The sequence below is a fragment of the Pseudophryne corroboree genome (assembly GCF_028390025.1).
Source record: "Pseudophryne corroboree isolate aPseCor3 chromosome 7 unlocalized genomic scaffold, aPseCor3.hap2 SUPER_7_unloc_6, whole genome shotgun sequence".
NCBI lineage: Eukaryota > Metazoa > Chordata > Amphibia > Anura > Myobatrachidae > Pseudophryne > Pseudophryne corroboree.
In genome coordinates, this window is record NW_026967615.1 from 46,449 (window position 1) to 116,847 (window position 70,399).

General features: G+C 43.4%; 13 non-coding genes and 2 pseudogenes across 13 annotated transcripts; 8 read left to right on the forward strand and 7 right to left on the reverse strand.

The window, feature by feature from the left end:
• Positions 1 to 35,970: 35,970 nt before the first annotated feature.
• LOC134986975 (U1 spliceosomal RNA) lies at positions 35,971 to 36,133 on the reverse strand. Its single transcript, XR_010192736.1, has one exon. It is a non-coding gene; the product is annotated as a U1 spliceosomal RNA (small nuclear RNA).
• A 152-nt stretch (positions 36,134 to 36,285) lies between these two features.
• LOC134986890 (U1 spliceosomal RNA) lies at positions 36,286 to 36,449 on the reverse strand. The gene has a single exon (XR_010192660.1). It is a non-coding gene; the product is annotated as a U1 spliceosomal RNA (small nuclear RNA).
• A 670-nt stretch (positions 36,450 to 37,119) lies between these two features.
• LOC134986929 (U1 spliceosomal RNA) lies at positions 37,120 to 37,282 on the reverse strand. Its single transcript, XR_010192696.1, has one exon. It is a non-coding gene; the product is annotated as a U1 spliceosomal RNA (small nuclear RNA).
• Positions 37,283 to 37,430: 148 nt separating this feature from the next.
• Positions 37,431 to 37,594, reverse strand: LOC134986884 (U1 spliceosomal RNA). Its single transcript, XR_010192654.1, has one exon. It is a non-coding gene; the product is annotated as a U1 spliceosomal RNA (small nuclear RNA).
• A 700-nt stretch (positions 37,595 to 38,294) lies between these two features.
• LOC134986951 (U1 spliceosomal RNA) lies at positions 38,295 to 38,430 on the reverse strand (annotated as a pseudogene).
• Positions 38,431 to 38,582: 152 nt separating this feature from the next.
• LOC134987057 (U1 spliceosomal RNA) lies at positions 38,583 to 38,746 on the reverse strand. The gene has a single exon (XR_010192809.1). It is a non-coding gene; the product is annotated as a U1 spliceosomal RNA (small nuclear RNA).
• Positions 38,747 to 39,417: 671 nt separating this feature from the next.
• On the reverse strand, positions 39,418 to 39,581 carry LOC134987028 (U1 spliceosomal RNA). Its single transcript, XR_010192783.1, has one exon. It is a non-coding gene; the product is annotated as a U1 spliceosomal RNA (small nuclear RNA).
• On the forward strand, positions 39,522 to 39,685 carry LOC134987035 (U1 spliceosomal RNA). Its single transcript, XR_010192788.1, has one exon. It is a non-coding gene; the product is annotated as a U1 spliceosomal RNA (small nuclear RNA).
• A 2,626-nt stretch (positions 39,686 to 42,311) lies between these two features.
• Positions 42,312 to 42,475, forward strand: LOC134986892 (U1 spliceosomal RNA). The gene has a single exon (XR_010192662.1). It is a non-coding gene; the product is annotated as a U1 spliceosomal RNA (small nuclear RNA).
• A 152-nt stretch (positions 42,476 to 42,627) lies between these two features.
• LOC134987005 (U1 spliceosomal RNA) lies at positions 42,628 to 42,769 on the forward strand (annotated as a pseudogene).
• A 692-nt stretch (positions 42,770 to 43,461) lies between these two features.
• On the forward strand, positions 43,462 to 43,625 carry LOC134986872 (U1 spliceosomal RNA). The gene has a single exon (XR_010192643.1). It is a non-coding gene; the product is annotated as a U1 spliceosomal RNA (small nuclear RNA).
• A 152-nt stretch (positions 43,626 to 43,777) lies between these two features.
• On the forward strand, positions 43,778 to 43,940 carry LOC134986990 (U1 spliceosomal RNA). The gene has a single exon (XR_010192749.1). It is a non-coding gene; the product is annotated as a U1 spliceosomal RNA (small nuclear RNA).
• A 671-nt stretch (positions 43,941 to 44,611) lies between these two features.
• Positions 44,612 to 44,775, forward strand: LOC134986867 (U1 spliceosomal RNA). The gene has a single exon (XR_010192638.1). It is a non-coding gene; the product is annotated as a U1 spliceosomal RNA (small nuclear RNA).
• A 152-nt stretch (positions 44,776 to 44,927) lies between these two features.
• On the forward strand, positions 44,928 to 45,090 carry LOC134986946 (U1 spliceosomal RNA). The gene has a single exon (XR_010192713.1). It is a non-coding gene; the product is annotated as a U1 spliceosomal RNA (small nuclear RNA).
• A 671-nt stretch (positions 45,091 to 45,761) lies between these two features.
• On the forward strand, positions 45,762 to 45,925 carry LOC134986883 (U1 spliceosomal RNA). Its single transcript, XR_010192653.1, has one exon. It is a non-coding gene; the product is annotated as a U1 spliceosomal RNA (small nuclear RNA).
• Positions 45,926 to 70,399: the final 24,474 nt, after the last annotated feature.

Here is a 70,399-nt window from a genome sequence, read left to right on the forward strand (position 1 = left end):
TGCGCAGCTCTTAGCAAAAGAGAGATATTGGCAAGGAAATGCTGTCTTGTACCTTTGCATTTTTCTCCCAAACGAAGGACACTAGAAAGAAAATTTTAAAGCCTCCTGTTAGGCCATCATCTACACGGCATAGCCCTGAATTTTCCAATGCGCAGCTCTTTGCAAAAGAGAGATATTGGCAAGGAAAAGCTGTCTTGTAACTTTGCATTTTTCTCCCAAACGAAGGACACTAGAAAGAAAATTTTAAAGCCTCCTGTTAGGCCATCATCTACACGGCATAGCCCTGAATTTTCCAATGCGCAGCTCTTTGCAAAAGAGAGATATTGGCAAGGAAAAGCTGTCTTGTACCTTTGCATTTTTCTCCCAAACGAAGGACACTAGAAAGAAAATTTTAAAGCCTCCAGTTAGGCCATCATCTACACGGCATAGCCCTGAATTTTCCAATGCGCAGCTCTTTGCAAAAGAGAGATATTGGCAAGGAAAAGCTGTCTTGTACCTTTGCATTTTTCTCCCAAACGAAGGACACTAGAAAGAAAATTTTAAAGCCTCCTGTTAGGCCATCATCTACACGGCATAGCCCTGAATTTTCCAATGCGCAGCTCTTTGCAAAAGAGAGATATTGGCAAGGAAAAGCTGTCTTGTACCTTTGCATTTTTCTCCAAACGAAGGACACTAGAAAGAAAATTTTAAAGCCTCCTGTTAGGCCATCATCTACACGGCATAGCCCTGAATTTTCCAATGCGCAGCTCTTTGCAAAAGAGAGATATTGGCAAGGAAAAGCTGTCTTGTACCTTTGCATTTTTCTCCCAAACGAAGGACACTAGAAAGAAAATTTTAAAGCCTCCTGTTAGGCCATCATCTACACGGCATAGCCCTGAATTTTCCAATGCGCAGCTCTTTGCAAAAGAGAGATATTGGCAAGGAAAAGCTGTCTTGTACTTTGCATTTTTCTCCCAAACGAAGGTGACTACAAAGAAAATTTTAAAGGCTCCTGTTAGGCCATCATCTACACGGCATAGCCCTGAATTTTCCAATGCGCAGCTCTTTGCAAAAGAGAGATATTGGCAAGGAAAAGCTGTCTTGTACCTTTGCATTTTTCTCCCAAACGAAGGACACTAGAAAGAAAATTTTAAAGCCTCCTGTTAGGCCATCACCTACACGGCATAGCCCTGAATTTTCCAATGCGCAGCTTTGTGCAAAAGAGAGATATTGGCAAGGAAAAGCTGTCTTGTACCATTGGATTTTTCTCCCAAACGAAGGACACTACAATGAAAATTTTAAAGCCTCCTGTTAGTGCTTCATCTACACGGTATAGCCCTGAATTTTCCAATGCGTAGCTCTTTGCAAAAGAGAGATATTGGCAAGGAAAAGCTGTCTTGTACCTTTGCATTTTTCTCCCAAACGAAGGACACTAGAAAGAAAATTTTAAAGCCTCCTGTTAAGCCATCATCTACACGGCATAGCCCTGAATTTTCCAATGCGCAGCTCTTTGCAAAAGAGAGATATTGGCAAGGAAAAGCTGTCTTGTACCTTTGCATTTTTCTCCCAAACGAAGGACACTAGAAAGAAAATTTTAAAGCCTCCTGTTAGGCCATCATCTACACGGCATAGCCCTGAATTTTCCAATGCGCAGCTCTTTGCAAAAGAGAGATATTGGCAAGGAAAAGCTGTCTTGTACCTTTGCATTTTTCTCCCAAACGAAGGACACTAGAAAGAAAATTTTAAAGCCTCCTGTTAGGCCATCATCTACACGGCATAGCCCTGAATTTTGCAATGCGTAGCTCTTTGCAAAAGAGAGATATTGGCAAGGAAAAGCTGTCTTGTACCTTTGCATTTTTCTCCCAAACGAAGGACACTAGAAAGAAAATTTTAAAGCCTCCTGTTAGGCCATCATCTACACGGCATAGCCCTGAATTTTCCAATGCGCAGCTCTTTGCAAAAGAAAGATATTGGCAAGGAAAAGCTGTCTTGTACCTTTGCATTTTTCTCCCAAACGAAGGACACTAGAAATAAAATGTTAAATCCTCCTGTTAGGCCATCATCTACACGGCAGAGCCCTGAATTTTCCAATGCGCAGCTCTTTGCAAAAGAGAGATATTGGCAAGGAAAAGCTGTCTTGTACCTTTGCATTTTTCTCCCAAACGAAGGACACTAGAAAGAAAATTTTAAAGCCTCCTGTTAGGCCATCATCTACACGGCATAGCCCTGAATTTTCCAATGCGCAGCTCTTAGCAAAAGAGAGATATTGGCAAGGAAATGCTGTCTTGTACCTTTGCATTTATCTCCCAAACGAAGGACACTAGAAAGAACATTTTAAAGCCTCCTGTTAGGCCATCATCTACACGGCATAGCCCTGAATTTTCCAATGCGCAGCTCTTTGCAAAAGAGAGATATTGGCAAAGAAAAGCTGTCTTGTACCTTTGCATTTTTCTCCCAAACGAAGGACACTAGAAAAAAAATTTTAAAGCCTCCTGTTAGGCCATCATCTACACGGCATAGCCCTGAATTTTCCAATGCGCAGCTCTTAGCAAAAGAGAGATATTGGCAAGGAAAAGCTGTCTTGTAACTTTGCATTTTTCTCCCAAACGAAGGACACTAGAAAGAAAATTTTAAAGCCTCCTGTTAGGCCATCATCTACACGGCATAGCCCTGAATTTTCCAATGCGCAGCTCTTTGCAAAAGAGAGATATTGGCAAGGAAAAGCTGTCTTGTACCTTTGCATTTTTCTCCCAAACGAAGGACACTAGAAAGAAAATTTTAAAGCCTCCTGTTAGGCCATCATCTACACGGCATAGCCCTGAATTTTCCAATGCGCAGCTCTTTGCAAAAGAGAGATATTGGCAAGGAAAAGCTGTCTTGTACCTTTGCATTTTTCTCCCAAACGAAGGACACTAGAAAGAAAATTTTAAAGCCTCCTGTTAGGCCATCATCTACACGGCATAGCCCTGAATTTTCCAATGCGCAGCTCTTTGCAAAAGAGAGATATTGGCAAGGAAAAGCTGTCTTGTACTTTGCATTTTTCTCCCAAACGAAGGTGACTACAAAGAAAATTTTAAAGGCTCCTGTTAGGCCATCATCTACACGGCATAGCCCTGAATTTTCCAATGCGCAGCTCTTTGCAAAAGAGAGATATTGGCAAGGAAAAGCTGTCTTGTACCTTTGCATTTTTCTCCCAAACGAAGGACACTAGAAAGAAAATTTTAAAGCCTCCTGTTAGGCCATCACCTACACGGCATAGCCCTGAATTTTCCAATGCGCAGCTCTTTGCAAAAGAGAGATATTGGCAAGGAAAAGCTGTCTTGTACCTTTGCATTTTTCTCCCAAACGAAGGACACTACAAAGAAAATTTTAAAGGCTCCTGTTAGGCCATCATCTACACGGCATAGCCCTGAATTTTCCAATGCGCAGCTCTTTGCAAAAGAGAGATATTGGCAAGGAAAAGCTGTCTTGTACCTTTGCATTTTTCTCCCAAACGAAGGACACTAGAAAGAAAATTTTAAAGCCTCCTGTTAGGCTATCACCTACACGGCATAGCCCTGAATTTTCCAATGCGCAGCTCTTTGCAAAAGAGAGATATTGGCAAGGAAAAGCTGTCTTGTACCTTTGCATTTTTCTCCCAAACGAAGGACACTAGAAAGAAAATTTTAAAGCCTCCTGTTAGGCCATCACCTACACGGCATAGCCCTGAATTTTCCAATGCGCAGCTTTGTGCAAAAGAGAGATATTGGCAAGGAAAATCTGTCTTGTACCTTTGGATTTTTCTCCCAAACGAAGGACACTACAATGAAAATTTTAAAGCCTCCTGTTAGTGCTTCATCTACACGGTATAGCCCTGAATTTTCCAATGCGTAGCTCTTTGCAAAAGAGAGATATTGGCAAGGAAAAGCTGTCTTGTACCTTTGCATTTTTCTCCCAAACGAAGGACACTAGAAAGAAAATTTTAAAGCCTCCTGTTAGGCCATCATCTACACGGCATAGCCCTGAATTTTCCAATGCGCAGCTCTTTGCAAAAGAGAGATATTGGCAAGGAAAAGCTGTCTTGTACCTTTGCATTTTCTCCCAAACGAAGGACACTAGAAAGAAAATTTTAAAGCCTCCTGTTAGGCCATCATCTACACGGCATAGCCCTGAATTTTCCAATGCGCAGCTCTTTGCAAAAGAGAGATATTGGCAAGGAAAAGCTGTCTTGTACCTTTGCATTTTTCTCCCAAACGAAGGACACTAGAAAGAAAATTTTAAAGCCTCCTGTTAGGCCATCATCTACACGGCATAGCCCTGAATTTTCCAATGCGCAGCTCTTTGCAAAAGAGAGATATTGGCAAGGAAAAGCTGTCTTGTACCTTTGCATTTTTCTCCCAAACGAAGGACACTAGAAAGAAAATTTTAAAGCCTCCTGTTAGGCCATCATCTACACGGCATAGCCCTGAATTTTCCAATGCGTAGCTCTTTGCAAAAGAGAGATATTGGCAAGGAAAAGCTGTCTTGTACCTTTGCATTTTTCTCCCAAACGAAGGACACTAGAAAGAAAATGTTAAAGCCTCCTGTTAGGCCATCATCTACACGGCATAGCCCTGAATTTTCCAATGCGCAGCTCTTTGCAAAAGAAATATATTGGCAAGGAAAAGCTGTCTTGTACCTTTGCATATTTCTCCTAAACGAAGGACACTAGAAAGAAAATGTTAAAGCCTCCTGTTAGGCCATCATCTACACGGCATAGCCCTGAATTTTCCAAGCGCAGCTTTATGCAAAAGAGAGATATTGGCAAGGAAAAGCTGTCTTGTACCTTTGCATTTTTCTCCCAAACGAAGGACACTAGAAAGAAAATTTTAAAGCCTCCTGTTAGGCCATCATCTACACGGCATGGCCCTGAATTTTCCAATGCGCAGCTCTTTGCAAAAGAGAGATATTGGCAAGGAAAAGCTGTCTTGTACCTTTGCATTTTTCTCCCAAACGAAGGACACTAGAAATAAAACGTTAAAGCCTCCTGTTAGGCCATCATCTACACGGCAGAGCCCTGAATTTTCCAATGCGCAGCTCTTTGCAAAAGAGAGATATTGGCAAGGAAAAGCTGTCTTGTACCTTTGCATTTTTCTCCCAAACGAAGGACACTAGAAAGAAAATTTTAAAGCCGCCTGTTAGGCCATCATCTACACGGCATAGCCCTGAATTTTCCAATGCGCAGCTCTTTGCAAAAGAGAGATATTGGCAAGGAAAAGCTGTCTTGTACCTTTGCATTTTTCTCCCAAACGAAGGACACTAGAAAGAAAATTTTAAAGCCTCCTGTTAGGCCATCATCTACACGGCATAGCCCTGAATTTTCCAATGCGCAGCTCTTTGCAAAAGAGAGATATTGGCAAGGAAAAGCTGTCTTGTACCTTTGCATTTTTCTCCCAAACGAAGGACACTAGAAAGAAAATTTTAAAGCCTCCTGTTAGGCCACCATCTACACGGCATAGCCCTGAATTTTCCAATGCGCAGCTTTGTGCAAAAGAGAGATATTGGCAAGGAAAAGCTGTTTTGTACCATTGGATTTTTCTCCCAAACGAAGGACACTAGAATGAATATTTTAAAGCCTCCTGTTAGTGCTTCATCTACACGGTATAGCCCAGAATTTTCCAATGCGTAGCTCTTTGCAAAAGAGAGATATTGGCAAGGAAAAGCTGTCTTGTACCTTTGCATTTTTCTCCCAAACGAAGGACACTAGAAAGAAAATTTTAAAGCCTCCTGTTAGGCCATCATCTACACGGCATAGCCCTGAATTTTCCAATGCGCAGCTCTTTGCAAAAGAGAGATATTGGCAAGGAAATGCTGTCTTGTACCTTTGCATTTTTCTCCCAAACGAAGGACACTAGAAAGAACATTTTAAAGCCTCCTGTTAGGCCATCATCTACACGGCATAGCCCTGAATTTTCCAATGCGCAGCTCTTTGCAAAAGAGAGATATTGGCAAAGAAAAGCTGTCTTGTACCTTTGCATTTTTGTCCCAAACGAAGGACACTAGAAAGAAAATTTTAAAGCCTCCTGTTAGGCCATCATCTACACGGCATATCCCTGAATTTTCCAATGCGCAGCTCTTTGCAAAAGAGAGATATTGGCAAGGAAAAGCTGTCTTGTACCTTTGCATTTTTCTCCCAAACGAAGGACACTAGAAAGAAAATTTTAAAGCCTCCTGTTAGGCCATCATCTACACGGCATGGCCCTGAATTTTCCAATGCGCAGCTCTTTGCAAAAGAGAGATATTGGCAAGGAAAAGCTGTCTTGTACCTTTGCATTTTTCTCCCAAACGAAGGACACTAGAAAGAAAATTTTAAAGCCTCCTGTTAGGCCATCATCTACACGGCATAGCCCTGAATTTTCCAATGCGCAGCTCTTTGCAAAAGAGAGATATTGGCCAGGAAAAGCTGTCTTGTACCTTTGCATTTTTCTCCCAAACGAAGGACACTAGAAAGAAAATTTTAAAGCCTCCTGTTAGGCCATCATCTACACGGCATAGCCCTGAATTTTCCAATACGCAGCTCTTTGCAAAAGAGAGATATTGGCAAGGAAAAGCTGTCTTGTACCTTTGCATTTTTCTCCCAAACGAAGGACACTAGAAAGAAAATTTTAAAGCCTCCTGTTAGGCCATCATCTACACGGCATAGCCCTGAATTTTCCAATGCGCAGCTCTTTGCAAAAGAGAGATATTGGCAAGGAAAAGCTGTCTTGTACCTTTGCATTTTTCTCCCAAACGAAGGACACTAGAAAGAAAATTTTAAAGCCTCCTGTTAGGCCATCATCTACACGGCATAGCCCTGAATTTTCCAATGCGCAGCTCTTTGCAAAAGAGAGATATTGGCAAGGAAAAGCTGTCTTGTACCTTTGCATTTTTCTCCCAAACGAAGGACACTAGAAAGAAAATTTTAAAGCCTCCTGTTAGGCCATCATCTACACGGCATAGCCCTGAATTTTCCAATGCGCAGCTTTGTGCAAAAGAGAGATATTGGCAAGGAAAAGCTGTCTTGTACCATTGGATTTTTCTCCCAAACGAAGGACACTACAATGAAAATTTTAAAGCCTTCTGTTAGTGCTTCATCTACACGGTATAGCCCTGAATTTTCCAATGCGTAGCTCTTTGCAAAAGAGAGATATTGGCAAGGAAAAGATGTCTTGTACCTTTGCATTTTTCTCCCAAACGAAGGACACTAGAAAGAAAATTTTAACGCTTCCTGTTAGGCCATCATCTACACGGCATAGCCCTGAATTTTCCAATGCGCAGCTCTTTGCAAAAGAGAGATATTGGCAAGGAAAAGCTGTCTTGTACCTTTGCATTTTTCTCCCAAACGAAGGACACTAGAAAGAAAATTTTAAAGCCTCCTTTTAGGCCATCATCTACACGGCATAGCCCTGAATTTTCCAATGCGCAGCTCTTTGCAAAAGAGAGATATTGGCAAGGAAAAGCTGTCTTGTACCTTTGCATTTTTCTCCCAAACGAAGGACAGTAGAAAGAACATTTTAAAGCCTCCTGTTAGGCCATCATCTACACGGCATAGCCCTGAATTTTCCAATGCGCAGCTCTTTGCAAAAGAGAGATATTAGCAAGGAAAAGCTGTCTTGTACCTTTGCATTTTTCTCCCAAACGAAGGACACTAGAAAGAAAATGTTAAAGCCTCCTGTTAGGCCATCATCTACACGGCATAGCCCTGAATTTTCCAATGCGCAGCTCTTTGCAAAAGAGAGATATTGCTAAGGAAAAGCTGTCTTGTACCTTTGCATTTTTCTCCCAAACGAAGGACACTAGAATGAAAATTTTAAAGCCTCCTGTTAGTGCTTCATCTACACGGTATAGCCCTGAATTTTCCAATGCGTAGCTCTTTGCAAAAGAGAGATATTGGCAAGGAAAAGCTGTCTTGTACCTTTGCATTTTTCTCCCAAACGAAGGACACTAGAAAGAAAATTTTAAAGCCTCCTGTTAGGCCATCATCTACACGGCATAGCCCTGAATTTTCCAATGCGCAGCTCTTTGCAAAAGAGAGATATTGCTAAGAAAAAGCTGTCTTGTACCTTTGCATTTTTCTCCCAAACGAAGGACACTAGAATGAAAATTTTAAAGCCTCCTGTTAGGGCATCATCTACACGGTATAGCCCTGAATTTTCCAATGCGCAGCTCTTTGCAAAAGAGAGATATTGGCAAGGAAAAGCTGTCTTGTACCTTTGCATTTTTCTCCCAAACGAAGGACACTAGAAAGAAAATTTTAAAGCCTCCTGTTAGGCCATCATCTACACGGCATAGCCCTGAATTTTCCAATGCGCAGCTCTTTGCAAAAGAGAGATATTGGCAGGGAAAAGCTGTCTTGTACCATTGGATTTTTCTCCCAAACGAAGGACACTAGAATGAAAATGTTAAAGCCTCCTGTTAGTGCTTCATCTACACGGTATAGCCCTGAATTTTCCAATGCGTAGCTCTTTGCAAAAGAGAGATACTGGCAAGGAAAAGCTGTCTTGTACCTTTGCATTTTTCTCCCAAACGAAGGACACTAGAATGAAAATTTTAAAGCCTCCTGTTAGTGCTTCATCTACACGGTATAGCCCTGAATTTTCCAATGCGTAGCTCTTTGCAAAAGAGAGATATTGGCAAGGAAAAGCTGTCTTGTACCTTTGCATATTTCTCCCAAACGAAGGACACTAGAAAGAAAATTTTAAAGCCTCCTGTTAGGCCATCATCTACACGGCATAGCCCTGAATTTTCCAATGCGCAGCTCTTTGCAAAAGAGAGATATTGGCAAGGAAAAGCTGTCTTGTACCTTTGCATTTTTCTCCCAAACGAAGGACACTAGAATGAAAATTTTAAAGCCTCCTGTTAGTGCTTCATCTACACGGTATAGCCCTGAATTTTCCAATGCGCAGCTCTTTGCAAAAGAGAGATATTGGCAAGGAAAAGCTGTCTTGTACCTTTGCATTTTTCTCCCAAACGAAGGACACTAGAAAGAAAATTTTAAAGCCTCCTTTTAGGCCATCATCTACACGGCATAGCCCTGAATTTTCCAATGCGCAGCTCTTTGCAAAAGAGAGATATTGGCAAGGAAAAGCTGTCTTGTACCTTTGCATTTTTCTCCCAAACGAAGGACAGTAGAAAGAACATTTTAAAGCCTCCTGTTAGGCCATCATCTACACGGCATAGCCCTGAATTTTCCAATGCGCAGCTCTTTGCAAAAGAGAGATATTAGCAAGGAAAAGCTGTCTTGTACCTTTGCATTTTTCTCCCAAACGAAGGACACTAGAAAGAAAATGTTAAAGCCTCCTGTTAGGCCATCATCTACACGGCATAGCCCTGAATTTTCCAATGCGCAGCTCTTTGCAAAAGAGAGATATTGCTAAGGAAAAGCTGTCTTGTACCTTTGCATTTTTCTCCCAAACGAAGGACACTAGAATGAAAATTTTAAAGCCTCCTGTTAGTGCTTCATCTACACGGTATAGCCCTGAATTTTCCAATGCATAGCTCTTTGCAAAAGAGAGATATTGGCAAGGAAAAGCTGTCTTGTACCTTTGCATTTTTCTCCCAAACGAAGGACACTAGAAAGAAAATTTTAAAGCCTCCTGTTAGGCCATCATCTACACGGCATAGCCCTGAATTTTCCAATGCGCAGCTCTTTGCAAAAGAGAGATATTGCTAAGAAAAAGCTGTCTTGTACCTTTGCATTTTTCTCCCAAACGAAGGACACTAGAATGAAAATTTTAAAGCCTCCTGTTAGGGCATCATCTACACGGTATAGCCCTGAATTTTCCAATGCGCAGCTCTTTGCAAAAGAGAGATATTGGCAAGGAAAAGCTGTCTTGTACCTTTGCATTTTTCTCCCAAACGAAGGACACTAGAAAGAAAATTTTAAAGCCTCCTGTTAGGCCATCATCTACACGGCATAGCCCTGAATTTTCCAATGCGCAGCTCTTTGCAAAAGAGAGATATTGGCAGGGAAAAGCTGTCTTGTACCATTGGATTTTTCTCCCAAACGAAGGACACTAGAATGAAAATGTTAAAGCCTCCTGTTAGTGCTTCATCTACACGGTATAGCCCTGAATTTTCCAATGCGTAGCTCTTTGCAAAAGAGAGATATTGGCAAGGAAAAGCTGTCTTGTACCTTTGCATTTTTCTCCCAAACGAAGGACACTAGAAAGAAAATTTTAAAGCCTCCTGTTAGGCCATCATCTACACGGCATAGCCCTGAATTTTCCAATGCGCAGCTTTGTGCAAAAGAGAGATATTGGCAAGGAAAAGCTGTCTTGTACCATTGGATTTTTCTCCCAAACGAAGGACACTACAATGAAAATTTTAAAGCCTTCTGTTAGTGCTTCATCTACACGGTATAGCCCTGAATTTTCCAATGCGTAGCTCTTTGCAAAAGAGAGATATTGGCAAGGAAAAGATGTCTTGTACCTTTGCATTTTTCTCCCAAACGAAGGACACTAGAAAGAAAATTTTAAAGCTTCCTGTTAGGCCATCATCTACACGGCATAGCCCTGAATTTTCCAATGCGCAGCTCTTTGCAAAAGAAAGATATTGGCAAGGAAAAGCTGTCTTGTACCTTTGCATATTTCTCCCAAACGAAGGACACTAGAAAGAAAATTTTAAAGCCTCCTGTTAGGCCATCATCTACACGGCATAGCCCTGAATTTTCCAATGCGCAGCTTTATGCAAAAGAGAGATATTGGCAAGGAAAAGCTGTCTTGTACCTTTGCATTTTTCTCCCAAACGAAGGACACTAGAAAGAAAATTTTAAAGCCTCCTGTTAGGCCATCATCTACACGGCATAGCCCTGAATTTTCCAATGCGCAGCTCTTTGCAAAAGAGAGATATTGGCAAGGAAAAACTGTCTTGTACCTTTGCATTTTTCTCCCAAACGAAGGACACTAGAAAGAAAATTTTAAAGCCTCCTATTAGGACATCATCTACACGGCATAGCCCTGAATTTTCCAATGCGCAGCTCTTTGCAAAAGAGAGATATTGCTAAGGAAAAACTGTCTTGTACCTTTGCATTTTTCTCCCAAACGAAGAACACTAGAATGAAAATTTTAAAGCCTCCTGTTAGTGCTTCATCTACTCGGTATAGCCCTGAATTTTCCAATGCGTAGCTCTTTGCAAAAGAGAGATATTGGCAAGGAAAAGCTGTCTTGTACCTTTGCATTTTTCTCCCAAACGAAGGACACTAGAAAGAAAATTTTAAAGCCTCCTGTTAGGCCATCATCTACACGGCATAGCCCTGAATTTTCCAATGCGCAGCTCTTTGCAAAAGAGAGATATTGCTAAGAAAAAGCTGTCTTGTACCTTTGCATTTTTCTCCCAAACGAAGGACACTAGAATGAAAATTTTAAAGCCTCCTGTTAGGGCTTCATCTACACGGTATAGCCCTGAATTTTCCAATGCGCAGCTCTTTGCAAAAGAGAGATATTGGCAAGGAAAAGCTGTCTTGTACCTTTGCATTTTTCTCCCAAACGAAGGACACTAGAAAGAAAATTTTAAAGCCTCCTGTTAGGCCATCATCTACACGGCATAGCCCTGAATTTTCCAATGCGCAGCTCTTTGCAAAAGAGAGATATTGGCAAGGAAAAGCTGTCTTGTACCTTTGCATTTTTCTCCCAAACGAAGGACACTAGAAAGAAAATTTTAAAGCCTCCTGTTAGTGCTTCATCTACACGGTATAGCCCTGAATTTTCCAATGCGTAGCTCTTTGCAAAAGAGAGATATTGGCAAGGAAAAGCTGTCTTGTACCTTTGCATTTTTCTCCCAAACGAAGGACACTAGAATGAAAATTTTAAAGCCTCCTGTTAGTGCTTCATCTACACGGTATAGCCCTGAATTTTCCAATGCGCAGCTCTTTGCAAAAGAGAGATATTGGCAAGGAAAAGCTGTCTTGTACCTTTGCATTTTTCTCCCAAACGAAGGACACTAGAAAGAAAATTTTAAAGCCTCCTTTTAGGCCATCATCTACACGGCATAGCCCTGAATTTTCCAATGCGCAGCTCTTTGCAAAAGAGAGATATTGGCAAGGAAAAGCTGTCTTGTACCTTTGCATTTTTCTCCCAAACGAAGGACAGTAGAAAGAACATTTTAAAGCCTCCTGTTAGGCCATCATCTACACGGCATAGCCCTGAATTTTCCAATGCGCAGCTCTTTGCAAAAGAGAGATATTAGCAAGGAAAAGCTGTCTTGTACCTTTGCATTTTTCTCCCAAACGAAGGACACTAGAAAGAAAATGTTAAAGCCTCCTGTTAGGCCATCATCTACACGGCATAGCCCTGAATTTTCCAATGCGCAGCTCTTTGCAAAAGAGAGATATTGCTAAGGAAAAGCTGTCTTGTACCTTTGCATTTTTCTCCCAAACGAAGGACACTAGAATGAAAATTTTAAAGCCTCCTGTTAGTGCTTTATCTACACGGTATAGCCCTGAATTTTCCAATGCGTAGCTCTTTGCAAAAGAGAGATATTGGCAAGGAAAAGCTGTCTTGTACCTTTGCATTTTTCTCCCAAACGAAGGACACTAGAAAGAAAATTTTAAAGCCTCCTGTTAGGCCATCATCTACACGGCATAGCCCTGAATTTTCCAATGCGCAGCTCTTTGCAAAAGAGAGATATTGCTAAGAAAAAGCTGTCTTGTACCTTTGCATTTTTCTACCAAACGAAGGACACTAGAATGAAAATTTTAAAGCCTCCTGTTAGGGCATCATCTACACGGTATAGCCCTGAATTTTCCAATGCGCAGCTTTTTGCAAAAGAGAGATATTGGCAAGGAAAAGCTGTCTTGTACCTTTGCATTTTTCTCCCAAACGAAGGACACTAGAAAGAAAATTTTAAAGCCTCCTGTTAGGCCATCATCTACACGGCATAGCCCTGAATTTTCCAATGCGCAGCTCTTTGCAAAAGAGAGATATTGGCAGGGAAAAGCTGTCTTGTACCATTGGATTTTTCTCCCAAACGAAGGACACTAGAATGAAAATGTTAAAGCCTCCTGTTAGTGCTTCATCTACACGGTATAGCCCTGAATTTTCCAATGCGTAGCTCTTTGCAAAAGAGAGATACTGGCAAGGAAAAGCTGTCTTGTACCTTTGCATTTTTCTCCCAAACGAAGGACACTAGAAAGAACATTTTAAAGCCTCCTGTTAGTGCTTCATCTACACGGTATAGCCCTGAATTTTCCAATGCGTAGCTCTTTGCAAAAGAGAGATATTGGCAAGGAAAAGCTGTCTTGTACCTTTGCATATTTCTCCCAAACGAAGGACACTAGAAAGAAAATTTTAAAGCCTCCTGTTAGGCCATCATCTACACGGCATAGCCCTGAATTTTCCAATGCGCAGCTCTTTGCAAAAGAGAGATATTGGCAAGGAAAAGCTGTCTTGTACCTTTGCATTTTTCTCCCAAACGAAGGACACTAGAATGAAAATTTTAAAGCCTCCTGTTAGTGCTTCATCTACACGGTATAGCCCTGAATTTTCCAATGCGCAGCTCTTTGCAAAAGAGAGATATTGGCAAGGAAAAGCTGTCTTGTACCTTTGCATTTTTCTCCCAAACGAAGGACACTAGAAAGAAAATTTTAAAGCCTCCTTTTAGGCCATCATCTACACGGCATAGCCCTGAATTTTCCAATGCGCAGCTCTTTGCAAAAGAGAGATATTGGCAAGGAAAAGCTGTCTTGTACCTTTGCATTTTTCTCCCAAACGAAGGACAGTAGAAAGAACATTTTAAAGCCTCCTGTTAGGCCATCATCTACACGGCATAGCCCTGAATTTTCCAATGCGCAGCTCTTTGCAAAAGAGAGATATTAGCAAGGAAAAGCTGTCTTGTACCTTTGCATTTTTCTCCCAAACGAAGGACACTAGAAAGAAAATGTTAAAGCCTCCTGTTAGGCCATCATCTACACGGCATAGCCCTGAATTTTCCAATGCGCAGCTCTTTGCAAAAGAGAGATATTGCTAAGGAAAAGCTGTCTTGTACCTTTGCATTTTTCTCCCAAACGAAGGACACTAGAAAGAAAATTTTAAAGCCTCCTGTTAGGCCATCATCTACACGGCATAGCCCTGAATTTTCCAATGCGCAGCTCTTTGCAAAAGAGAGATATTGCTAAGAAAAAGCTGTCTTGTACCTTTGCATTTTTCTCCCAAACGAAGGACACTAGAATGAAAATTTTAAAGCCTCCTGTTAGGGCTTCATCTACACGGTATAGCCCTGAATTTTCCAATGCGCAGCTCTTTGCAAAAGAGAGATATTGGCAAGGAAAAGCTGTCTTGTACCTTTGCATTTTTCTCCCAAACGAAGGACACTAGAAAGAAAATTTTAAAGCCTCCTGTTAGGCCATCATCTACACGGCATAGCCCTGAATTTTCCAATGCGCAGCTCTTTGCAAAAGAGAGATATTGGCAAGGAAAAGCTGTCTTGTACCTTTGCATTTTTCTCCCAAACGAAGGACACTAGAAAGAAAATTTTAAAGCCTCCTGTTAGTGCTTCATCTACACGGTATAGCCCTGAATTTTCCAATGCGTAGCTCTTTGCAAAAGAGAGATATTGGCAAGGAAAAGCTGTCTTGTACCTTTGCATTTTTCTCCCAAACGAAGGACACTAGAATGAAAATTTTAAAGCCTCCTGTTAGTGCTTCATCTACACGGTATAGCCCTGAATTTTCCAATGCGCAGCTCTTTGCAAAAGAGAGATATTGGCAAGGAAAAGCTGTCTTGTACCTTTGCATTTTTCTCCCAAACGAAGGACACTAGAAAGAAAATTTTAAAGCCTCCTTTTAGGCCATCATCTACACGGCATAGCCCTGAATTTTCCAATGCGCAGCTCTTTGCAAAAGAGAGATATTGGCAAGGAAAAGCTGTCTTGTACCTTTGCATTTTTCTCCCAAACGAAGGACAGTAGAAAGAACATTTTAAAGCCTCCTGTTAGGCCATCATCTACACGGCATAGCCCTGAATTTTCCAATGCGCAGCTCTTTGCAAAAGAGAGATATTAGCAAGGAAAAGCTGTCTTGTACCTTTGCATTTTTCTCCCAAACGAAGGACACTAGAAAGAAAATGTTAAAGCCTCCTGTTAGGCCATCATCTACACGGCATAGCCCTGAATTTTCCAATGCGCAGCTCTTTGCAAAAGAGAGATATTGCTAAGGAAAAGCTGTCTTGTACCTTTGCATTTTTCTCCCAAACGAAGGACACTAGAATGAAAATTTTAAAGCCTCCTGTTAGTGCTTTATCTACACGGTATAGCCCTGAATTTTCCAATGCGTAGCTCTTTGCAAAAGAGAGATATTGGCAAGGAAAAGCTGTCTTGTACCTTTGCATTTTTCTCCCAAACGAAGGACACTAGAAAGAAAATTTTAAAGCCTCCTGTTAGGCCATCATCTACACGGCATAGCCCTGAATTTTCCAATGCGCAGCTCTTTGCAAAAGAGAGATATTGCTAAGAAAAAGCTGTCTTGTACCTTTGCATTTTTCTACCAAACGAAGGACACTAGAATGAAAATTTTAAAGCCTCCTGTTAGGGCATCATCTACACGGTATAGCCCTGAATTTTCCAATGCGCAGCTTTTTGCAAAAGAGAGATATTGGCAAGGAAAAGCTGTCTTGTACCTTTGCATTTTTCTCCCAAACGAAGGACACTAGAAAGAAAATTTTAAAGCCTCCTGTTAGGCCATCATCTACACGGCATAGCCCTGAATTTTCCAATGCGCAGCTCTTTGCAAAAGAGAGATATTGGCAGGGAAAAGCTGTCTTGTACCATTGGATTTTTCTCCCAAACGAAGGACACTAGAATGAAAATGTTAAAGCCTCCTGTTAGTGCTTCATCTACACGGTATAGCCCTGAATTTTCCAATGCGTAGCTCTTTGCAAAAGAGAGATACTGGCAAGGAAAAGCTGTCTTGTACCTTTGCATTTTTCTCCCAAACGAAGGACACTAGAAAGAACATTTTAAAGCCTCCTGTTAGTGCTTCATCTACACGGTATAGCCCTGAATTTTCCAATGCGTAGCTCTTTGCAAAAGAGAGATATTGGCAAGGAAAAGCTGTCTTGTACCTTTGCATATTTCTCCCAAACGAAGGACACTAGAAAGAAAATTTTAAAGCCTCCTGTTAGGCCATCATCTACACGGCATAGCCCTGAATTTTCCAATGCGCAGCTCTTTGCAAAAGAGAGATATTGGCAAGGAAAAGCTGTCTTGTACCTTTGCATTTTTCTCCCAAACGAAGGACACTAGAATGAAAATTTTAAAGCCTCCTGTTAGTGCTTCATCTACACGGTATAGCCCTGAATTTTCCAATGCGCAGCTCTTTGCAAAAGAGAGATATTGGCAAGGAAAAGCTGTCTTGTACCTTTGCATTTTTCTCCCAAACGAAGGACACTAGAAAGAAAATTTTAAAGCCTCCTTTTAGGCCATCATCTACACGGCATAGCCCTGAATTTTCCAATGCGCAGCTCTTTGCAAAAGAGAGATATTGGCAAGGAAAAGCTGTCTTGTACCTTTGCATTTTTCTCCCAAACGAAGGACAGTAGAAAGAACATTTTAAAGCCTCCTGTTAGGCCATCATCTACACGGCATAGCCCTGAATTTTCCAATGCGCAGCTCTTTGCAAAAGAGAGATATTAGCAAGGAAAAGCTGTCTTGTACCTTTGCATTTTTCTCCCAAACGAAGGACACTAGAAAGAAAATGTTAAAGCCTCCTGTTAGGCCATCATCTACACGGCATAGCCCTGAATTTTCCAATGCGCAGCTCTTTGCAAAAGAGAGATATTGCTAAGGAAAAGCTGTCTTGTACCTTTGCATTTTTCTCCCAAACGAAGGACACTAGAATGAAAATTTTAAAGCCTCCTGTTAGGGCATCATCTACACGGTATAGCCCTGAATTTTCCAATGCGCAGCTTTTTGCAAAAGAGAGATATTGGCAAGGAAAAGCTGTCTTGTACCTTTGCATTTTTCTCCCAAACGAAGGACACTAGAAAGAAAATTTTAAAGCCTCCTGTTAGGCCATCATCTACACGGCATAGCCCTGAATTTTCCAATGCGCAGCTCTTTGCAAAAGAGAGATATTGGCAGGGAAAAGCTGTCTTGTACCATTGGATTTTTCTCCCAAACGAAGGACACTAGAATGAAAATGTTAAAGCCTCCTGTTAGTGCTTCATCTACACGGTATAGCCCTGAATTTTCCAATGCGTAGCTCTTTGCAAAAGAGAGATACTGGCAAGGAAAAGCTGTCTTGTACCTTTGCATTTTTCTCCCAAACGAAGGACACTAGAAAGAACATTTTAAAGCCTCCTGTTAGTGCTTCATCTACACGGTATAGCCCTGAATTTTCCAATGCGTAGCTCTTTGCAAAAGAGAGATATTGGCAAGGAAAAGCTGTCTTGTACCTTTGCATATTTCTCCCAAACGAAGGACACTAGAAAGAAAATTTTAAAGCCTCCTGTTAGGCCATCATCTACACGGCATAGCCCTGAATTTTCCAATGCGCAGCTCTTTGCAAAAGAGAGATATTGGCAAGGAAAAGCTGTCTTGTACCTTTGCATTTTTCTCCCAAACGAAGGACACTAGAATGAAAATTTTAAAGCCTCCTGTTAGTGCTTCATCTACACGGTATAGCCCTGAATTTTCCAATGCGCAGCTCTTTGCAAAAGAGAGATATTGGCAAGGAAAAGCTGTCTTGTACCTTTGCATTTTTCTCCCAAACGAAGGACACTAGAAAGAAAATTTTAAAGCCTCCTTTTAGGCCATCATCTACACGGCATAGCCCTGAATTTTCCAATGCGCAGCTCTTTGCAAAAGAGAGATATTGGCAAGGAAAAGCTGTCTTGTACCTTTGCATTTTTCTCCCAAACGAAGGACAGTAGAAAGAACATTTTAAAGCCTCCTGTTAGGCCATCATCTACACGGCATAGCCCTGAATTTTCCAATGCGCAGCTCTTTGCAAAAGAGAGATATTAGCAAGGAAAAGCTGTCTTGTACCTTTGCATTTTTCTCCCAAACGAAGGACACTAGAAAGAAAATGTTAAAGCCTCCTGTTAGGCCATCATCTACACGGCATAGCCCTGAATTTTCCAATGCGCAGCTCTTTGCAAAAGAGAGATATTGCTAAGGAAAAGCTGTCTTGTACCTTTGCATTTTTCTCCCAAACGAAGGACACTAGAATGAAAATTTTAAAGCCTCCTGTTAGTGCTTCATCTACACGGTATAGCCCTGAATTTTCCAATGCGTAGCTCTTTGCAAAAGAGAGATATTGGCAAGGAAAAGCTGTCTTGTACCTTTGCATTTTTCTCCCAAACGAAGGACACTAGAAAGAAAATTTTAAAGCCTCCTGTTAGGCCATCATCTACACGGCATAGCCCTGAATTTTCCAATGCGCAGCTCTTTGCAAAAGAGAGATATTGCTAAGAAAAAGCTGTCTTGTACCTTTGCATTTTTCTCCCAAACGAAGGACACTAGAATGAAAATTTTAAAGCCTCCTGTTAGGGCATCATCTACACGGTATAGCCCTGAATTTTCCAATGCGCAGCTCTTTGCAAAAGAGAGATATTGGCAAGGAAAAGCTGTCTTGTACCTTTGCATTTTTCTCCCAAACGAAGGACACTAGAAAGAAAATTTTAAAGCCTCCTGTTAGGCCATCATCTACACGGCATAGCCCTGAATTTTCCAATGCGCAGCTCTTTGCAAAAGAGAGATATTGGCAGGGAAAAGCTGTCTTGTACCATTGGATTTTTCTCCCAAACGAAGGACACTAGAATGAAAATGTTAAAGCCTCCTGTTAGTGCTTCATCTACACGGTATAGCCCTGAATTTTCCAATGCGTTGCTCTTTGCAAAAGAGAGATATTGGCAAGGAAAAGCTGTCTTGTACCTTTGCATTTTTCTCCCAAACGAAGGACACTAGAAAGAAAATTTTAAAGCCTCCTGTTAGGCCATCATCTACACGGCATAGCCCTGAATTTTCCAATGCGCAGCTCTTTGCAAAAGAGAGATATTGGCAAGGAAAAGCTGTCTTGTACCTTTGCATTTTTCTCCCAAACGAAGGACACTAGAATGAAAATTTTAAAGCCTCCTGTTAGTGCTTCATCTACACGGTATAGCCCTGAATTTTCCAATGCGTAGCTCTTTGCAAAAGAGAGATATTGGCAAGGAAAAGCTGTCTTGTACCTTTGCATATTTCTCCCAAACGAAGGACACTAGAAAGAAAATTTTAAAGCCTCCTGTTAGGCCATCATCTACACGGCATAGCCCTGAATTTTCCAATGCGCAGCTCTTTGCAAAAGAGAGATATTGGCAAGGAAAAGCTGTCTTGTACCTTTGCATTTTTCTCCCAAACGAAGGACACTAGAATGAAAATTTTAAAGCCTCCTGTTAGTGCTTCATCTACACGGTATAGCCCTGAATTTTCCAATGCGCAGCTCTTTGCAAAAGAGAGATATTGGCAAGGAAAAGCTGTCTTGTACCTTTGCATTTTTCTCCCAAACGAAGGACACTAGAAAGAAAATTTTAAAGCCTCCTTTTAGGCCATCATCTACACGGCATAGCCCTGAATTTTCCAATGCGCAGCTCTTTGCAAAAGAGAGATATTGGCAAGGAAAAGCTGTCTTGTACCTTTGCATTTTTCTCCCAAACGAAGGACAGTAGAAAGAACATTTTAAAGCCTCCTGTTAGGCCATCATCTACACGGCATAGCCCTGAATTTTCCAATGCGCAGCTCTTTGCAAAAGAGAGATATTAGCAAGGAAAAGCTGTCTTGTACCTTTGCATTTTTCTCCCAAACGAAGGACACTAGAAAGAAAATGTTAAAGCCTCCTGTTAGGCCATCATCTACACGGCATAGCCCTGAATTTTCCAATGCGCAGCTCTTTGCAAAAGAGAGATATTGCTAAGGAAAAGCTGTCTTGTACCATTTTTGCATTTTTCTCCCAAACGAAGGACACTAGAATGAAAATTTTAAAGCCTCCTGTTAGTGCTTCATCTACACGGTATAGCCCTGAATTTTCCAATGCGTAGCTCTTTGCAAAAGAGAGATATTGGCAAGGAAAAGCTGTCTTGTACCTTTGCATTTTTCTCCCAAACGAAGGACACTAGAAAGAAAATTTTAAAGCCTCCTGTTAGGCCATCATCTACACGGCATAGCCCTGAATTTTCCAATGCGCAGCTCTTTGCAAAAGAGAGATATTGCTAAGAAAAAGCTGTCTTGTACCTTTGCATTTTTCTCCCAAACGAAGGACACTAGAATGAAAATTTTAAAGCCTCCTGTTAGGGCATCATCTACACGGTATAGCCCTGAATTTTCCAATGCGCAGCTCTTTGCAAAAGAGAGATATTGGCAAGGAAAAGCTGTCTTGTACCTTTGCATTTTTCTCCCAAACGAAGGACACTAGAAAGAAAATTTTAAAGCCTCCTGTTAGGCCATCATCTACACGGCATAGCCCTGAATTTTCCAATGCGCAGCTCTTTGCAAAAGAGAGATATTGGCAGGGAAAAGCTGTCTTGTACCATTGGATTTTTCTCCCAAACGAAGGACACTAGAATGAAAATGTTAAAGCCTCCTGTTAGTGCTTCATCTACACGGTATAGCCCTGAATTTTCCAATGCGTTGCTCTTTGCAAAAGAGAGATATTGGCAAGGAAAAGCTGTCTTGTACCTTTGCATTTTTCTCCCAAACGAAGGACACTAGAAAGAAAATTTTAAAGCCTCCTGTTAGGCCATCATCTACACGGCATAGCCCTGAATTTTCCAATGCGCAGCTCTTTGCAAAAGAGAGATATTGCTAAGAAAAAGCTGTCTTGTACCTTTGCATTTTTCTCCCAAACGAAGGACACTAGAATGAAAATTGTAAAGCCTCCTGTTAGGGCATCATCTACACGGTATAGCCCTGAATTTTCCAATGCGCAGCTCTTTGCAAAAGAGAGATATTGGCAAGGAAAAGCTGTCTTGTACCTTTGCATTTTTCTCCCAAACGAAGGACACTAGAAAGAAAATTTTAAAGCCTCCTGTTAGGCCATCATCTACACGGCATAGCCCTGAATTTTCCAATGCGCAGCTCTTTGCAAAAGAGAGATATTGGCAGGGAAAAGCTGTCTTGTACCATTGGATTTTTCTCCCAAACGAAGGACACTAGAATGAAAATGTTAAAGCCTCCTTTTAGTGCTTCATCTACACGGTATAGCCCTGAATTTTCCAATGCGTAGCTCTTTGCAAAAGAGAGATATTGGCAAGGAAAAGCTGTCTTGTACCTTTGCATTTTTCTCCCAAACGAAGGACACTAGAATGAAAATGTTAAAGCCTCCTGTTAGTGCTTCATCTACACGGTATAGCCCTGAATTTTCCAATGCGTAGCTCTTTGCAAAAGAGAGATATTGGCAAGGAAAAGCTGTCTTGTACCTTTGCATTTTTCTCCCAAACGAAGGACACTAGAAAGAAAATTTTAAAGCCTCCTGTTAGGCCATCATCTACACGGCATAGCCCTGAATTTTCCATTGCGCAGCTCTTTGCAAAAGAGAGATATTGGCAAGGAAAAGCTGTCTTGTACCTTTGCATTTTTCTCCCAAACGAAGGACACTAGAAAGAAAATGTTAAAGCCTCCTGTTAGGCCATCATCTACACGGCATAGCCCTGAATTTTCCAAGCGCAGCTTTATGCAAAAGAGAGATATTGGCAAGGAAAAGCTGTCTTGTACCTTTGCATTTTTCTCCCAAACGAAGGACACTAGAAAGAAAATTTTAAAGCCTCCTGTTAGGCCATCATCTACACGGCATGGCCCTGAATTTTCCAATGCGCAGCTCTTTGCAAAAGAGAGATATTGGCAAGGAAAAGCTGTCTTGTACCTTTGCATTTTTCTCCCAAACGAAGGACACTAGAAATAAAATGTTAAAGCCTCCTGTTAGGCCATCATCTACACGGCAGAGCCCTGAATTTTCCAATGCGCAGCTCTTTGCAAAAGAGAGATATTGGCAAGGAAAAGCTGTCTTGTACCTTTGCATTTTTCTCCCAAACGAAGGACACTAGAAAGAAAATTTTAAAGCCGCCTGTTAGGCCATCATCTACACGGCATAGCCCTGAATTTTCCAATGCGCAGCTCTTTGCAAAAGAGAGATATTGGCAAGGAAAAGCTGTCTTGTACCTTTGCATTTTTCTCCCAAACGAAGGACACTAGAAAGAAAATTTTAAAGCCTCCTGTTAGGCCATCATCTACACGGCATAGCCCTGAATTTTCCAATGCGCAGCTCTTTGCAAAAGAGAGATATTGGCAAGGAAAAGCTGTCTTGTACCTTTGCATTTTTCTCCCAAACGAAGGACACTAGAAAGAAAATTTTAAAGCCTCCTGTTAGGCCACCATCTACACGGCATAGCCCTGAATTTTCCAATGCGCAGCTTTGTGCAAAAGAGAGATATTGGCAAGGAAAAGCTGTTTTGTACCATTGGATTTTTCTCCCAAACGAAGGACACTAGAATGAATATTTTAAAGCCTCCTGTTAGTGCTTCATCTACACGGTATAGCCCAGAATTTTCCAATGCGTAGCTCTTTGCAAAAGAGAGATATTGGCAAGGAAAAGCTGTCTTGTACCTTTGCATTTTTCTCCCAAACGAAGGACACTAGAAAGAAAATTTTAAAGCCTCCTGTTAGGCCATCATCTACACGGCATAGCCCTGAATTTTCCAATGCGCAGCTCTTAGCAAAAGAGAGATATTGGCAAGGAAATGCTGTCTTGTACCTTTGCATTTTTCTCCCAAACGAAGGACACTAGAAAGAACATTTTAAAGCCTCCTGTTAGGCCATCATCTACACGGCATAGCCCTGAATTTTCCAATGCGCAGCTCTTTGCAAAAGAGAGATATTGGCAAAGAAAAGCTGTCTTGTACCTTTGCATTTTTGTCCCAAACGAAGGACACTAGAAAGAAAATTTTAAAGCCTCCTGTTAGGCCATCATCTACACGGCATATCCCTGAATTTTCCAATGCGCAGCTCTTTGCAAAAGAGAGATATTGGCAAGGAAAAGCTGTCTTGTACCTTTGCATTTTTCTCCCAAACGAAGGACACTAGAAAGAAAATTTTAAAGCCTCCTGTTAGGCCATCATCTACACGGCATGGCCCTGAATTTTCCAATGCGCAGCTCTTTGCAAAAGAGAGATATTGGCAAGGAAAAGCTGTCTTGTACCTTTGCATTTTTCTCCCAAACGAAGGGCACTAGAAAGAAAATTTTAAAGCCTCCTGTTAGGCCATCATCTACACGGCATAGCCCTGAATTTTCCAATGCGCAGCTCTTTGCAAAAGAGAGATATTGGCAAGGAAAAGCTGTCTTGTACCTTTGCATTTTTCTCCCAAACGAAGGACACTAGAAAGAAAATTTTAAAGCCTCCTGTTAGGCCATCATCTACACGGCATAGCCCTGAATTTTCCAATGCGCAGCTCTTTGCAAAAGAGAGATATTGGCAAGGAAAAGCTGTCTTGTACCTTTGCATTTTTCTCCCAAACGAAGGACACTAGAAAGAAAATTTTAAAGCCTCCTGTTAGGCCATCATCTACACGGCATAGCCCTGAATTTTCCAATGCGCAGCTCTTTGCAAAAGAGAGATATTGGCAAGGAAAAGCTGTCTTGTACCTTTGCATTTTTCTCCCAAACGAAGGACACTAGAAAGAAAATTTTAAAGCCTCCTGTTAGGCCATCATCTACACGGCATAGCCCTGAATTTTCCAATGCGCAGCTTTATGCAAGAGAGAGATATTGGCAAGGAAAAGCTGTCTTGTACCTTTGCATTTTTCTCCCAAACGAAGGACACTAGAAAGAAAATTTTAAAGCCTCCTGTTAGGCCATCATCTACACGGCATAGCCCTGAATTTTCCAATGCGCAGCTCTTTGCAAAAGAGAGATATTGGCAAGGAAAAGCTGTCTTGTACCTTTGCATTTTTCTCCCAAACGAAGGACACTAGAAAGAAAATTTTAAAGCCTCCTATTAGGACATCATCTACACGGCATAGCCCTGAATTTTCCAATGCGCAGCTCTTTGCAAAAGAGAGATATTGGCAAGGAAAAGCTGTCTTGTACCTTTGCATTTTTCTCCCAAACGAAGGACACTAGAATGAAAATTTTAAAGCCTCCTGTTAGTGCTTCATCTACACGGTATAGCCCTGAATTTTCCAATGCGCAGCTCTTTGCAAAAGAGAGATATTGGCAAGGAAAAGCTGTCTTGTACCTTTGCATTTTTCTCCCAAACGAAGGACACTAGAAAGAAAATTTTAAAGCCTCCTTTTAGGCCATCATCTACACGGCATAGCCCTGAATTTTCCAATGCGCAGCTCTTTGCAAAAGAGAGATATTGGCAAGGAAAAGCTGTCTTGTACCTTTGCATTTTTCTCCCAAACGAAGGACAGTAGAAAGAACATTTTAAAGCCTCCTGTTAGGCCATCATCTACACGGCATAGCCCTGAATTTTCCAATGCGCAGCTCTTTGCAAAAGAGAGATATTAGCAAGGAAAAGCTGTCTTGTACCTTTGCATTTTTCTCCCAAACGAAGGACACTAGAAAGAAAATGTTAAAGCCTCCTGTTAGGCCATCATCTACACGGCATAGCCCTGAATTTTCCAATGCGCAGCTCTTTGCAAAAGAGAGATATTGCTAAGGAAAAGCTGTCTTGTACCTTTGCATTTTTCTCCCAAACGAAGGACACTAGAATGAAAATTTTAAAGCCTCCTGTTAGTGCTTCATCTACACGGTATAGCCCTGAATTTTCCAATGCGTAGCTCTTTGCAAAAGAGAGATATTGGCAAGGAAAAGCTGTCTTGTACCTTTGCATTTTTCTCCCAAACGAAGGACACTAGAAAGAAAATTTTAAAGCCTCCTGTTAGGCCATCATCTACACGGCATAGCCCTGAATTTTCCAATGCGCAGCTCTTTGCAAAAGAGAGATATTGCTAAGAAAAAGCTGTCTTGTACCTTTGCATTTTTCTCCCAAACGAAGGACACTAGAATGAAAATTTTAAAGCCTCCTGTTAGGGCATCATCTACACGGTATAGCCCTGAATTTTCCAATGCGCAGCTCTTTGCAAAAGAGAGATATTGGCAAGGAAAAGCTGTCTTGTACCTTTGCATTTTTCTCCCAAACGAAGGACACTAGAAAGAAAATTTTAAAGCCTCCTGTTAGGCCATCATCTACACGGCATAGCCCTGAATTTTCCAATGCGCAGCTCTTTGCAAGAGAGAGATATTGGCAGGGAAAAGCTGTCTTGTACCATTGGATTTTTCTCCCAAACGAAGGACACTAGAATGAAAATGTTAAAGCCTCCTGTTAGTGCTTCATCTACACGGTATAGCCCTGAATTTTGCAATGCGTAGCTCTTTGCAAAAGAGAGATACTGGCAAGGAAAAGCTGTCTTGTACCTTTGCATTTTTCTCCCAAACGAAGGACACTAGAAAGAAAATTTTAAAGCCTCCTGTTAGTGCTTCATCTACACGGTATAGCCCTGAATTTTCCAATGCGTAGCTCTTTGCAAAAGAGAGATATTGGCAAGGAAAAGCTGTCTTGTACCTTTGCATATTTCTCCCAAACGAAGGACACTAGAAAGAAAATTTTAAAGCCTCCTGTTAGGCCATCATCTACACAGCATAGCCCTGAATTTTCCAATGCGCAGCTCTTTGCAAAAGAGAGATATTGGCAAGGAAAAGCTGTCTTGTACCTTTGCATTTTTCTCCCAAACGAAGGACACTAGAATGAAAATTTTAAAGCCTCCTGTTAGTGCTTCATCTACACGGTATTGCCCTGAATTTTCCAATGCGCAGCTCTTTGCAAAAGAGAGATATTGGCAAGGAAAAGCTGTCTTGTACCTTTGCATTTTTCTCCCAAACGAAGGACACTAGAAAGAAAATTTTAAAGCCTCCTTTTAGGCCATCATCTACACGGCATAGCCCTGAATTTTCCAATGCGCAGCTCTTTACAAAAGAGAGATATTGGCAAGGAAAAGCTGTCTTGTACCTTTGCATTTTTCTCCCAAACGAAGGACAGTAGAAAGAACATTTTAAAGCCTCCTGTTAGGCCATCATCTACACGGCATAGCCCTGAATTTTCCAATGCGCAGCTCTTTGCAAAAGAGAGATATTAGCAAGGAAAAGCTGTCTTGTACCTTTGCATTTTTCTCCCAAACGAAGGACACTAGAAAGAAAATGTTAAAGCCTCCTGTTAGGCCATCATCTACACGGCATAGCCCTGAATTTTCCAATGCGCAGCTCTTTGCAAAAGAGAGATATTGCTAAGGAAAAGCTGTCTTGTACCTTTGCATTTTTCTCCCAAACGAAGGACACTAGAATGAAAATTTTAAAGCCTCCTGTTAGTGCTTCATCTACACGGTATAGCCCTGAATTTTCCAATGCGTAGCTCTTTGCAAAAGAGAGATATTGGCAAGGAAAAGCTGTCTTGTACCTTTGCATTTTTCTCCCAAACGAAGGACACTAGAAAGAAAATTTTAAAGCCTCCTGTTAGGCCATCATCTACACGGCATAGCCCTGAATTTTCCAATGCGCAGCTCTTTGCAAAAGAGAGATATTGCTAAGAAAAAGCTGTCTTGTACCTTTGCATTTTTCTCCCAAACGAAGGACACTAGAATGAAAATTTTAAAGCCTCCTGTTAGGGCATCATCTACACGGTATAGCCCTGAATTTTCCAATGCGCAGCTCTTTGCAAAAGAGAGATATTGGCAAGGAAAAGCTGTCTTGTACCTTTGCATTTTTCTCCCAAACGAAGGACACTAGAAAGAAAATTTTAAAGCCTCCTGTTAGGCCATCATCTACACGGCATAGCCCTGAATTTTCCAATGCGCAGCTCTTTGCAAAAGAGAGATATTGGCAGGGAAAAGCTGTCTTGTACCATTGGATTTTTCTCCCAAACGAAGGACACTAGAATGAAAATGTTAAAGCCTCCTGTTAGTGCTTCATCTACACGGTATAGCCCTGAATTTTCCAATGCGTAGCTCTTTGCAAAAGAGAGATATTGGCAAGGAAAAGCTGTCTTGTACCTTTGCATTTTTCTCCCAAACGAAGGACACTAGAAAGAAAATTTTAAAGCCTCCTGTTAGGCCATCATCTACACGGTATAGCCCTGAATTTTCCAATGCGCAGCTCTTTGCAAAAGAGAGATATTGGCAAGGAAAAGCTGTCTTGTACCTTTGCATTTTTCTCCCAAACGAAGGACACTAGAATGAAAATGTTAAAGCCTCCTGTTAGTGCTTCATCTACACGGTATAGCCCTGAATTTTCCAATGCGTAGCTCTTTGCAAAAGAGAGATATTGGCAAGGAAAAGCTGTCTTGTACCTTTGCATTTTTCTCCCAAACGAAGGACACTAGAAAGAAAATTTTAAAGCCTCCTGTTAGGCCATCATCTACACGGCATAGCCCTGAATTTTCCATTGCGCAGCTCTTTGCAAAAGAGAGATATTGGCAAGGAAAAGCTGTCTTGTACCTTTGCATTTTTCTCCCAAACGAAGGACACTAGAATGAAAATTTTAAAGCCTCCTGTTAGGGCTTCATCTACACGGTATAGCCCTGAATTTTCCAATGCGCAGCTCTTTGCAAAAGAGAGATATTGGCAAGGAAAAGATGTCTTGTACCTTTGCATTTTTCTCCCAAACGAAGGACACTAGAAAGAAAATTTTAAAGCCTCCTGTTAGGCCATCATCTACACGGCATAGCCCTGAATTTTCCAATGCGCAGCTCTTTGCAAAAGAGAGATATTGCTAAGGAAAAGCTGTCTTGTACCTTTGCATTTTTCTCTTAAACGAAGTACACTAGAAAGAAAATTTTAAAGCCTCCTGTTAGGCCATCATCTACACGGCATAGCCCTGAATTTTCCAATGCGCAGCTCTTTGCAAAAGAGAGATATTGGCAAGGAAAATCTGTCTTGTACCTTTGCATTTTTCTCCCAAACGAAGGACACTAGAATGAAAATTTTAAAGCCTCCTGTTAGGGCTTCATCTACACGGTATAGCCCTGAATTTTCCAATGCGCAGCTCTTTGCAAAAGAGAGATATTGGCAAGGAAAAGCTGTCTTGTACCTTTGCATTTTTCTCCCAAACGAAGGACACTAGAAAGAAAATTTTAAAGCCTCCTGTTAGGCCATCATCTACACGGCATAGCCCTGAATTTTCCAATGCGCAGCTCTTTGCAAAAGAGAGATATTGCTAAGGAAAAGCTGTCTTGTACCTTTGCATTTTTCTCCCAAACGAAGGACACTAGAAAGAAAATTTTAAAGCCTCCTGTTAGGCCATCATCTACACGGCATAGCCCTGAATTTTCCAATGCGCAGCTTTGTGCAAAAGAGAGATATTGGCAAGGAAAATCTGTCTTGTACCATTGGATTTTTCTCCCAAACGAAGGACACTAGAATGAAAATTTTAAAGCCTCCTGTTAGTGCTTCATCTACACGGTATAGCCCAGAATTTTCCAATGCGTAGCTCTTTGCAAAAGAGAGATATTGGCAAGGAAAAGCTGTCTTGTACCTTTGCATTTTTCTCCCAAACGAAGGACACTAGAAAGAAAATTTTAAAGCCTCCAGTTAGGCCATCATCTACACGGCATAGCCCTGAATTTTCCAATGCGCAGCTCTTTGCAAAAGAGAGATATTGGCAAGGAAAATCTGTCTTGTACCTTTGCATTTTTCTCCCAAACGAAGGACACTAGAATGAAAATTTTAAAGCCTCCTGTTAGGGCTTCATCTACACGGTATAGCCCTGAATTTTCCAATGCGCAGCTCTTTGCAAAAGAGAGATATTGGCAAGGAAAAGCTGTCTTGTACCTTTGCATTTTTCTCCCAAACGAAGGACACTAGAAAGAAAATTTTAAAGCCTCCTGTTAGGCCATCATCTACACGGCATAGCCCTGAATTTTCCAATGCGCAGCTCTTTGCAAAAGAGAGATATTGCTAAGGAAAAGCTGTCTTGTACCTTTGCATTTTTCTCCCAAACGAAGGACACTAGAAAGAAAATTTTAAAGCCTCCTGTTAGGCCATCATCTACACGGCATAGCCCTGAATTTTCCAATGCGCAGCTCTTTGCAAAAGAGAGATATTGCTAAGGAAAAGCTGTCTTGTACCTTTGCATTTTTCTCCCAAACGAAGGACACTAGAAAGAAAATTTTAAAGCCTGCTGTTAGGCCATCATCTACACGGCATAGCCCTGAATTTTCCAATGCGCAGCTCTTTGCAAAAGAGAGATATTGCTAAGGAAAAGCTGTCTTGTACCTTTGCATTTTCTCCCAAACGAAGGACACTAGAAAGAAAATTTTAAAGCCTCCTGTTAGGCCATCATCTACACGGCATAGCCCTGAATTTTCCAATGCGCAGCTCTTTGCAAAAGAGAGATATTGGCAAGGAAAAGCTGTCTTGTACCTTTGCATTTTTCTCCCAAACGAAGGACACTAGAAAGAAAATTTTAAAGCCTCCTGTTAGGCCATCATCTACACGGCATAGCCCTGAATTTTCCAATGCGCAGCTCTTTGCAAAAGAGAGATATTGCCAAGGAAAAGCTGTCTTGTACCTTTGCATTTTTCTCCCAAACGAAGGACACTAGAATGAAAATGTTAAAGCCTCCTGTTAGTGCTTCATCTACACGGTATAGCCCTGAATTTTCCAATGCGTAGCTCTTTGCAAAAGAGAGATATTGGCAAGGAAAAGCTGTCTTGTACCTTTGCATTTTTCTCCCAAACGAAGGACACTAGAATGAAAATTTTAAAGCCTCCTGTTAGGGCTTCATCTACACGGTATAGCCCTGAATTTTCCAATGCGCAGCTCTTTGCAAAAGAGAGATATTGGCAAGGAAAAGATGTCTTGTACCTTTGCATATTTCTCCCAAACGAAGGACACTAGAAAGAAAATTTTAAAGCCTCCTGTTAGGCCATCATCTACACGGCATAGCCCTGAATTTTCCAATGCGCAGCTCTTTGCAAAAGAGAGATATTGCTAAGGAAAAGCTGTCTTGTACCTTTGCATTTTTCTCTTAAACGAAGGACACTAGAAAGAAAATTTTAAAGCCTCCTGTTAGTGCTTCATCTACACGGTATAGCCCTGAATTTTCCAATGCGCAGCTCTTTGCAAAAGAGAGATATTGGCAAGGAAAAGCTGTCTTGTACCTTTGCATTTTTCTCCCAAACGAAGGACACTAGAAAGAAAATTTTAAAGCCTCCTGTTAGGCCATCATCTACACGGCATAGCCCTGAATTTTCCAATGCGCAGCTCTTTGCAAAAGAGAGATATTGCTAAGGAAAAGCTGTCTTGTACCTTTGCATTTTTCTCCCAAACGAAGGACACTAGAATGAAAATTTTAAAGCCTCCTGTTAGGGCTTCATCTACACGGTATAGCCCTGAATTTTCCAATGCGCAGCTCTTTGCAAAAGAGAGATATTGGCAAGGAAAAGCTGTCTTGTACCTTTGCATTTTTCTCCCAAACGAAGGACACTAGAAAGAAAATTTTAAAGCCTCCTGTTAGGCCATCATCTACACGGCATAGCCCTGAATTTTCCAATGCGCAGCTCTTTGCAAAAGAGAGATATTGGCAAGGAAAAGCTGTCTTGTACCTTTGCATTTTTCTCCCAAACGAAGGACACTAGAAAGAAAATTTTAAAGCCTCCTGTTAGGCCATCACCTACACGGCATATCCCTGAATTTTCCAATGCGCAGCTCTTTGCAAAAGAGAGATATTGCTAAGGAAAAGCTGTCTTGTACCTTTGCATTTTTCTCCCAAACGAAGGACACTAGAAAGAAAATTTTAAAGCCTCCTGTTAGGCCATCATCTACACGGCATAGCCCTGAATTTTCCAATGCGCAGCTCTTTGCAAAAGAGAGATATTGCTAAGGAAAAGCTGTCTTGTACCTTTGCATTTTTCTCCCAAACGAAGGACACTAGAAAGAAAATTTTAAAGCCTCCTGTTAGGCCATCATCTACACGGCATAGCCCTGAATTTTCCAATGCGCAGCTCTTTGCAAAAGAGAGATATTGGCAAGGAAAAGCTGTCTTGTACCTTTGCATTTTTCTCCCAAACGAAGGACACTAGAAAGAAAATTTTAAAGCCTCCTGTTAGGCCATCATCTACACGGCATAGCCCTGAATTTTCCAATGCGCAGCTCTTTGCAAAAGAGAGATATTGGCAAGGAAAAGCTGTCTTGTACCTTTGCATTTTTCTCCCAAACGAAGGACACTAGAAAGAAAATTTTAAAGCCTCCTGTTAGGCTATCATCTTCACGGCATAGCCCTGAATTTTCCAATGCGCAGCTCTTTGCAAAAGAGAGATATTGGCAAGGAAAAGCTGTCTTGTACCTTTGCATTTTTCTCCCAAACGAAGGACACTAGAAAGAAAATTTTAAAGCCTCCTGTTAGGCCATCACCTACACGGCATAGCCCTGAATTTTCCAATGCGCAGCTCTTTGCAAAAGAGAGATATTGCTAAGGAAAAGCTGTCTTGTACCTTTGCATTTTTCTCCCAAACGAAGGACACTAGAAAGAAAATTTTAAAGCCTCCTGTTAGGCCATCATCTACACGGCATAGCCCTGAATTTTCCAATGCGCAGCTCTTTGCAAAAGAGAGATATTGCTAAGGAAAAGCTGTCTTGTACCTTTGCATTTTTCTCCCAAACGAAGGACACTAGAAAGAAAATTTTAAAGCCTCCTGTTAGGCCATCATCTACACGGCATAGCCCTGAATTTTCCAATGCGCAGCTCTTTGCAAAAGAGAGATATTGCCAAGGAAAAGCTGTCTTGTACCTTTGCATTTTTCTCCCAAACGAAGGACACTAGAATGAAAATGTTAAAGCCTCCTGTTAGTGCTTCATCTACACGGTATAGCCCTGAATTTTCCAATGCGTAGCTCTTTGCAAAAGAGAGATATTGGCAAGGAAAAGCTGTCTTGTACCTTTGCATTTTTCTCCCAAACGAAGGACACTAGAAAGAAAATTTTAAAGCCTCCTGTTAGGCCATCATCTACACGGCATAGCCCTGAATTTTCCAATGCGCAGCTCTTTGCAAAAGAGAGATATTGGCAAGGAAAAGCTGTCTTGTACCTTTGCATTTTTCTCCCAAACGAAGGACACTAGAATGAAAATTTTAAAGCCTCCTGTTAGGGCTTCATCTACACGGCATAGCCCTGAATTTTCCAATGCGCAGCTCTTTGCATAAGAGAGATATTGCTAAGGAAAAGCTGTCTTGTACCTTTGCATTTTTCTCTTAAACGAAGGACACTAGAAAGAAAATTTTAAAGCCTCCTGTTAGGCCATCATCTACACGGCATAGCCCTGAATTTTCCAATGCGCAGCTCTTTGCAAAAGAGAGATATTGCTGAGGAAAAGCTGTCTTGTACCTTTGCATTTTTCTCTTAAACGAAGGACACTAGAAAGAAAATTTTAAAGCCTCCTGTTAGTGCTTCATCTACACGGTATAGCCCTGAATTTTCCAATGCGCAGCTCTTTGCAAAAGAGAGATATTGGCAAGGAAAAGCTGTCTTGTACCTTTGCATTTTTCTCCCAAACGAAGAACACTAGAAAGAAAATTTTAAAGCCTCCTGTTAGGCCATCATCTACACGGCATAGCCCTGAATTTTCCAATGCGCAGCTCTTTGCAAAAGAGAGATATTGCTAAGGAAAAGCTGTCTTGTACCTTTGCATTTTTCTCCCAAACGAAGGACACTAGAATGAAAATTTTAAAGCCTCCTGTTAGGGCTTCATCTACACGGTATAGCCCTGAATTCTCCAATGCGCAGCTCTTTGCAAAAGAGAGATATTGGCAAGGAAAAGCTGTCTTGTACCTTTGCATTTTTCTCCCGAACGAAGGACACTAGAAAGAAAATTTTAAAGCCTCCTGTTAGGCCATCATCTACACGGCATAGCCCTGAATTTTCCAATGCGCAGCTCTTTGCAAAAGAGAGATATTGGCAAGGAAAAGCTGTCTTGTACCTTTGCATTTTTCTCCCAAACGAAGGACACTAGAAAGAAAATTTTAAAGCCTCCTGTTAGGCCATCATCTACACGGCATAGCCCTGAATTTTCCAATGCGCAGCTCTTTGCAAAAGAGAGATATTGGCAAGGAAAAGCTGTCTTGTACCTTTGCATTTTTCTCCCAAACGAAGTACACTAGAATGAAAATGTTAAAGCCTCCTGTTAGTGCTTCATCTACACGGTATAGCCATGAATTTTCCAATGCGTAGCTCTTTGCAAAAGAGAGATATTGGCAAGGAAAAGCTGTCTTGTACCTTTGCATTTTTCTCCCAAACGAAGGACACTAGAATGAAAATTTTAAAGCCTCCTGTTAGTGCTTCATCTACACGGTATAGCCCTGAATTTTCCAATGCGTAGCTCTTTGCAAAAGAGAGATATTGGCAAGGAAAAGCTGTCTTGTACCTTTGCATTTTTCTCCCAAACGAAGGACACTAGAAAGAAAATTTTAAAGCCTCCTGTTAGGCCATCATCTACACGGCATAGCCCTGAATTTTCCAATGCGCAGCTCTTTGCAAAAGAGAGATATTGGCAAGGAAAAGCTGTCTTGTACCTTTGCATTTTTCTCCCAAACGAAGGACACTAGAAAGAAAATTTTAAAGCCTCCTGTTAGGCTATCATCTACACGGCATAGCCCTGAATTTTCCAATGCGCAGCTCTTTGCAAAAGAGAGATATTGGCAAGGAAAAGCTGTCTTGTACCTTTGCATTTTTCTCCCAAACGAAGGACACTAGAAAGAAAATTTTAAAGCCTCCTGTTAGGCCATCATCTACACGACATAGCCCTGAATTTTCCAATGCGCAGCTCTTTGCAAAAGAGAGATATTGGCAAGGAAAAGCTGTCTTGTACCTTTGCATTTTTCTCCCAAACGAAGGACACTAGAAAGAAAATTTTAAAGCCTCCTGTTAGGCCATCATCTACACGGCATAGCCCTGAATTTTCCAATGCGCAGCTCTTTGCAAAAGAGAGATATTGGCAAGGAAAAGCTGTCTTGTACCTTTGCATTTTTCTCCCAAACGAAGGACACTAGAATGAAAATGTTAAAGCCTCCTGTTAGTGCTTCATCTACACGGTATAGCCATGAATTTTCCAATGCGTAGCTCTTTGCAAAAGAGAGATATTGGCAAGGAAAAGTTGTCTTGTACCTTTGCATTTTTCTCCCAAACGAAGGACACTAGAATGAAAATTTTAAAGCCTCCTGTTAGTGCTTCATCTACACGGTATAGCCCTGAATTTTCCAATGCGTAGCTCTTTGCAAAAGAGAGATATTGGCAAGGAAAAGCTGTCTTGTACCTTTGCATTTTTCTCCCAAACAAAGGACACTAGAAAGAAAATTTTAAAGCCTCCTGTTAGGCCATCATCTACACGGAATAGCCCTGAATTTTCCAATGCGCAGCTCTTTGCAAAAGAGAGATATTGGCAAGGAAAAGCTGTCTTGTACCTTTGCATTTTTCTCCCAAACGAAGGACACTAGAATGAAAATTTTAAAGCCTCCTGTTAGTGCTTCATCTACACGGTATAGCCCTGAATTTTCCAATGCGTAGCTCTTTGCAAAAGAGAGATATTGGCAAGGAAAAGCTGTCTTGTACCTTTGCATTTTTCTCCCAAACGAAGGACACTAGAATGAAAATTTTAAAGCTTCCTGTTAGTGCTTCATCTACACGGTATAGGCCTGAATTTTCCAATGCGTAACTCTTTGCAAAAGAGAGATATTGGCAAGGAAAAGCTGTCTTGTACCTTTGCATTTTTCTCCCAAACGAAGGACACTAGAAAGAAAATTTTAAAGCCTCCTGTTAGGCCATCATCTACACGGCATAGCCCTGAATTTTCCAATGCGCAGCTCTTTGCAAAAGAGAGATATTGGCAAGGAAAAGCTGTCTTGTACCTTTGCATTTTTCTCCCAAACGAAGGACACTAGAAAGAAAATTTTAAAGCCTCCTGTTAGGCCATCATCTACACGGCATAGCCCTGAATTTTCCAATGCGCAGCTCTTTGCAAAAGAGAGATATTGGCAAGGAAAAGCTGTCTTGTACCTTTGCATTTTTCTCCCAAACGAAGGACACTAGAATGAAAATTTTAAAGCCTCCTGTTAGGGCTTCATCTACACGGTATAGCCCTGAATTTTCCAATGCGCAGCTCTTTGCAAAAGAGAGATATTGGCAAGGAAAAGCTGTCTTGTACCTTTGCATTTTTCTCCCAAACGAAGGACACTAGAAAGAAAATTTTAAAGCCTCCTGAAAGGCCATCATCTACACGGCATAGCCCTAAATTTTCCAATGCGCAGCTCTTTGCAAAAGAGAGATATTGCTAAGGAAAAGCTGACTTGTACCTTTGCATTTTTCTCCCAAACGAAGGACACTAGAATGAAAATTTTAAAGCCTCCTGTTAGTGCTTCATCTACACGGTATAGCCCTGAATTTTTCAATGCGCAGCTCTTTGCAAAAGAGAGATATTGGCAAGGGAAAGCTGTCTTGTACCTTTGCATTTTTCTCCCAAACGAAGGACACTAGAATGAAAATTTTAAAGCCTCCTGTTAGTGCTTCATCTACACTGTATAGCCCTGAACATTTCAATGCGCAGCTCTTTGCAAAAGAGAGATATTGGCAAGGGAAAGCTGTCTTGTACCTTTGCATTTTTCTCCCAAACGAAGGACACTAGAATGAAAATTTTAAAGCCTCCTGTTAGGCCATCCTTTTGCGGCGCTTGGATGACCCCTAGTTCGCATTAAACACCTCCACCCTCCTTCGGTGTGGGGCTCATGTTGGCTATGCCCCAGCCCCTGAAGCATTCAAGCTGATTTCTTGCAGCAGCTGGGCACTGTAACAGCTCCAGAGCTGCTCTGTAAGGCAAGTAAAAGGGTGTGGGCCCTGCAGCACTACCTGTAGTTCGCATTGTGCGTTGGAAGGCACAAATTAAGCAGACGGGAGAAGTCAGGATAGTGCGCAAGGGCATAGAAGGGAGCGGCTCAAGAAAAGAGAAGTGGAAACAGACAGCAAACTAGGCTGGAGAGAGACCTGAGACAAAGAGATCTGAATTATACGAGAGCCGACCAGGGGAAACACAAATTATGCAGTCAAGTTTCTCACATTTGGGGAAATCACAGGAGCAGCACACCCAGAGTGCAATGGGTGAGCCTTGCCCTGGGAGAAGCACCTTCATGATCATAGTATCTCACCTGGCAGGTAAGTAGGAGTTGGGCTAGAGCTGGGGAGGGTCGCTGCTCGGGCACCCCCCTGTCAAGTGAAGGAGATCCAACTGAGGCAGCACAAGGAAACTCTCGAAAGAAGAACAAGGCTAGAGGAAGATCTGAGACAAATAAATCTGACTTTTACCAGAGCTGACCAGAGGAAAGAACAAACACAGTCCCCCACTACCACAAATAATGCAGTCGAGTTTCCCACATTTGGGGAAATCATACGGGTCAGCATACCCAGAATGCAATGAATGAACCTCACCCTGGGAGAACAATCTTCATGACCATGGTATCTCCTATGCAAAATAAGTATGATTTGGGATAGGGCTGGGGAGGGCCGCTGCTCAGGCACATCTCTGTCAAGTAAAGGAGATCCAACTGAGGCAGCACAAGGGAACTCTCATCTGGGGACAACAACTGCAGGGAGAACACATATTTTCAGATGAACATGGGAGGGCAGAAGGCTACCTAATACTGAAGCACCCCCAAACAACAAACCAAATGCAACAACTAGTGCAAGCATTCCTGGGGGAAGGCCTGCAGCAGATGGATTTGCATATGGTGATGTCATCCAAGCAGTGGGTCAAAGTTGGCTTCAACCCTCGTCTGCATATGAAAAGAGAAAAGGGCGTGCAGGGCATGGCAGCCTTTTGCGGCGCTTGGATGACCCCTAGTTCACATTAAACACCTCCACCCTCCTTCGGTGTGGGGCTCATGTTGGCTATGCCCCAGCCCCTGAAGCATTCAAGCTGATTTCTTGCAGCAGCTGGGCACTGTAACAGCTCCAGAGCTGCTCTGTAAGGCAAATAAAAGAGTGTGGGACCTGCAGCACTACCTGTAGTTCGCATTGTGCGTTGGAAGGCACAAAGTAAGCAGACGGGAGAAGTCAGGATAGTGCGCAAGGGCATAGAAGGGAGCGGCTCAAAAAAAGAGAAGTGGAAACAGACAGCAAACTAGGCTGGAGAGAGACCTGAGACAAAGAGATCTGAATTATACGAGAGCCGACCAGAGGAAACACAAATTATGCAGTCAAGTGTCCCACATTTGGGGAAATCAAAGGAGCAGCACACCCAGAGTGCAATGGGTAAGCCTTGCCCTGGGAGAAGCGCCTTCCTGATCATAGTATCTCACCTGGCAGGTAAGTATGAGTGGAGCTATGGGGAGGGTCGCTGCTCGGGCACCCCCCTGTCAAGTGAAGGAGATCCAACTGAGGTAGCACAAGGGAAGTCTCGGAAGAAGAACAAGGCTAGAGGAAGATCTGAGACAAAGAAATCTGACTTTTACCAGAGCTGACCAGAGGAAAGCACAAACACAGTCCCCCACTACCACAAATAATGCAGTTGAGTTTCCCACATTTGGGGAAATCACAGGGGTCAGCATACCTAGAAAGCAATGACTGAACCTCACCCTGGGAGAACAATCTTCATGACCATGGTATCTCCTATGCAAAATAAGTATAATTTGGGATAGGGTTGGGGAGGGCCGCTGCTCAGGCACATCTCTGACAAGTAAAGGAGATTCAACTGAGGCAGCACAAGGGAACTCTCATCTGGGGACAACAACTCCAGGGAGAACACATATTTTCAGATGAACATGGGAGGGCAGAAGGTTGCCTAATACTGAAGCACCCCCAAACAACAAACCAAATGCAACAACTTGTGCAAGCATTCCTGGGGGAAGGCCTGCAGCAGATGGATTTGCATATGGTGATGTCATCCAAGCAGTGGGTCAAAGTTGGCCTCAACCCTCGTCTGCATATGAAAAGAGAAATGGGGCGTGCAATGCATGGCAGCCTTTTGCGGCACTTGGATGACCCCTAGTTCGCATTAAACACCTCCACCCTCCTTCGGTGTGTGGGGCTCATGTTGGCTATGCCCCAGCCCCTGAAGCATTCAAGCTGATTTCTTGCAGCAGCTGGGCACTGTAACAGCTCCAGAGCTACTCTGTAAGGCAAGTAAAAGGGCGTGGGCCCTGCAGCACTACCTGTAGTTTGCATTGTGCATTGGAAGGCACAAAGTAAGCAGACGGGAGAAGTCAGGATAGTGCGCAAGGGCATAGAAGGGAGCGGCTCAAGAAAAGAGAAGTGGAAACAGACAGCAAACTAGGCTGGAGAGAGACCTGAGACAAAGAGATCTGAATTATACGAGAGCCGACAAGGGGAAACACAAATTATGCAGTCAAGTTTCCCACATTTGGGGAAATCACAGGAGCAGCACACCCAGAGTGCAATGGGTGAGCCTTGCCCTGGGAGAAGCACCTTCATGATCATAGTATCTCACCTGGCAGGTAAGTAGGAGTTGGGCTAGAGCTGGGGAGGGTCGCTGCTCGGGCACCCCCCTGTCAAGTGAAGGAGATCCAACTGAGGCAGCACAAGAGAACTCTCGAAAGAAGAACAAGGCTAGAGGAAGATCTGAGACAAAGAAATCTGGCTTTTACCAGAGCTGACCAGAGGAAAGCACAAACACAGTCCCCCACTACCACAAATAATGCAGTCGAGTTTCCCACATTTGGGGAAATCACAGGGGTCAGCATACCCAGAATGCAATGTATGAACCTCACCCTGGGAGAACAATCTTCATGACCATGGTATCTCCTATGCAAAATAAGTATGATTTGGGATAGGGCTGGGGAGGGCCGCTGCTCAGGCACATCTCTGTCAAGTAAAGGAGATTCAACTGAGGCAGCACAAGGGAACTCTCATCTGGGGACAACAACTGCAGGGAGAACACATATTTTCAGATGAACATGGGAGGGCAGAAGGCAGCCTAATACTGAAGCACCCCCAAACAACAAAACAAATGCAACAACTAGTACAAGCATTCCTGGGGGAAGGCCTGCAGCAGATGGATTTGCATATGGTGATGTCATCCAAGCAGTGGGTCAAAGTTGGCTTCAACCCTCGTCTGCATATGAAAAGAGAAAAGGGGCGTGCAGGGCATGGCGGCCTTTTGCGGCGCTTGGATGACCCCTAGTTCGCATTAAACACCTCCAACCTACTTCGGTGTGGGGCTCATGTTGGCTATGCCCCAGCCCCTGAAGCATTCAAGCTGATTACTTGCAGCAGCTGGGCACTGTAATAGCTCCAGAGCTGCTCTGTAAGGCAAGTAAAAGGGTGTGGGCCCTGCAGCACTACCTGTAGTTCGCATTGTGCGTTGGAAGGCACAAAGTAAGCAGACGGGAGAAGTCAAGATAGTGCGCAAGGGCATAGAAGGGAGCGGCTCAAGAAAAGAGAAGTGGAAATAGACAGCAAACTAGGCTGGAGAGAGACCTGAGACAAAGAGATCTGAATTATACGAGAGCCGACCAGGGGAAACACAAATTATGCAGTCAACTTTCCCACATTTGGGGAAATCGCAGGAGCAGCACACCCAGAGTGCAATGGATGAGCCTTGCCCTGGGAGAAGCACCTTCATGATCATGAAGGTGCTTCTCCCAGGGCAAGGCTCACCCATTGCACTCTGTGTGTGCTACTCCTGCGATTTCCCCAAATGTGGGAAACTTGACTGCATAATTTGTGTTTCCCCTGGTTGGCTCTCGTATAATTCAGATCTCTTTGTCTCAGGTCTCTCTCCAGCCTAGTTTGCTGTCTGTTTCCACTTCTCTTTTCTTGAGCCGCTCCCTTCTATGCCCTTGCGCACTATCTTGACTTCTCCCGTCTGCGTACTTTGTGCCTTCCAACGCACAATGCGAACTACAGGTAGTGCTGCAGGGCCCACGCCCTTTTACTTGCCTTACAGAGTAGCTCTGGAGCTGTTACAGTGCCCAGCTGCTGCAAGAAATCAGCTTGAATGCTTCAGGGGCTGGGGCATGGCCAACATGAGCCCCACACCGAAGGAGGGTGGGGGTGTTTAATGCAAACTAGGGGTCATCCAAGCGCCGCAAAAGGCCGCCATGCCCTGCATACCCCTTTTCTCTTTTCATATGCAGATGAGGGTTCCAGCCAACTTTGGCCCACTGCTTCGCTGACATCACCGTATGCAAATCCATCTTCTGCAGACCTTCCCCAAGGAATGCTTGCACTAGTTGTTGCATTTGGTTTGTTGTTTGGGGGTGCTTCAGTATTAGGCAGCCTTCTGCCCTCCCATGTTCATCTGAAAATATGTGTTCTCCCTGCAGTTGTTGTCCCCAGATGAGAGTTCCCTTGTGCTGCCTCAGTTGAATCTCCTTTACTTGACAAGGGAGGCATTTTGGATTTTTTCTTTGGGTACCCTTACACCTGATGGTCTGAATGAGAGCATCGAACTGAACAACATTGGCAGTCTCTGAAGATTTTATCTATTGATTTACCTAATATATTATTTATTGAATATCCATTTATTGTATGTTTAATAAATAAACAAAATTATTAGAAGTAGCTATTTTGGGAACAGCTTTCCTCTTAGGATGAAACTGTATAATCCTGTTGTGTGTGTTCCTTTAAAGTTCTTTAGTAAAATCCACTAGTAATGATGAACATCAGATTTCTTCCTCCATCCTCTTTTTACACTTTCTCTTGGTTCTATATATATATTTTTTTATTTTTATTTTATTTTTTTCCCCTCCTTCTCCCAAAAGGCCCCCCTCCCTCCCCCCCTCCCTGTTTTAAATTTTAAAATCTTTAAATCTTTAAATCTTTGAATCCTTAAATTGTCTGTTTAATATTTATTTTTTATTCAATTCTTTTTGTTGTTTAAGCAGCAATGTAATTATTCCAGGGGTTAAAATAATGAAATATAGAAATAATATTAACAAAAATTAAAGGTAAAAATTAATTGATAGAATGATCCCATTAAAAGTAAATAAATAATATGGATGTTAAGTTGAGCGGGTTGGATTCAAACATGGGACTCGCTGCATAGAATGCAGGTGATGTTTCCCCTGCGCCACGAGAGCAGCTTTAGTAGTGGCATGGATTTATGTTACCCTAAAAGGTTTTATATAAGTAAATGGGGATCCTTAGTGCTGAGTTTCTGAATTATGTATATGTGATTATAGATATGAGGTATTGATTGAAAGATTAGAGGTTAATCTGTATATAGATTATATATTTTCTGTTATTTTTTAAACCACCTTGTTGCTTATTTTATTATTATTATTTTTAATCACCATGTTGCTTATTTTTATATTATGAAATGCCTTTATATGTGCAATTGCAATTAGAAAGTTGTTCCATATATGAGTCATTACATGTATGCATCCAATTAGTATATGTATGTATCCAATCAACTAATTAGTAATGCTATTGGTCCGGTGCATTTTAAAAAGAGCCTGCTAGGCTGCTGATGTATCCTCTGACGAAACCGCTCTTGGATAACAACGGAGAAACACGTAAGAAGGTGACTACCGGACACTCTGATTGCTGAGATATAAGCCCGTTCATGAACGAGCTACATCACGGCGGACGTCTGATGTAAAGACAGCGGTGAAGGGGAAAAAGCAATTTGAGAGCGAGCAAAAGGAGGTCTCTACCCCACGGCAGGGAGGAATATCCCGACCGCGAGTGCCAATAAGATCCAGCCACGGTTAACGGGGGTCGTAGCATACCGCTGTGTTTCACCAACCATCACAGCGCTCTCCCCCTGTTTTCTTTCATTACTCACGTGAGTTACATATGAACTTTAACTGCAGTAAATAAGAGGCGTTGGTTACAACTGTTGCTGTTCATCCACAAGAAGGAATTTAATGTATCAATTACAATTGGAAAGTAACGATTAAATTACAACAGCTGTATCCAGGAGGATTTTTTGGACACTTTAATAGACATTCCGTTGTCATCAAGGGCAATATGAAATAGATACTGATTACATTTAGATATGGATAGTGGTGCCTATATATGTTGACTCCATTGTATTTTATTGAATGTGGGTTTCTTCTGTCTATATATATTTTTTAAAAATAAAGAGCTTGTATATTTTATTTTTTGCGCTCCCTTGATAACAAGTGTGATTATCTTTAAAATTTGGTTTATTATTGGTAGAACAGTACTACCTATGGGAGCAGCATTTTATAATATATGGTGAAAATTAATAGATGTATAAAGATTAAATAAGCAACAAATTGGTGAAATAGATACGTTTTGATAGGAGCGCTGGGTTCTATATATATATATTGACATTTGGTTATATATATGTATAGACTTTATAAATTCTTGACAGAGATGTGCCTGAGCAGCGGGCCGCCAGCCCTATCCCAAATCATACTTATTTTGCATAGGAGATACCATGGTCATGAATATTGTTCTCCCAGGGTGAGGTTCATTCATTACATTCTGGGTATGCTGATCCCTGTGATTTCCCCAAATGTGGGAAACTCGACTGCATTATTTGTGGTAGTGAGGGACTGTGTTTGTGCTTTCCTCTGGTCAGCTCTGGTAAAAGTCAGATTTCTTTGTCTCAGATCTTCCTCTAGCCTTGTTCTTCTTTCGAGAGTTCCCTTGTGCTGCCTCAGTTGGATCTCCTTCACTTGACAGGGGGGTGCCCGAGCAGCGACCATCCCCTGCTCTAGCCCAACTCCTACTTACCTGCCAGGTGAGATACTATGATCATGAAGGTGCTTCTCCCAGGGCAAGGCTCACCCATTGCACTCTGGGTGTGCTGCTCCTGCGGTTTCCCCAAATGTTGGACACTTGACTGCATAATTTGTGTTTCCCCTGGTCGGCTCTCATATAATTCAGATCTCTTTGTCTCAGGTCTCTCTCCAGCCTAGTTTGCTGTCTGTTTCCACTTCTCTTTTCTTGAGCCGCTCCCTTCTTTGCCCTTGCGCACTATCCTGACTTCTCCCGTCTGCTTACTTTGTGCCTTCCAACGCACAATGCAAACTACAGGTAGTGCTGCAGGGCCCACGCCCTTTTACTTGCCTTACAGAGCAGCTCTGGAGCTGTTACAGTGCCCAGCTGCTGCAAGAAATCAGCTTGAATGCTTCAGGGGCTGGGGCATAGCCAACATGAGCCCCACACCGAAGGAGGGTGGAGGTGTTTAATGCGAACTAGGGGTCATCCAAGCGCCGCAAAAGGCCGCCATGCCCTACACGCCCCTTTTCTCTTTTCATATGCAGACGAGAGTTGAAGCCAACTTTGACCCACTGCTTGGATGACATCACCATATGCAAATCCATTTGCTGCATGCCTTCCCCCGGGAATGCTTGCACTAGTTTTTGCATTTGGTTTGTTGTTTGGGGGTGCTTCAGTATTAGGCAGCCTTCTGCCCTTCCATGTTCATCTGAAAATATGTGTTCTCCCTGCAGTTGTTGTCCCCAGATGAGAGTTCCCTTGTGCTGCCTCAGTTGAATCTCCTTTACTTGACAGAGATGTGCCTGAGCAGCGGCCCTCCCCAGCCCTATCCCAAATCATACTTATTTTGCATAGGAGATACCATTTTCATGAAGATTGTTCTCCCAGGGTGAGGTTCATTCATTGCATTCTGGGTATGCTGACCCCTGTGATTTCCCCAAATGTGGGAAACTCGACTGCATTATTTGTGGTAGTGGGGGACTGTGTTTGTGCTTTTCTCTTGTCAGCTCTGGTAAAAGTCAGATTTATTTGTCTCAGATTTTCCTCTAGCCTTGTTCTTCTTTCGAGAGTTCCCTTGTGCTGCCTCAGTTGGATCTCCTTCACTTGACAGGTGGGTGCCCGAGCAGCGACCCTCCCCAGCTCTAGCCCAACTCCTACTTACCTGCCAGGTGAGATACTATGATCATGAAGGTGCTTATCCCAGGGCAAGGCTCACCCATTGCACTCTGGTTGTGCTGCTCCTGTGATTTCCCCAAATGTGGGAAACTTGACTGCATAATTTGTGTTTCCCCTGGTCGGCTCTCGTATAATTCAGATCTCTTTGTCTCAGGTCTCTCTCCAGCCTAGTTTGCTGTCTGTTTCCACTTCTCTTTTCTTGAGACTCTCCCTTCTATGCCCTTGCGCACTATCCTGACTTCTCCCGTCTGCTTACTTTGTGCCTTCCAACGCACAATGCAAGCTACAGGTAGTGCGGCAGGGCCCACGCCCTTTTACTTGCCTTACAGAGCAGCTCTGGAGCTGTTACAGTCCCCAGCTGCTGCAAGAAATCAGCTTGAATGCTTCAGGGGCTGGGGCATAGCCAACATGAGCCCCACACCGAAGGAGGGTGGAGGTGTTTAATGCGAACTAGGGGTCATCCAAGCGCCGCAAAAGGCCGCCATGCCCTGCACGCCCCTTTTCTCTTTTCATATGCAGACGAGGGTTGAAGCCAACTTTGACCCACTGCTTGGATGACATCACCATATGCAAATCCATCTGCTGCAGGCCTTCCCCCAGGAATGCTTGCACTAGTTGTTGCATTTGGTTTGTTGTTTGGGGGTGCTTCAGTATTAGGCAGCCTTCTGCCCTACCATGTTCATCTGAAAATATGTGTTCTCCCTGCAGTTGTTGTCCCCAGATGAGAGTTCCCTTGTGCTGCCTCAGTTGAATCTCCTTTACTTGACAGAGATGTGCCTGAGCAGCGGCCCTCCCCAGCCCTATCCCAAATCATACTTATTTTGCATAGGAGATACCATGGTCATGAAGATTGTTCTCCCAGGGTGAGGTTCAGTCATTGCATTCTGGGTATGCTGACCCCTGTGATTTCCCCAAATGTGGGAAACTCGACTGCATTATTTGTGGTACTGGGGGACTGTGTTTGTGCTTTCCTCTGGTCAGCTCTGGTAAAAGTCAGATTTCTTTGTCTCAGATCTTCCTCTAGCCTTGTTCTTCTTTCGAGAGTTCCCTTGTGCTGCCTCAGTTGGATCTCCTTCACTTGACAGGGGGGTGCCCGAGCAACGACCCTCCCCAGCTCTAGCCCCACTCCTACTTACCTGCCAGGTGAGATACTATGATCAGGAAGGTGCTTCTCCCAGGGCAAGGCTCATCCATTGCACTCTGGGTGTGCTGCTCCTGTGATTTCCCCAAATGTGGGACACTTGACTGCATAATTTGTGTTTCCTCTGGTCGGCTCTCGTATAATTCAGATCTCTTTGTCTCAGGTCTCTCTCCAGCCTAGTTTGCTGTCTGTTTCCACTTCTCTTTTTTTGAGCCGCTCCCTTCTATGCCCTTGCGCACTATCCTGACTTCTCCCGTCTGCTTACTTTGGGCCTTCCAACGCACAATGCGAACTACAGGTAGTGCTGCAGGTCCCACACCCTTTTACTTGCCTTACAGACCAGCTCTGGAGCTGTTACAGTGCCCAACTGCTGCAAGAAATCAGCTTGAATGCTTCAGGGGCTGGGGCATAGCCAACATGAGCCCCACACCGAAGGAGGGTGGAGGTGTTTAATGCGAACTAGGGGTCATCCAAGCGCTGCAAAAGGCTGCCATGCCCTGTACGCCCCTTTTCTCTTTTCATATGCAGACGAGGGTTGAAGCCAACTTTGACCCATTGCTTGGATGACATCACCATATGCAAATCCATCTGCTGCAGGCCTTCCCCCAGGAATGCTTGCACTAGTTGTTGCATTTGGTTTGTTGTTTGGGGGTGCTTCAGTATTAGGCAGCCTTCTGCCCTCCCATGTTCATCTGAAAATATGTGTTCTCTCTGCAGTTGTTGTACCCAGATGAGAGTTCCCTTGTGCTGCCTCAGTTGAATCTCCTTTACTTGACAGAGATGTGCCTGAGCAGCGGCCCTCCCCAGCCCTATCCCAAATCATACTTATTTTGCATAGGAGATACCATGGTCATGAAGATTGTTCTCCCAGGGTGAGGTTCATTCATTGCATTCTGGGTATGCTGACCACTGTGATTTCCCCAAATGTGGGAAACTCGACTGCATTATTTGTGGTAGTGGGGGACTGTGTTTGTGCTTTCTTCTGGTCAGCTCTGGTAAAAGTCAGATTTCTTTGTATCAGATCTTCCTCTAGCCTTGTTCTTCTTTCGAGAGTTCCCTTGTGCTGCCTCAGTTGGATCTCCTTCACTTGACAGGGGGGTGCCCGAGCAGCGACCCTCCCCAGCTCTAGCCCAACTCCTACTTACCTGCCAAGTGAGATACTATTAAGTTGATTTTTGAAAGAAAACAATACTGTCAATATACTATTAAAACAAATTAAAATGGTAAAAGTTATTGTACTTTAAGTAAAAATAAAAGAGCTAAAATATCAATCCCAGTTTTGGATTACTTTAATTAACAAAAAAAATGCATATAGCAGAGGATAGTTTCAATCTGCCTACCTCTGGGTTATGGGCCCAGCATGCTTCCATTGCAGTACTCTGCTGCACATGTAAGTGCAAGAGATCCTGAAGCACTCACTCATCATGGGAAAGTACCAATGTGTTTCTTCGTTGGTTGATGGAAGAAACATCTTACAAAAACTCTCCAGATTATTGACTTTTTAAAGTTTTTCTAGGAAACGTTCTAGATGTATGCTTATTAGCCTTTGTCAGTATTTACTTTTTGCGAAGTGTATCTGTGGCACAATCGGTTAGTGTGTCCGGCTACTAACCAAAAGGTTGGTGGTTCAATCCCACCCAGGGACGTAATTGACCTTGTTATCAGATTTTGGTGATCTTTAAGTAGACAAGTCAAAATTTCAAACCCCCTGTTATGGTGTAGGATACCTGGCCTTTTCTGATGTAATCAGAGTTAGATTTGATTCAGTGATTTAATAAAAACAGCTAGGAAGCACAATTTAGCAGTGGGTTGCAGAGAAAAAGAAATATGCTGGCAAAAAAAATCCAATTGAGTGATTAAACAGCTCTTCATTTTCTGGCTTTATTTTTATGCTAACAAATTTGTTCTCTGAAAAGTGTCCACAAAGCCAAGTCTCTGATTAACACCTTTGTAGGGATGGTTTTTCACCTATTACTAAATTAAACTTGCTTCATTGGAAAGGCAGCAAGATGCATCCTCATTTCAATTTCTACTGAAATAATACAGGTTGACACCAGGAAACATTAACGCCACTGCATCCTTGCTGCTTTCTCATGTGGAAGTCTGTTTAATGTGAAAACAAGGTGATATCTAATTAGCACACAGGTAAGGAATTAAGAAAATCTTTATTTAAGGGTGAAGATGTTTCTCACAAAATCGTTGCCCCAATGCATCATTGAAATTCAAGCTGGAAAGATGATTTTAATATATCACTTGTACATTTTGTATTGCTCTTCTGGTGACAATGTAGTTTGTTTTTGTCAATTACCCTTTTAATAATAGGGTAAAGAAAATTAAGTGGATTTTTTAGAGAAAACTATACTGTCAATATACTATTCAAACAAATTAAAATGGTAAAAGTTATTGTACTTCAAGTAAAAATAAAAGAGCAAAAATATCAATCCCAGTTTTGATTACTTAAATTAACAAAAAAAATGCATAAAGCAAAGGATAGTTTCAATCTGCCTACCTCTGGGTTATGGGCCCAGCATGCTTCCATTGCAGTACTCTGCTGCACATGTAAGTGCAAGAGATCCTGAAGCACTCACTCATCATGGGAAAGTACCAATGTTTTTCTTCGTTAGTTGATGGAAGAAACATTTTACAAAACTCTCCAGATTATTGACTTTTTAAAGTTTTTCTAGGAAACGTTCTAGATGTATGCTTATTAGCCTTTGTCAGTATGTACATTTTGCGAAGTGTCTCTGTGGCGCAATCGGTTAGTGTGTCCAGCTTCTAACCAAAAGGTTGGTGGTTCAATCCCACCCAGGGACGTTATTGACCTTGTTATCAGATTTTGGTGATCTTTAAGTAGACAAGTCAAAACTTCAAACCCCCTGTTATGGTGCAGGGTACCTGGCCTTCTCTGATGTAATCAGAGTTAGATTTGATTCAGTGATTTTATAAAAACAGCTAGGAAGCACAATTTAGCAGTGGGTTGCAGAGAAAAAGAAATATGCTGGCAAAAAAAATCCAATTGAGTGATTAAACAGCTCTTAATTTTCTGGCTTTATTTTTATGCTAACAAATTTGTTCTCTGAAAAGTGTCCACAAAGCCAAGTCTCTGATTAACACTTTTGTAAGGATGGTTTTTAACCTATTACTAAATTAAACTTGCTTCATTGGAAAGGCAGCAAGATGCATCCTCATTTCAATGTCTACTGAAATAATACAGGTTGACACCAGGAAACATTAACGCCACTGCATCCTTGCTGTTTTCTCATGTGGAAGTCTGTTTAATGTGAAAACAAGGTGATATCTAATTAGCACACAGGTAAGGAATTAAGAAAATCTTTATTTAAGGGTGAAAATGTTTCTCACAAAATCGTTGCCCCAATGCATCATTGAAATTCAAGCTGGAAAGATGATTTTAATATATCACTTGTACATTTTGTATTGCTCTTCTGGTGACAATGTAGTTTGTTTTTGTCAATTTCCATTTTAATAATAGGGTAAAGAAAATTAAGTGGATTTTTAAAAGAAAACAATACTTTCAATATACTATTAAAACAAATTAAAATGGTAAAAGTTATTGTACTTTAATGAAAAATAAAAGAGCAAAAATATCAATCCCAGTTTTGGATTACTTTAATTAACAAAAAAAATGCATATAGCAGAGGATAGTTTTTATCTGCCTACCTCTGGGTTATGGGCCCAGCATGCTTCCATTGCAGTACTCTGCTGCACATGTAAGTGCAAGAGATACTGAAGCACTCACTCATCATGGAAAAGTACCAATGTGTTTCTTCGTTGGTGGATGGAAGAAACATCTTACAAAAACTCTCCATATTATTGACTTTTTAAAGTTTTTCTAGGAAACGTTTTAGATGAATGCTTATTAGCCTTTGTCAGTATGTAATTTTGCAAAGTGTCTCTGTGGCGCAATCAGTTAGTGTGTACGGCTATAAACCAAAAGGTTGGTGGTTCAATCCCACCCAGGGACGTAATTGACCTTGTTATCAGATTTTGGTGATCTTTAAGTAGACAAGTCAAAATTTCAAACCCCCTCTTATGGTGTAGGGTACCTGGCCTTCTCTGATGTAATCAGAGTTAGATTTGATTCAGTGATTTTATAAAAACAGCTAGGAAGCACAATTTAGCAGTGGGTTGCAGAGAAAAAGAAATATGCTGGCAAAAAAATCCAATTGAGTGATTAAACAGCTCTTAATTTTCTGGCTTTATTTTTATGCTAACAAATTTGTTCTCTAAAAAGTGTCCACAAAGCCAAGTCTCTGATTAACACCTTTGTAGGGATGGTTTTTCACCTATTACTAAATTAAATTTGCTTCATTGGAAAGGCAGCAAGATGCATCCTCATTTCAATGTCTACTGAAATAATACGGGTTGACACCAGGAAACATTAACGCCACTGCATCCTTGCTGCTTTCTCATGTGGAAGTCTGTTTAATGTGAAAACAAGGTGATATCTAATTAGCACACAGGTAAGGAATTAAGAAAATCTTTATTTAAGGGTGAAGATGTTGCTAACAAAATCGTTGCCCCAATGCATCATTGAAATTCAAGCTGGAAAGATGATTTTAATACATCACTTGTACATTTTGTATTGCTCTTCTGGTGACAATGTAGTTTGTTTTTGTCAATTACCATTTTAATAATAGGGTAAAGAAAATTAAGTAGATTTTTGAAAGAAAAAAATACTGTCAATATACTATTAAAACAAATTAAAAGGGTAAAAGTTATTGTACTTTAAGTAAAAATAAAAGAACCAAAATATCAATCCCAGTTTTGGATTACTTTAATTAACAAAATAAAAAATGCATATAGCAGAGGATAGATTCAATCTGCCTACCTCTGGGTCATGGGCCCAGCATGCTTCCATTGCAGTACTCTGCTGCACATGTAAGTGCAAGAGAACCTGAAGCACTCAATCATCATGGAAAAGTACCAATGTGTTTCTTCGTTGGTTGATGGAAGAAACATCTTACAAAAACTCTCCAGATTATTGACTTTTTAAAGTTTTTCTAGGAAACGTTCTAGATAAATGCTTATTAGCCTTTGTCAGTATGTACTTTTTGCAAAGTGTCTCTGTGGAGCAATCGGTTAGTGTGTTCGGCTATTAACCAAAAGGTTGGTGGTTCAATCCCACCCAGGGACATAATTGACCTTGTGATCAGATTTTGGTGATCTTTAAGTAGACAAGTCAAAATTTCAAAGCCCCTGTTATGGTGTAGGGTACCTGGCCTTCTCTGATGTAATCAGAGTTAGATTTGATTCAGTGATTTTATAAAAACAGCTAGGAAGCACAATTTAGCAGTGGGTTGCAGAGAAAAAGAAATATGCTGGCAAAAAAATCCAATTGAGTGATTAAACAGCTCTTCATTTTCTGGCTTTACTTTTATGCTAACAAAGTTGTTCTCTGAAAAGTGTCCACAAAGCCAAGTCTCTGATTAACACCTTTGTAGGGATGGTTTTTCACCTATTACTAAATTAAACTTGCTTCATTGGAAAGGCAGCAAGAAACACTAGACTAATTGGAGGTGCGCCCTAAAGCAAATTACAATGTTAGGATTAGGGGGTTCGGAAAGACCTCTAGTGTATACTGTCACGATCCGGGTATCTGGACGCCATAACTTACCTTTCAGATGCCTCCTAAGGCTGGCTCAGCGCTCCAGGACCGGATCCCATCTGTTATTCTGATGTCCCCATTCCTGCCTCCTCTCCTGTCACTCTGAGACGCTGTCACAGCGGCGCCATGTTACATCTTGAATGGCATCTCCCGCGGCCTCCGCCGCCGTCCCTGAGTTTCTGCATGCAGGATGTCAGAGTGGCGCTTATGTCAGCCGCGGCCTCCGCTGTTGCCCGCGTGGTTCAAATGTGCACTCATCAGTCTGGCGTCTCCTGTTTACTGTGGCCGGCGCCGCCATTGCTGTTAAAGTTCCCACATGGATTATCAAACCAATCTTCCCTCCAAGTGTCTGCATGGGCGCAGCCATGTTGGATTCTGTCACCTGTTCATTTCCACCAATCCGCTGTTTCCATTGTAATCTGCATAATTGCCTAGCCAATCCCTTCCTTGCTGCAGGTATAAGTATTCTGTGCCTGAGCAAGGAAGGCGTCAGTGATTTGGTTGTCAAACCTAGTTCCAGTTTGTCTCTCTCCCGTGGTTGTTTTCCAGGTTCCAGTTACCATCTCCAAACCTCCACTAAAGAGACCCGCTCTAGTCTACCACCTGCGGTGCAGCCTGACTCTCCAGTCCTCTGGGACTCATCTGTTTCCAGTTACAGATTTACCTGCTTCCAGCCTAGCTTCCAGCAGAGATCAGCTCTTCTTAAAGTGCCGGTATCATTTCCGCAGATTACCACTCACCACCGGCACTATTATTTCACCGCTCTCAAACTCCATATATCAATCATATTTCATCGCTCTCAAGCTTCATTTATTATTTGGCTGGTTCCATCCAGCCATCCACTCCGTGCTTACATCAGTCTGGTTTCAGCCAGTACCAACAGCAGCCATTTTATCCACAGCAGCCCAGCTTTTCCTGGAACACCAGCTAGTATGATCCTGGGCTATCTCCATTGCTACAGTCGGGCCTGGTAAGGACTTTCCAACTAGAAGATAATAAGAACTGTCTCATACTACCAGAGCCCTGTGGTCCTTGCCCTCCTGTAGTACCCAGGAACTGTATTATTTCTCTGCTGATTTTATGTTTCTCTTTTATTACTGCTGTGATGCATGGAGTTTGTCAAAATAAACATCATTGACTTTTATCCTGGTTGTCGTGGGCACGCCTTCAGGCAATTCTTCTACATTTAACTTACATGTCCAGGGGTCTGATACAACCTCCCAGGTTCCACTACACCACAGCCCCTACAACTGAGGCTGCCTCCAGTCAGCTCAGGCCCTCAGTTGTGACATATACACTGTATATACATTTTAAGATAGGAAGGTACAAATTACATATTCACATTGCATCTATGGGCTGGATTCAAATGTCCCTTTCCTCCCTCAATCGTGCCCGTCAGCAGCTATTCTATTCTATATAAGGAGCCACGCGTCGCCGCCATTTTCACTTGTGCATTGGAGATGATAGGGAGAGGACGTGCAGCGTTTTCTCAGTTTCTGTGTTCAGTGTGCTGCAAATATCTGTGCTCAGTGTGCTTGCAAATATCTGTGCTCAGTGTGCTGAAAATATCTACGTTCTCTGCCTGAAAAATGCTCCATATCTGTGCTGCATTGTATTATATAGTATGAGGACAGGGTAGAATTTTGCTGACCACCAGTATATAATATATAGCAGTACGGTACAGTAGGCCACTGCTCTACCTACCTCTGTGTCGTCAAGTATACTATCCATCCATACCCATACCTCCCAACATGACCCTCTCCAGGAGGGACACAATGCTCTGCTTCTGGACTTTTCTCTTATGTATGATTGCCCTCACCTGTGGTGTAACACCTTTCTTATCCATTAGCCTGTTCAACACAGTTACAGGCAATCATAAATTAAGAGAAAAGTCCAGAAGCAGAGCATTGTGTCCCTCCTGGAGAGGGTCATGTTGGGAGGTATGCATACCTGTGGTGTATTTTAGTAGTTGTGCACAGTATATATAGTAGGAGGACAGGGCAGAATTTTGCTGACCACCAGTATATAATATATAGCAATACGGTACAGTAGGCCACTGCTCTACCTACCTCTGTGTCGTCAAGTATACTATCCATCCATACCTGTGGTGTATTTTAGTAGTTGTACGCACTATATATAGTAGGAGGATAGTGCAAAATTTTGCTGACCACCAGACTTCTACTTAAGTCCAATGGTGTAGGATGTGCAAAGCTGTTTGGCTGTGCATTTATTGATCTAAGCATGCATTTTTATCAAAGCGTGATAAAATTGACACATAACGCAGCGTTCAATCAGCGTTAATTTATCTTCAGCTGATATCGATTGTGAATTGACGTTTCTTCTCTTCTTGTCACCTACAGGTAATTACAATTGACTACAACCACCAATCTATTCTGCTGCACTATATCTATATGTGCAAAGCTAATTCTGCTGGGTAATTACAATTGACTACAACCACCAGTCTATTCTGCTGCACTATATCTATATATGCAAAGCTAATTCTGCTGGGTAATGCAAATTGAAACATTATTGCATAGTATGTGATTTTGAAGTACTTTTTTAAAGTTTTGAATGATATAGACCCAGTTTAATCTTTGTGGAATGCCTGGTTGCTGTTTTTAAGGTAATTTATTGCCTGGCATTTGAGGGGGTGGGGTGTGGTTACAGATTTCAATTATTGGTTTCACTTGTAATAGTCTTCTACTAAAGTCCAATGGTGTAGGCTGTGCAAAGCCATTTGGCTGTGCATTTATTGATCTAAGCGTGCATTTTTATAAAAGCGTGATAAAATTGACACATAACAGCAGTGTTCAATTAGCGTTCAATTGAAGTGAAAAAGAAGGAAAACAGAAGCACACCAATCTAACAAAACAAAGAAAACTGAAGAACTAATAACAAATGTGAGTCACTTACTCCTCAGATCACTCACCTCCTGATTGTTGCATCTGATTACATAGCACAGAACTACCTTACTTGGACATTTCATAAACCATCCATTTCACCTACAAATGCCTGTATCTGTATTATTGTAATTTTGTTTTTAAGCACAGCTGCACCAATGCAATTTTACCTGCAAACACTTAAAACATCTAACATAATTACCATTGCTTCTTAAACCTCTCACAATCCTTTCATTTCTTACACTCCAAATATATTTCTGCACCCACTTTATCTACGCTTTTGACTCATTTCATACTAAATCTACACCCCTTGAGCCTACACTGCTTTTCTCACCTGCATTTCTACAATTCTTCTGCTCGGATTCCCTTACAGTCTCCTCTCCTACTTCCACTTTCCCTCAACCTATTTACCTACTTAACACTATGTGAATGCTTTCTTATACTCCCCACATCACTCAGTGTCTACCTAATAATGTATCTTTATCCTTCCCCCCTAGTCTCCTCCACCTCCTCCTCTGTCTCCCCTCCATCCCTCTGTTTCCTTCCCCCACCTTTCCTGTTACCCCACTTTCATTCACCTCTGCCCCATGGTCCTGCTACCCCACAACTCAGCCCTGCTCCCTCTCTCCCTTCCCTGTCACCTCCCCACACCCCCATCCACATCACACTGACCTCCCTCCCTGCCCACCTCCTGCAGTTTACCCTCCTATCTCAGGCACCCGTACCATCACTACTCTCTAATCCCTGCCCTCAAAGTTAATCCCACCTCATCGCTACAGCAACCCTGAAAATCTAATTCACATCTCTCCCACAAACTCATACCCCCTATCCTGTGCCCTCTGGAATGCCAGATCCGTTTGTAACAAACTGGTCCCCACTCATGACCTTTTAATTTCCAACTCCCTACACCTACTAGCCATTACTGAAACTTGGATTACGCCCTCTGACACTACTTCTGCTGCTGCTCTCTCTGCTGGGGGCCTTACATTCACACACACCCCCCGACCTGGGGGTCGCCATGGGGGTGGTGTTGGGGTCTTTTTACCTTCTAGTTACTCCTACCAACTCATACCACCAGAACCATCCCTTATATTATCTACATTTGAGGTCCACTCCATATGTCTCTTCCAACCAGTCCATCTTAGAGTAGCTGTCATTTACCGCCCCCCTGGCACTGCTTCCAAATTCATCGACAACTTTGCTTCCTGGCTTCCTCACTTCCTCTCTTCTGACATTCCCACCATTATCCTAGGCGATTTCAACATCCCTATTGACATCCCCACACAATCCCCTGCCTCTAAACTCCTTAACCTCACCTCTTCACTTGGTCTCTCCCAGTGGACCTCCTCACCCTCCCATGTGAATGGGAGCTCACTGGATCTGGTCTTCACTCACCGCTGTGATATTTCTGATTTTTCCAACTCCCCATTTCCCCTCTCTGACCACCACCTGCTCTCCTTCAACCTATCTCTCTCGACTTCCCCATCTCAACCTCCTAAGGCTACCATCACTAAGCGTAACATTGAAGCTATTGACACCACATTCCTTTCCTCCCTGTTTGACTCACTTCTCTCTCCTATTCTCTCTCTCTCTCATGCCCTGAACAAGCCACTTCCACATACAATGCTTCCCTTACTTCTGCTCTTGACTCTGTTGCTCCACCAACTACTGTTCACCCTCGCAAATTAACACCTCAACCCTGGCACACCAAATGCACCAGATATCTGCAAAAATGCTCACGTACTGCTGAGCGACACTGGAGGAAATCACGCTCTAAGGCAGACTTCCTCCATTTCAAACTTATGCTCTCATCCTTCAGTGCTGCCCTTTCTCTTGCTAAACAGTCATACTTCAAGAACCTCATCTCCTCCCAGTCTTCCAACCCCCGGCGCCTCTTTGCCACTCTCAACTCACTCCTCTGCCCACCTCCACCTCGTCTCCCTTCCTCACTCTCTGCTCTTGACTTTGCCACTTACTTCACATCCAAAATTGACTCCATACGTCAGGACATCACATCACACCAGACTATCAGTAACCAGCCTTCTCCCATCCCTTACCAACCCTCCCCATCCCTCGCACCAACTCTGTCATCTTTCTCCCATGCATCTGGAGAGGAAGTCATGGCCCTCATTCGTTCCTGTCCCCTCACCACCTCCCCACTTGACCCTATCCCCTCCCGCCTCCTCTGCCACATCTCTTCTTCTGCTTGTTCCCATCTTTCCCACCTTCTCAATCTCTCCCTCTCATCAGGCACTGTCCCCTCTGCCTTCAAGCACGCTCTCATCTCTCCTATTCTTAAAAAACCTACCCTTGATCCAAACACTCTCTCCAACTACCGACCCATCTCTCTTCTCCCTTTTGCCTCCAAACTCCTTGAGCGTATTGTCTACAACCGCCTTACTTCCTTTCTTTCCTCACACTCCCTGCTTGACCCATTCCAGTCTGGCTTCCGTCCTCTCCACTCCACTGAAACTGCCCTTACAAAAGTATGCAATGACCTCCATGCTGCTAAATCTAAGGGACACTACTCTCTACTTATTCTACTTGATCTCTCTGCTGCTTTTGACACTGTGGACCATCCTCTCCTACTGCAAATCCTTCACTCCATTGGTCTGCGTAACACTGCCCTCTCTTGGTTGTCGTCCTACCTTTCTGACCGTTCATTCTCTGTCTCCTCTCATGACTCCACCTCCCCCTCACTTCCACTAACTGTAGGGGTACCCCAAGGTTCTGTCCTTGGTCCTCTTCTCTCTCTATACGTCCTCACTAGGTAAGCTCATTAGTTCTTTTGGTTTCCAATATCATCTCTATGCTGATGACACTCAAATCTATCTTTCCTCTCCAGACCTCTCCCCTACTCTCCTCACTCGTATCTCCAACTGTCTCTCTGCTATCTCTTCCTGGATGTCCCAGCGCTTTCTTAAACTTAACATGTCTAAGACCGAGCTGATCATCTTCCCTCCCTCCCGCATAACCTCACCTCCTACAATCTCATTATCTATTGATGGCACTACTATCTCCTCTACCCCCCAAGTGCGCTGTCTTGGAGTAATCCTTGACTCCTCCCTCTCCTTCAAACCACACATTCAGCACCTCTCACAAACCTGCCGTTTTCATCTTAAAAAATATTTCCAGGATCAGACCCTTTCTGACCCAGGATGCTACTAAGACTCTTATCCACTCACTGGTCATCTCCAGACTGGACTACTGTAATCTCCTCCTGACTGGCATTCCTGACAAATACCTCTCTCCACTCCAATCTATCCTCAATGCTGCTGCCTGGCTCATTTTCCTCACCAAATGCACTACGTCCACCTCTCCTCTCTTACTAGTCCTTCACTGGCTCCCCTTCCCTTTCAGAATCAATTTCAAGCTTCTCACACTTGCTTACAAAACCCTCACCCACTCCTCTCCCATCTACATCTCTGATCTTATCTCGCTTTACACTCCCACCCGTCCTCTTCGCTCTGCTAATGCACGCCGACTCTCCTGCCTACGGATTACTTCCTCCCACTCCTACCTCCAAGATTTTTCACGTGCTGCACCACATCTCTGGAATTCCCTACCTCTCCCCCTCAGACTCTCCACCTCTCTACAAAACTTCAAATGGGCCCTCAAGACCCACTTCTTCACCAAACCCAGCCAAATCTCATCCTAAACCTCTGTTCCACGCTCTCTATGTACCCCATCTGTCTCACCCCTGTCTGTCTACCCCTCCCCTTTAGAATGTAAGCTCTCATGAGCAGGGCCCTCTTCCCTCATGTGCTTACTCTTTTCTTACTTTAATAATCTTCAGCTGCACCAAATCCAGCAGTCTTCTGCCACCTGATACTTATTCCAGTGTCATCTGCTGATGTAGCTATGTTTATTTACCCTGTACTTGTCCTATATTGTCATCAACTGTAAGTTGCTGTTTTCCTGTTTGATTATTTGTTTATGTACTCTGTAATTTGGTGCTGCGGAACCCTTGTGGCGCCATATAAATAAAGGATAATAATAATAAATAATATAATATATAGCAGTACGGTACAGTAGGCCACTGCTCTACCTACCTCTGTGTCGTCAAGTATACTATCCATCCATACCTGTGGTGCATTTTAGAAAAAAAAAACATATCTCGGCAGAGCAATCTATAAATCCATCATTTTTCAGACAGCAACAGTGGGTATTGTAATAGTCACCCAATCCATCACTTTTATAGGGTTACATGCATCCACATGCTACAGCCTGTCTCAATAATTTTACTGTCACGGTGTGTGTGTTTGTGTTTTTATTTGGGTATTTTTTGTTGTTGTAGAACTACAGGTACCAGCGAGCCCGTTATTTCCCCGCCTGCTGGTACTTGAGGTTCTCCAAGTACCAGCAAGTGGGGGAGGCTTGCTGGGCCTTGTAGTTCCACAACAAAAAAACAATATTCTTTTTTTACACATATGGCTATCAGCCCGGCACCCACCACCCAGGGGTGCTGGGGACAGCCTCGGGCTTCACCCCTGGCCCTTGGATGCCTCGAGGGGAGGAACCTCTTGATTTAAGGGGTCCCCACTCCTCCAGGGAACCCCGGCCAGGGGTGACTAGTTGGAGGGGTAATGCCAGGGCCGCAGGGACCTACATAAAAGTGTCCCCTGGCTGTGGCATTATCTCTCTGGCTAGTGGAGCCCGGTGCTGGTTTTAAAAATATGGGGGACCCCTACATCTTTTGTCCCACGTATTTTTGGAACCAGGACCCGTCTAAGAGCCTGGTGCTGGTTGTCTAAATATGGGGAACCTCTGTCCAATTTTCCCCCCAGTATTTAAATAACCAGGACCGGCTCAAAGAGGCTGGTTATACTAAGGAGGGGGGACCTCACACATTTTTTTTTAACCAATTCAGACCCTTCTCCTTTAAGTTAATGGAAGCCCTGGACAACAAAATTGCATTCATGTCCTCCTCCCTCACCCTTACCAGTCCCAAACACTCATTTTTTTTCTTTAAAAATTTATAATATATCACAAGAACAATGAGCAGGCAGGCAGCGGGCATTGGCAGCATCGGACTGAGATAGAAATTAGTGGTGGAGGGCTGGGTCAGTTGATTGTGGGAGAGTTTGTAAGCCATTGGCGGTGGCAGTGGGTATCGGCTCAGAGGCAGTAGCGGGCATTGGCTAAGGGTCATCGGCAGGATTCGGCGGACATTATGGATGTAGTGCCTCACTAGCCACTGACCTCACCGCACGCCACTGTGGGACAGATGTAACATGCAGAGAGAGGTAGATTTTGGGAGAAGGAATGTCCTAGCATAACTGTTAATTGCAGTGTAATACTGTAATTCAACTGTGCAGCATTTGTGGCTAAATGTCAAAGAAGCCAGTATTTACCCTGCATGCAAAACAATAAATGTATTTGCACATACCTCCCAACTAACCCAATTTTTGCAGGACAGTCACTTTTTTTGGGAATGTCCAGCTAACCCAAACAACCCCCCCCCCAGTGTCCCATAGTCATGGGGAAGGGGGGGGTGGAAGGCTCCCTGTAGCTTGTTGCTCTGCAAATATGCACATTGTGGGTAATTCAGACCTGATCGCTAGGGTGTGTTTTTTGCATCCCTGTGATCAGGTGGTTGCCGCCTACAGCGGAAGGGAAAATTTGCTGTGCAGGTGTGTGATCACATGTGCACAAGAGCTGCACAGCTCAGCACTTACTCAGCCATTGAGGTGACGTCACAAATCCTCCCACAAAACGCCGGGTCCCTCCAGTGTTTTTCCGGACACTCCCTAGAAACATTCAGTTGCCACCCACACAAACACCCTCTCCTTGTCAATCTTCTTGTGATCTCCGGACCGTCGCACCTACGCATTGTGGCGCATACGCATGTGCAGTGCAGACCTGATTGCCCGCTTGGTGAAAATAAATTGAAGCGATCTGGTCTGAATAAGCCCCAATGTCTATTCACGGGAGACAGAGGGGCTGGGGCATGGTCAGCAGCTCACAGAGCACCTATAATGACAAAAATGGGAGACATGGCTCATGATCGCGATATACCTGCGAAGGTACGCCCTCTGCTGATTGACAGGCAGAGGTATTCGCATTTTCTGCGGGGCACCCGGAGAAAATGTAGGCACATGCACAGGATGGACCCTGCGTATATGCCCCCATCCTCTTCATAGTTTTTGGGGTTGGAACGAGCAGTGTGAAAACATCAATCGATGGGGGTAATTCCAAGTTGATCGCAGCAGGAATTTTGTTAGCAGTTGGGCAAAACCATGGCCCTCATTCCGAGTTGATCGTTCGCAAGGCGATTTTAGCAGAGTTGCTCACGCTAAGCCGCCGCCTACTGGGAGTGTATCTTAGCATCTTAAAATTGCGAACGATGTATTCGCAATATTGCGATTACAAACTACTTAGCAGTTTCAGAGTAGCTCCACACTTACTCGGCATCTGCGATCAGTTCAGTGCTTGTCGTTCCTGGTTTGACGTCACAAACACACCCAGCGTTCTCCCAGACACTCCTCCGTTTCCCCGGCCACTCCTGCGTTTTTTCCGGAAACGGTAGCGTTTTTTCCCGCACGCCCATAAAACGGCCTGTTTCCGCCCAGTAACACCCATTTCCTGTCAATCACACTACGATCGCCGGAGCGATGAAAAAGCAGTGAGTAAAAATACTATCTCCATTGTAAAATTACTTGGCGCAGTCGCAGTGCGAATATTGCGCATGCGTACTAAGCGGAATTTCACTGCGATGCGATGAAAAATACAGAGCGAACGACTCGGAATGAGGGCCCATGTGCACTGCATTTACGAACAGATGATTTTTTATATAAATTTTAAAATGTTAGTAAATGTGTGTTTTTTTCAACCTGGAAGCCCAACATCGATTAAGATCGATCTTAAATAGACCCCTGGGTTTTAAGGATAACCATGGTTGAGTCCAATGGTTAATTCACATTGACCGAAGTTCTAATTAAGTAGTGATGTGCACCGGAAATTTTTCGGGTTTTGGTTTTGGGTTCGGTTCCGCGGCCGTGTTTTGGGTTCGGACGCGTTTTGGCAAAACCTCACCGAAATTTTTTTGTCGGATTCGGGTGTGTTTTGGATTCGGGTGTTTTTTTCAAAAAACCCTAAAAAACAGCTTAAATCATAGAATTTGGGGGTCATTTTGATCCCATAGTATTATTAACCTCAATAACCATAATTTCCACTCATTTTCAGTCTTTTTTGAACACCTCACACCTCACAATATTATTTTAATTGGTATTTGGTACCGGGGACATAGTACCTCAATCAAGTCTATAGTTGGCTCTGAAATCAGCATTAAACTGGATCCACACTTAGATTATCTGTCCAATTTTTTTTTCTAGTTGAAACAAAATTATGCTAATATGTGGCAGCAAATGACAATTGACCATTTGCTCCCAAACACTGGAAAACATCCAAAAATGGTCATTTAGATAAATTGGTTAAATCCATTTCATTTAGCTAATTTATCCAAACTACCTTTATTGTATCTTTGTGGGTGAATGATGTGTGGGTCAGTGTTGAGGGTGGTGGAGGAGATGGGTAATAGGCACAGCAGGGTGTGGACAGTCAAATAGTGTGCTTAGAGGTGCAGATAAATAGGGATATCTAATAATTCACCCACTATTCTATAGAATTATTAGATATCCCTATTTATCTGCATTACTCACCTAACACTCAGCATTTATCTACATGCTGATGATATTCATAGCACTTAGCTTGCAAGTATTTTACCCATAAGGAGACACATTAGATGTTCCCTCTCTTTTCATTAAAGACGTCCCCAGCAACCATACTGTACTATACTACAACAGGAATAATTACTGTGGGGGATTATACCATTTGATCTGGAATAAAGGGAAAATATTGTGGAAAGAGTGCTGTAAGTGTATGATATGTAGAACTATTGCCAGGTTCTGACATTTGTCAAGTGAATTACTAATATACATTCAACTAATATTACATAGTGTCCAGTAATTCAGTATCAGACTAATTGATATAGTCAATTTGGATCAATAATAAAGACACAACACAGGTAGCGAACCTTGATATTAATAAATGTATTTCCATTTATTATATATGGTAATTACATTATACAAACTTATTGTACTTTATTTCGTGTTTAGACAATTTTAACGAATTTATTAAAAGTTAATTTTTAAATCATCATTTGTGCGCCAGCAAAAGAGACATTCTTTTCTCTTCTCCTTTCCTGCATAACATTACTTGTCTCTGGTAGCACCCCCGAACGTCCTACAATTAATATTTAATATAACTGATGGACATTTATTGGGGCCTCTTCATACAAATATTTAGAATTTAATAGCTGGTGCAGAACACATCCCCTTCCCCCCATTCCCTGTATATCTGGATTCACCAAGGAAATGCTGATACTGACTCCAAGAAGAAAGGGAGCCTCTTCCCTATGAAGGTGAAGCCTTGTTTGGCGACGGCCTAGTTAATTTGATCTCGGCAGCTCCTGCAGGTAACTCCACCTTCTTGCACTATGTTCCCTCTCAACGGATAAAGACGCATCATTATCTGATGCAGTCATTTATGCAAGAATTTAAGATTCCCCTTTCTTAGCAGGTAGAGGAAGGAGAAGAGGGAAGAGGTCTGTAGCCTCTTCAAGATTGCAGGAGCAGAGATTGTCCTCTGCTTCTGCCAAATCCACTGCATGACGCTAGGGCTTTCTTGCAGGAGCCCGCACCAGTGGGGGCACGTCTAAAACTCTTCAGTCAGTTCTGGATTCATTCGGACCTGGACTCGTGGGTTTTATAAATAGTGTCCCAAGGGTACAAACTGGGGTTTCAAGACGTTCCCCCTCACCGATTGTTCAAATCAGCCTTAGTCAGCAGGGAGAAGGTTTTTATTCAAGCCGCTTCGTGGTCCCGAAGCCGGACGGCTCAGTCAGACCAATCTGAAATCCCTCAATTTCTACCTAAAGAAATTCAATTTCAAGATGGAATCTCTCACGGTAGTGATCTCCAGTCCGGAGGAAGGAGATTTCATGGTTTTGGTAAACTTAAAGGATGCCTACTTACATGTTCCCATTTAGCCACTGCATCAAGCTACCTGAGGTTTGCAATTCAGGATTGTCATTACTAATTTCAGACGTTGCCATTTGGTCTGTCCACGGCTCCGAGGATTTTCACCAGGGTGATGGCGGAAATGATGGTTCTCCTTCGCAAGCAAGGAGTCACAATTATCCCGTACTTGGATGTTCTCCTGACAAAGGCGAGATCCAGGGACCAGTTGGTGCAAAACATTGCACTCTCCCTGACAGTTCTTCAACAACATGGTTGGCTCCTAAACTTGCCAAAATTGCAGTTGGTCCCAATGACGCGGTTGTTGTTTTTGGGAGTGATACTGGACACAGAAGAGGTTTTCCTCCAGTGGAAAGGCTATGGAGATCCAGAGTCTGGTCAAACAAATTCTGAAACCAGCAAGAGTGTTAATCCATCAATGCATTCGGTTGCTGGGGAAAATGGTTTTGGCCTACGAGGCCATTCAGTTTGGCAGGTTCCATGCCAGAGTGTTCCAGTGGGACCTGTTGGACAAGTGGTCCGGATCCCACTTACACATGCACCGGAGGATAATCCTGTCTTCCAAGACCAGAATCTCACTCCATTGGTGGCTGCACAGTTCTCACCTCCCAGAGGGGCGATGGTTCGGGATCCAGGACTGGATCCTAGGGACCACGGATGCAACCCTTTCGAGGTGGGGAGCAGTCACACAGGGGGAAAACGTCCAAGGAAGATGGTCAAGTCAGGAAAGTTGTCTCCACATAAATGTTCTGGAGTTAAGGGCCATTTAATAACAGCAGACACAGTATACACTGGGACGGGTGCCCAGCATCCTCTACGGACTAAGAGAAAAGGAATTACCGGTAGGTATTAAAATTCTAGTTTCTCTAATGTCCTAGAGTATGCTGGGGACTCCGTAAGGACCATGGGGATAGACGGCTCCGCAGGAGACATGGGCACTTTAAGAAAGACTTTAGTTCTGGGTGTGCACTGGCTCCTCCCTCTATGCCCCTCCTCCATACCTCAGTTTGATACTGTGCCCAGTTGAGACTGGGTGCTTTTCAGGAGCTCTCCTGAGCTTTCTGACAGAAAGTATTTTGTTAGGTTTTTAATTTTCAGGGAGCACTGCTGGCAACAGACTCCCTGCATCGAGGGACTGAGGGGAGAGAAGCAGCCCTACTCTCTGAGTTGCAAGGTCCTGCTTCTTAGGCTACTGGACACCATTAGCTCCAGAGGGATTGGTACGCAGGATCTCACCCTCGCCGTCCGTCCCAGAGCCGCACCGCCGTCCCCCTCGCAGATTCAGAAGATAGAAGCCGGGTGAGTATGAGAAGAAAAGAAGACTTCAGAGGCGGCAGAAGAGTTCATGATCTTCACTGAGGTAACGCACAGCACTGCAGCTGTGCACCATTGCTCCCATACACCTCACATACTCCGGTCACTGTAAGGGTGCAGGGCGCAGGGGGGGCGCCCTGGGCAGCAATATAAACCTCTTTTTGGCAAAAATATAACATATATACAGCTGGGCACTGTATATGTATGAGCCCCTGCCAATTTTACAGTTTAAGCGGGACAGAAGCCCGCCGCCGAGGGGGCGGGGCTTCTCCCTCAGCACTCACCAGCGCCATTTTTTCTCCACAGCACCGCTGAGAGGAAGCTGCCCGGACTCTCCCCTGCTTATACCATGGTAGACAAGAGGGTTGAAAAGAGAGGGGGGGCACATAATTCGGCGCAAATGACATACAGCAGCGCTACTGGACAAACATTAAGTTACTGTGTTATTCCTGGGTTATATAGCGCTGGGGTGTGTGCTGGCATACTCTCTCTCTCTGTCTCTCCAATGGGCCTTGTGGGGAAACTGTCTTCAGAAAAAGCATTCCCTGTGTGTGTGGTGTGTCGGTACACGTGTGTTGACATGTCTGAGGGAGAAGGCTATATTAGAGAGGAGCGGGAGCAAATGAATGTGGTGTCTCTGCCGACACCTGATTGGATGGATATGTGGAATGTTTTAAATGCTAGTGTAAACTCATTGCACAAAAGATTAGACAAGGCTGAAGCTTTGGGACAGTCAGGGTCTCAACCCATGCCTGATCCTATGTCGCAGGGACTGTCAGGGTCTCATAAGTGCCCACTATCCCAGATTGTTGACACAGATACCGACACGGATTCTGACTCCAGTGTCGATTACGTTGATGCAAAGTTACAGCCAAAATTGGCAAAATCCATTCGATATAGGATTATGGCAATAAAAGATGTTTTGCACATCACAGAGGAACCCCCTGTCCCTGACAAGAGGGTACATATGTACAAGGGAAAGAAGCCTGAGGTAACCTTTCCCCCCTCACACGAGCTGAACGAGTTATGTGAAAAAGCTTGGGAATCTCCAGATAAAAGACTGCAGATTTCCAAAAGGATTCTTATGGCGTATCCTTTCCCATCAACGGATAGGTTACGATGGGAATCCTCCCCTAGGATGGACAAAGCATTAACACGCACAGCTACAGCTGGAAAATCAAATTTTTTACCTTATGTTCCCTCACAGCATAAGAAAGCTCTGCATTATCAAATGCAGTCCTTTCGGTCACAAAGAAACAAGAAAGTGCGAGGTGCGTCCTTTCTTGCCAGAGGTAGGGGCAGAGGAAAAAAGATGCACAACACAGCTAGCTCCCAGGAACAGAAGTCCTCCCCGGCCTCTACAAAATCTACTGCATGACGCTGGGGCTCCACTGGCGGAGTCCGGCCCATGTGATGTCATGCAGCCGCTCTGACCACGCCTCCTGTTTCTCCGTTGCCGACCCAATATTGAAACCCTGCCCCCGCACCGCTCCATCTCCGACTTGGAAATGGAGTGTTGTTGACCCCCCTCCCCCCCCTGCACCGATTGACCGGCAGAGGCGATCGCATTATCTGCAGGCGGATGCGTATGCTCTTAGCAATTTTTGCAGTTGGATTGCTTATTGCGATTGCAATCCAACCTGAATCAGGCCCTATTACCTATCACAATGCACTGCGGGTAGTACAAAATGGGGTTAATATAGGAGAAAACCCCCCAGAGCTGTGCTCCTTAACTGTCCCTGGTGGCTAGTGGAGCAGCTTCCCAGTAATCAGTGTCCACGCCAGTGCGCACACGGCCCGCCCCCTACAGCCACGCTGGATCACGGTATAAAGTGGGCACAGAAGCCCCTTACCACCCTTTCATCAGCGGCCTCGTGATCCCGGAGGGCGGTGTGTGTGTGACTGACCTTAGGAAGAAACCGGAGCCTCCGCTGCAGTGACCCAGCAACCGGGGCACTGGAGTATACTGTGCCGCTGGGAGTGATGGAGCTGCAGTAAATATGTCTATTAGACCTAGCCTGCTGCAGCCCTTGTAGATTCTTATTAAAAAAGTTCTTCTTTTCTTGTCAAAATTAATAGCTAAGAATAGGATGCCTGAGGCAGCCCCCTGTTAAGTGGCCTGCTACTGAAGGCACCAACTACAAACTGAGCTCCCTGTTCATGGAAGCGAGGTTATAGAGGAGGGGGCGCTGAGTATCTTGGGAACAGTCAAAAGCTTTGAGCTTGTTGGTGCCTCAGATCAAGATCCTACTCTACACCCCAATGTGAATCCTTGTGGAGTCCAGTGTACCCCACAGAAGAAAAAAATGTGTCACAACCATTGGCAGCAACATAAGAATAGCTGCTGATGGACACAATTGAGAAAGGAAGGGGGGAAAACATTTGAATCCAGCACATATATGTAATTCGAATATGTAATTTGTACCTTCCTACTTTAAAATGTAATGGATGAACCTCACCCTGTGAGAACTATCTTCATGATCAAGAGATCTCATAATCTCATATGCAAGATAAGTATGTGTTGGGATAGGGCTGTGGAGGGCGGCTGCTCGGGCACCCCCCCGTCAAGTTAAGGAGATTCAACTGAGGAAGCACAAGGGAACTCTCATCTGGGGACAACAACTGCAGGGAGAACACATTTTCAGATGAATGTGGGAGGGCAGAAGGCTGCCTAATACTGAAGCACCCCCAAACAACAAACCAAATGCAACAACTAGTGCAAGCATTCCTGGGGGAAGGCCTGCAGCAGATGGATCCAATAACAGCTCCAGAGTTGCTCTACAAGACAAGTAAAAGGGTGTGAGCCCTGCAGCACCACCTGTACTTTGCATACACACATATAAGACAGCATCTCTTATATGCCCCAGGGTCAATAAAATAGTATCCTTATCTAGGGTATCCATCCCCTCAGATAAGGTATCCGTCCATGCTGCTACAGCACTACACACCCAGGCCGACGCAATTGCCGGTATGAGTAAGGTACCCGAATGTGTATAAATGGACTTCAGGGTTATCTCCTGTTTGCGGTCTGCAGACTCTTTGAGGGTAGCCGTATCCTGGGACTGGAGGGCTACCTTCTTGGATAAGCGTGTTAATGCTTTGTCCACCCTAGGGGAGGATTCCCATCTTAACCTATCCATTGATGGGAAAGGATACGCCATAAGAATCCTTTTGGAAATCTGCAGTCTTTTATCTGGAGATTCCCAGGCTTTTTCACATAACTCGTTCAGCTCGTGTGAGGGGGGAAAGGTTACCTCAGGCTTCTTTCCCTTGTACTTATGTACCCTCTTGTCAGGGACAGGGGGTTCCTCTGTGATGTGCAAAACATCTTTTATTGCCATAATCCTATATCGAATGGATTTTGCCAATTTTGGCTGTAACTTTGCATCATCGTAATCGACACTGGAGTCAGAATCCGTGTCAGTATCTGTGTCAACAATCTGGGATAGTGGGCGCTTATGAGACCCTGACAGTCCCTGCGACATAGGATCAGGCATGGGTTGAGACCCTGACTGTCCCGAAGCTTCAGCCTTGTCTAATCTTTTGTGCACTGAGTTTACACTAGCATTTAAAACATTCCACATATCCATCCAATCAGCTGTCGCAGAGACACCACATTAATTTGCTCCCGCCTCTCTCTAATATAGCCTTCTTCCTCAGACATGTCGACACACGTGTACCGACACACCACACACACAGGGAATGCTTTTTCTGAAAACAGTTTCCCCACAAGGCCCTTTGGAGAGACAGAGAGAGAGAGTATGCCAGCACACACCCCAGCGCTATATAACCCAGGAATAACACAGTAACTTAATGTTTGCCCAGTAGTGCTGCTGTATGTAATTTGCGCCGAATTATGTGCCCCCCCCCCCCTCTTTTCAACCCTCTTGTCTACCGTGGTTTCAGCAGGGGAGAGTCTGGGGAGCTGCCTCAGCGGTGCTGTGGAGAAAAAATGGCGCTGGTGAGTGCTGAGGGAGAAGCCCCGCCCCCTCGGCGGCGGGCTTCTGTCCCGCTTAAACTGTAAAATTGGCGGGGGCTCATACATATATACAGTGCTCAGCTGTATATGTGTTATATTTTTGGCAAAAAGAGGTTTATATTGCTGCCCAGGGCGCCCTGCACCCTTACAGTGACCAGAGTATGTGAGGTGTATGGGAGCAATGGCGCACCACAGCAGTGCTGTGCGTTACTTCAGTGAAGATCATGAAGCATTCTGCCACCGCTGAAGTCTCTTTTCTTCTCATACTCACCCGGCTTCTATCTTCCGGCTCTGCGAGGGGGACGGCGGCACGGCTCTGGGACGGACGGCGTGGGTGAGATCCTGCGTACCAATCTCGCTGGAGCTAATGGTGTCCAGTAGCCTAAGAAGCAGGACCTTGCAACTCAGAGAGTAGGGCTGCTTCTCTCCCCTCAGTCCCTCGATGCAGGGAGTCTGTTGCCAGCAGTGCTCCCTGAAAATTAAAAACCTAACAAAATACTTTCTGTCAGAAAGCTCAGGAGAGCTCCTGAAAAGCACACAGTTTCCACTGGGCACAGTATCAAACTGAGGTATGGAGGAGGGGCATAGAGGGAGGAGCCACTGCACACCCAGAACTAAAGTCTTTCTTAAAGTGCCCATGTCTCCTGCGGAGCCCGTCTATCCCCATGGTCCTTACGGAGTCCCCAGCATCCTCTAGGACGTTAGAGAAAATAGGATTTTAATACCTACCGGTAAATCCTTTTCTCTTAGTCCGTAGAGGATGCTGGGCTCCCGTCCCAGTGCGTACTGTGTCTGCAGTTATTAAATGGCCCTTAACTCCAGAACATTTATGTGGAGACAACTTTCCCGACTTGACCATCTTCCTTGGATGTTTTCCCCCTGTGTGACTGCTCCCCAGCCTCGGAGGGTTGCATCCGTGGTCCCTAGGATCCAGTCCATGGATCCCGAACCATCGCCCCTCTAGGAGGTGAGAACTGTGCAGCCGCCAATGGAGTGATATTCTGGTCTTGGAAGACAGGATTATCCTCCGGTGCATGTGTAGGTGGGATCCGGACCACTTGTCCAACAGTTCCCACTGGAACACTCTAGCATGGAACCTGCCAAACTGAATGGCCTCGTAGGCCGCAACCATCTTCCCCAGCAACCGAATGCATTGATGGATTAACACTCTTGCTGGTTTCAGAATTTGTTTGACCAGACTCTGGATCTCCATAGCCTTTCCACTGGAAGAAAACCTCTTCTGTGTCCAGTATCACTCCCAAAAACAACAACCGCGTCATTGGGACCAACTGCGATTTTGGCAAGTTTAGGAGCCAACCATGTTGTTGAAGAACTGTCAGGGAGAGTGCAATGTTTTGCAACAACTGGTCCCTGGATCTCGCCTTTATCAAGAGATCATCCAAGTATGGGATAATTGTGACTCCTTGCTTGCGAAGGAGAACCATCATTTCCGCCATCACCCTGGTGAAAATCCTCGGAGCCGTGGACAGACCAAACGGCAACGTCTGAAATTGGTAATGACAATCCTGAATTGCAAACCTCAGGTAGCTTGATGCAGTGGCTAAACGGAACATGTAAGTAGGCATCCTTATGTCTACCAAAACCATGAAATCTCCTTCCTCCGGACTGGAGATCCCTACCCTGAGAGATTCCATCTTGAAATTGAATTTCTTTAGGTAGAAATTGAGGGATTTCAGATTTCAGATTGGTCTGACTGAGCCTTCCGGCTTCGGGACCACGAAGAGGCTTGAATAAAAGCCTTCTCCCTGCTGACTAAGGCCGATTTGAACAATCGGTGAGGGGGAACGTCTTGAAACCCCAGTTTGTACCCTTGGGACACTATTTGTAAAACCCACGAGTCCAGGTCCAAATTAATCCAGAACTGACTGAAGTGTTTTAGACGTGCCCCCACTGGTGTGGGCTCCTGCAAGAGAGCCCCAGCGTCATGCAGTGGATTTGGCAGAAGCAGAGGATGATCTCTGCTCCTGCGATCTTGAAGAGGCTACAGACCTCTTCCCTCTTCTCCTTCCTCTACCTGCAAAGAAAGGGGAATCTTAACTTCTTGCATATCTATTGGGCCAAAATGACTGCGTTAGATAATGATGCGTCTTCATCCGTTGAGAGGGAACATAGGGCAAGAAGGTTGACTTACCTGCGGGAGCTGCCGAGATCAAATTAACTAGGCCGTCGCCAAACAAGGCTTCACCTTCATAGGGAAGAGACTCCCTTTCTTTTTGGAGTCAGCATCAGCACTCCCTTGGTGAATCCACAATGCCCTCCTATCCGAGACTGCCATGAAATTGGCCCGTGAACTCAAGAGTCCTATATCCCTTGCAGTCGTAAGTATGCTGCAGTGTCCTTGATATGATCCAACGTAAGGAGCATCCCATGTCTCCAGGATATCTATATCGGATGACAAGGTATTCGACCAATTCTTGAATACTACTACTCACCCATGCGCATGTAATGGCAGGTCTAAGTAATGTACCCGTGGTTACATAACTAGAAATAATGTAGCTTCCTGCATACAATCCGCTGGATTTGTGACAGGGCCCCGTGCAGAACAGGGGGTGATTCCCACTTTATTCTGTCCGCGGCAGGA